Raw genomic sequence first — 72,089 nt, 5'->3', positions numbered from 1 at the left:
TCCTGCAGTTACTGTTCACCACTTATACAACTTTAACAGACAGCTCATGAGTCTTGTATGTTTCTTGATCTCAGTCAAGTAACTTTCTACTGAGTTTAGGAGCTTGACCACTCTCCCAGTCCATCCTTCAGGGAATATTCCAGTGAGAGCAATGTAACACAGATCTGTGTAGTATTTCTCATCATTAATCATATGTGTCACCTGATAATCCTGTAAATATCTGCATGCTCTGTCCTAGTAGTTCTATGCTGGGCCCTGTGGTTCTTTAAATAACCCATGAAAGACACTTGAGTTTGGAGAAATTGTTTTACCTAGTAATGTGTCCAGTTGAACTCCAGTGACTAGAGAGAGGTAGGCTAGAGAGATACTACATTAGTGCAGAACACTTGATGCTCTTTCAGAGGACCAGGGTTCCCACATGATAGCTTGAAATAACCATCATGTTTTGTTGCAATCCGACAAGCTCTTCTGACTTCCACAAGTACCAGGAACACACATGGTGCACATATATGCATCAAAACATAGAAACTTTCTATTGAGTTTAGGAGCTTGACCACTCTCCTAGTCCATCCTTCAGGGAATATTAAATATAGAATAAAGAAAATATTTTCAAAAAATATCTAATAAAATAACTTAAGGGAAAAATATGCAAGACAGCAATCATGTATTTTGTTTATTCTCAATACAATATATAGAAATGTATAACTAATCTGAATTTAAATTTTTACAATGTTTTCAAAAGGGATAACTCCTGTAACTGTCTATGTCTCAGGCCATCATAACGTTAAAACCTATAATTGTGAAGGCTTGATTCACCAGAATAGGGGAATGCAAGTCAGGAAATTGTGGGAGATGAGCAGCGAGGGGTAAGAGGGATGGGATAGGGAATTTTCAGAGGGGTAACATGTAAAGGAGATACCATTTGAAATGTAAATAATGCAAATATCTAATAACAAACAAACAAAATAAAAAACAAAACCCTTATATTTGTGGTTAAAACAGGTGAAGAACATTTGGGATTGTGTAGCTGTATCCTCTTAAATATTTGAATGGACAAGGCAATGGGTGACAGGGCAGTAATCAGAAAAACAAAATCTCCACATAGTGGGTATTAGAAACGAAGGCTGAATGGAAAGTTAGGAAACATGGAACACAAAATCTGATTTCTATCATCAGAAACCCACTGCCTGATAGTAAGTGTTATTTAAGTGTGACAACAGTGTAACAAGCAGAAGATTAAAATCCATTGATAATTGTTCCTGAATGAGATAACTTAGTTTTGAGTTCAGGAACTATTTATTTCATACTTGACGAAATGGGAAAAAGATTGAGTATATGGTTGGGAGAGACTGCATAAGGAATGCTGCATGTAGGAAGCCCTTCAAAATTGGCAGAACCATGCTCTGGAATCATTAATGAAATAATCCAATATTATATTGTTAATATTTAAATGAAATGTTCTGTCTGAAGCCAAAATATGAAAAGAAATTGCCATAGGCTAACCTGTAATATATTCTTTGGAGTGTTCTTTTGCTGAACATAACTTTTCAGGTCTAAATTGATGCTTCTTTCTTTGTTAGTTATTTTAATCGTCACTTCTGCAGTGCTGTGAGATTTCCACACTGTACCTGGGTTTCCCATTTTAAAAGTTTATTCTTGATTATTAACTTGAATACATCTGTAATTAAATAAAATCCAAAAATGGAGGACATATTGTGAGGGATTTTTGATTAATTTTAAGTTGGTAGGACCCCTTCTGTGATGGCTATTTTTGTCTTTCAAAATGACATATCAGAAATGAATTACAAGCCAGAACTGGAAGGCATACCTGTAAGATTTCCTGTTTAGTTTAAGGTGAGTGAATTGAATTGTAATCCAGAAATTTGAAGGTACACCTGTGATCTGGATTTTGAGACAGGCAGACTCACTTTTAATCAGGGCCACACTTTTTGCTAAAAGCCCACATAAGAACATGGAATAAGTAAGCTCTTCTTCTTTGCACACTTCCCCTTTCCTTGCTAAAATTCCATTTCTTCACTGGTGTTAAAGCCTGCTACTTCAGGATTTCATTTCATACCGAAGACTAGGTGAGACATGTAGACTCTTGGACTGAGCAGCTACTGGCTTCTTGGAGTTTATGATCACATGTTCATAGACAACAATTCTTAGATTAGCGTTCAGCCTGTAAGGTAAGCCAACCCAAAAAAATCCATATATATATACACACATTTAGAGAAACAGACAGACAGACAGACAGAGACAGAGAGAGAGAGACAGCAGAGACACAGACATAAAGAGATTAGTACCTGGGAGCTATGGATAGGGGGTCTGGTTGGATGATATTGTTGTTCTTCCTATGGGTTGCAAACCCCTTCAGCTCCTTCAGTACTTTCTCTGACTCCTCTATTGGAAAGTCCGTGCTAAGGGACTAAACCACCAACCAAAGAGTATACATGGAGGAATCTATAGCTCCAGCCATATATGTAGCAAAGGATGGCCTTGTTGGATATCAATGAGAGGAGAGTCCCTTGCTCCTATGAAGGCTCAATGCCACAGTGTAGGGAAATGCCAGGGTGGGTAGGTGGGGGAGCACCCTCATAGAAGCATGGGGAGGGAGCATGTGATAGGTGGCATCCAGAGGGGAAACTGGGAAAGACGATTACAGTTGAAATGTAAATAAATAAAATATCCAATAAAAAAGGAAAAACAAAATGATTTATTCCATTTGTTTGTTACTCAAAAGAACTGACTTAAATCATAAATTTATTTAAAATAAATTTATTTTTTAATTAAAATAAATTTATTTTTTTTAATTAAAACCATTTATATATACATTCTGATCACACTTTCCTACAAATTCTTCCTCGACCAGCCCAATCACTGAAATCCACCCACTTTTTCTCTTTACAAAAACAAACAAAACCTAAACACACCAAGAAAATGACACATGCAGAAAAAATTCTGAGAACAAAATATATCATTCAAAGGCCAATAGCATACACATGCACACACACACACACACACACACACCAACAAAGCAACATGAGTCAATAAAAATCTACAAAATTCCTATTGAGTTTGTTTTGTATAGACAAACTATTTCTACATAAGAAGTCTATTCTAAAATGTGATTAATATACTAAGTGAGACTCCACTGTATAAAATTTGTTTTCCCTTTATAAGTAGGTCACGTATTGCCAAAATCCTCTTGGTTAGAAATGGGAGCCCATGTGCACTTTCTCATCTCGTACTGAGACCCATTCTGGCTTGACCTGGGGCAGGTCCTCTACATAATGCCACTGTCTCTACGAACTCATACATAAATAAGTAGTATGGTTAATATGTGCTAAGTGTTGCCTTCTGCAATAGAGATTAACCATCACTTTGTAGAGAGGAACCAATGATTTTGGCAGTAGTCTGAGATATTTATGGGTCCCTATTAGACCAGATGTAACCCATCTGCTGGCACTGGGGTTTAGCTACATGCCATATGATGCTAGTTGGAGTGTTATGTCCACCATTGCTCGTTTTTTTTCCATTGAGATTCCTTTCATAAATATAGAAGCTTCTGACATTGCAGATTTCAATGTAGTACCTAAAATGGCTCTTGGTGATAGTTACCACCCTCCACATTCCCCCCATTTCCTTTGCTTCCATCCTATTCTTATATAATACTCCTGCTTCAGGTTTCCCTCTGTCTCCACAATTTATTCTATTTTTCATAAAGTGGGAGATCCTCTACTCCTGCCTCATCACTTACTAGGTATCTATCACCTGTGGTTTTATTAACTGCAGCATGTATATTAAATGGTTAGAAGCATATAAAAGAAATCTAAGAATTTAACTTGGGAGTATGGGTTACCACACTCAGGTTGATTTTTTTTTTCTAGTTCTATGTACTTACCCATATATTTCATAATTTTTTTAAACATCTTAATTTTACCCCATTGTATAAATGTATCACATTTTTTTAAATCTATTCATTAGTGGGAATATATCTATGGTCGTTCTAAGTTCTAGATATTTCAAATAACAGAAACAGCTATGGATGAGCAAGTGTCTCTGTAGTACACTGTAGGATATTTGGGAATATGCCCAAGAATAGTATAGCTAAGTCTTGAGGTTTGTCTATTCCTACATTCCCGAGGCAGTACTATATGGGTTTCCATGATGGCTATATATATTTTTCATTTCCACAAGAAACGAGTGTGTTGTCACTTTTTCCTTCATCTTTGCCAGCATGAGCTGTCATTTGCTTTGCAGCTTTTGGTCATTCTGGCTGCTTTAAGATGAAATTTAAAGTAGTTTTAATTTGCATTTTCATGAGAGCTGAGGATGTTTGAGACTTCTTTGATTCTCAGTCTTTTTTTTTTTTAATTTTTTTAATTCGGTATATTTTTTACTTAGATTTCAAACGATTTCCACTTTCCTAGCCCCCCCCCACTCCCAAAAAGTCCCATAAGCCCCCTTCTCTCCCTCTCTCTTCCCACCCACCCCTTCCCACTTCCCTGTTCTGGTTTTGCTGTCTTTTGAGAAATCACTGATTAGGTTTATAACCACTTTTTAATTTTAGATTTTTATATAAAATAGAGCTCTTCCCTTTCTGTTGCATTTTACTTTGAGTAGTTTCCTTTACTATACAGAAGCCTTTTAGTTTCACAAGGTCCCCTTTGTTGCAGTTCTTAGTGTCTTAGTGTTTGGTTCAGAACACCAGTTTTCTGTGCCAATGATTTCGGTTCCACTGCGCATTTTCTATCTTCTATTGTGTCTTTGGTTTTATGTTGAGTTCCTTGATTCATTTGGAGTTGAGTTTTGTGCATGATGATAAATATGGACTTATTGGCTTCTTTCTACATGTAGCCACCAAGTATGACTAGCATCATTTAGAGAAGATAAATGGAATTTTATCAACAGTTTATATTGTATCAAGTCAAAGATTTGTCCTTCATTATAACATGATCACGAGGTTTTGTCATTTAATCTGTTGATGTGGTGAATTATATTTTTATATTTATTTTTGTTGAACCATTCCTAAGATTCCTGAATGAAGCAAACTTGATATAAATGGAAAATCTTTTTGGTGTGTTCTTGAATCCAGTGTGTAAATATTGAACTGAGAATTTTTGCCTCTATGTTCATGTTGATATTTGTCTATAATTTTGTTTTTTGTTTGGTCGTTGTGTAGTTAAAGAATCATGGTAATACATGCTGATGTGGCCTCATAACAAGTTTAGGAAATTTTCTTCATTTTCTATTTTGTGAAAAAAATCTGATGGGTAATGGAATTAATTCTCTTTTGTAGGCAGTACTGGTATAGCTCTGGAGTTTGGGGGCCTGTTTTAATTGGTATATGATCTTTATTTAACTTCTGTATATCATAAATTTTAAGAACTTCATCATTTAAGTTTTCCAGTTTGATGAAGTACAGGTTTCTTAAAGAATGTTATTATGATTTTATGAATTTGCTTGGTGTCTTGTGAAATATCCCCCTTTTTATCATGTATTTTTATTTTTATCAATTTGGGTCTTTTTTTTTTTTTTTTTTTTTTGCTTTTCAGTAAATTTGATTATTGGTTTTTCAATGTATTGGACTTCCTCAAAGAACCAGATCTTTATTTCATTGATTACATTTTTGTTATTGTTGTGTTTCATTGGTTTCAGCCTTGAGATTGAGAAGTCCTTACTGTCTATACTTCTGATGTTTTGTTCAGGTATGACATCTGTCTAACTTTTTGAGGTAGGCACTTAAGGTCGTAAACTTACCTTTTACAATGAACTTTATGGTGTCCTATTGGTTTGAGTATGTTATGATTTCATTTTCATTCATGTTTAAAATTTATAAATTTCTTCTTGACTTATGTATTGAACTATGGTTTCATTCGACTAAGAGTTTTAGTTTCCATGAGTGTGTGTGTATATGTGTGTGTGTGCATTTTTTATATTATTCTATATTCATTTTATTTTATATTCCTTATATTCTAAAAGTATGTAGGGTGTTATTTCAATTTTCTTGTATTAGGTGAGACCTTCTGTATCTAGATATGTATGAAATTTGGGAGACAGTTGACTTATCTGCTGAAAAGAAAGTGTTTACTATGTCTGTACTGTTTGTGATGTTATTTAAATACAGGATTTCTTTATTTAGTTCTGGCTAGATGAACTGTCTATTGATTAGAATTGGATATTGTTGTCATCACTATCTATGTGAGGGTCAATATTTGATTTTAGCTGTCTTAGTGTTTCTCTGATGAACATAGAAACACTTTTGATTGGTGCATCCATAATTAGAATTCAATATCATCTTGGCAAATTTTTCTTTGATGAGTATGTAGTGTCCTCTCTATCCTTTCTGATTAATTTGGTTTGAAGTCTTTTTTTGTTTTTGTTTTTGTTTTAGATATATTGATGATTGTTGAAGTAGTAGAAATGGCATTACTTAGATGTTACAGCTTGTCTTGTATCAGAAGTGACAAAGAAGTGTGTCATTGTGATTTTCAGACCTTTCCCTAAAGCCTTTGACAGGTTTGGTGAAGATAACAACTGAGATAAGAATTATGTTGTATATTTTAGGGGTAGAGACTAAATCTTGTGAGTAACTGAGTTGAAATACTTCAGAGTCATTTTCCTGGGAAGATATTTAAACAGATGCTTTGAACTGGAATTTAAAAGATATTTTAAGACACTGATTTTAATACCACATATAGTTTGGGATGCCAATTTTAAAGGAAAGAACCACATGCTAACTTAAGGTACCCATATATTTATCCAAGTCATATTTTGTCCTTCTTTTTCACTGTTTTGTTGAGTTAGGCTCTCATATACCCCCAGATTGAGCCTCAAATGTGTGTGGCTAAGAATGAGCATGGACTTCTGATCCTCCTGAACCCACATTTGAGTTCAGATAACCAACATTCACTACAACACTCAGTGTATGTGGTGCCCAGGTCAAACCCAAGGATTCACATCTGTAAGGCAAATACTATGCCCAGCTTCCATTTGATATGTTGCAGTTTAAAAAATCACTCCAATTATAAAATAACCTCTTACTATGAATAATTGATTAGAAGGTCATCTAATTAAAAGCACAGAGAACACTATTCAGAAAAAAGATTGTCAGAACAATAGATACTTACAGAAAGCTAGTGGAACATAAAGGCATTATGAGCATGCTCAAGGCTAATCAGGTGTAATGAAACCATTGAAAGTTTCTAAATATGGAGTAAATCTGGGAATAAATGAGGTATTGACAAAGAAGGCTTGCAGTATAAAGTTGTGTTCTAATTTGTGGTATTGTAATTTGTGTAAGAATGTAAGTAAATTAGTCAAATTGAAATTTGTGGTAAAGGCATGTTTTAAATACATTTTGCTATTAATCAAGAGAAAACTACAAGATAGAACATGTTGGTTTAACCAAAGGTAATTTTGACTTACTCATGAATCAAGAGAGTTACATCTGTGTTAATGTGAAGGTACAGGCCAGGTGTGGTCACAGAAAAAGGAGTGAATGCGATCAGAAGTGGTTGGCTTGGCAAGTACAGAAGGCTGTGAGCTTTCCATGCCCATTCCGCATTCTCTTTCCCTTTGAAGTCAGCCAATGCCATCTTTAAATAATAGAGAGTGGATAGTTGAAGAATTCGGTATTTGAAAGTAAGTATTATTTTGAAGAATGGGAGAAATACTTGACTATATGAGTTAGAAAGTTTGCCAAAATGTTTTGGGAACCTAGTTGATCCTGGAACACAAATTTTTAGTGACATCTGGATTAACTGCACAGGTGCAAAGGAAGACAGATAATTAGATTCGACCTCATCTAGGATTTTGCCAAACATGTGCTGAAAGGACACAGCAACAAAAGACTATACAAATTTAACAGATCTTGGTTAAAATGATGAAGCACTGATTATACTTCTGAAATGACTAGGATATAGGTGGCAAGATAATAATGAATGTTTTCTGACTGACTTATGCTTTTAAAATGCACTAGTTCTGTATGCCTGAAATGTGTAACTTATATGAGAAGCAAGTAAGGGAACCATATTTTTAGTACTTAGGGATACTAAGTAGCTAAAAGCTGTGGAAAATTTATATAAATTATTTTTATAATGTAGATCAGAATTGTTGGTTTCCACATGATGTTACTCACTCTTACCTGGGAAGGGGGGCTTACTTGGGGCATATGTGGAAAATAACAGAAATACAGTGCCTACCCACAGTGGGTAGCTGCATCCAGCTTTGGATGTCATTTTCATGACTAGATCATTATCCATTTTAATCCTCTTTTGAATAATTTCTTATGTACCATGCACCATTCTTTCCTTTATCTCAAGGAAGCAACATTCATCAACAAGCAAACCATGTGGTTTTTCCAAACGGAGTCATAATCCAAGCCTCTCAAGGACCTGCTACTACATAAGGTATTTATTGAAAAAACTGTATATCTACCTTGCTGAGTAGAAAATATCACTTAATGGTTATTATCTCAAAGCTCCAGAACTGATTTTCTCCAAAGGTATCAGGAATCCTATTCACTCAATAGCAGTCTCTAATTGCTTGTGTTTCTCTTTCTCACTTAGGAAATATATTTTACTTTTATGATTAGGAGAGAACTCAGACTGCTCTAACAATCCCCACATTTCTAATTTTCTCTCCATCAATTCTTATGGAATAAACTTAGATTACAAATTCTATTACTCCAATAAACATATGATTTCCTTGTTAATTCCTTTATAATGAGTAATATTTGAAAGAAACTATTTCATTAATGATAGTTTATACCACTAATTCTTTGAAAATGGAGACTTTTCCCTGAACTTTGGGTTGAATAAGATTTTAACTATGTGCATTTATATTTACTTTTATATTTTTATGTTTTTAATAAACAACAATTATCTTTTATAGCAGACAGCTACAATCAGTATTTTGATCAATATCCTCTTGAGGCTTTACTTTCTTGCTTTTCTTAGTGCAGTATAAATTAAATTGGCATGTACTTATAGTTATATTTTAAATATTATATGTAAACATTATTAGTTTTTTGTAATCATACAAGATATTTGGCCCAAGATTCCTTCCAATATCTTTTCAGATCAGTAAAAGGGATTTGTCTTTGTTTCTGATGTCTATCACTAGGAAAAGGAAAGATAAAATAGAACACAGAATAACTTTCCCAATATAAATCTATTTATGATTTTCAGTTCAGACCCCATGGTCTTTCCCTTTCCACTTTAGCTTATCTATTGGTGTCATTTTTGGTCAGCTCATTCTTAGGCAGTCATGTTGATGAGACTTTATGGGTGTAGCTTCTGACATTATTAGGAGATACAGGCTCACAGAAAAATCACTGATTTTCTGGCTTTTACAGTCTTTTTACCTTCTCTTCCACAATATTGCCTGAGCCTTTAGGTACAAGAGTACTTTGTAGATGTATTCATTGGAACTAAGCTCCATAACTTTGCATTTTGATTGGCTGTGAGCTTTGTATTAATCTATAACTGTTGCAAAGAGAGTATAATGAGAATGATATAAGGACACATCTGACACAAACACTTAGATTGTTATTAGGGTTGGAGAAAAAAATCTGAACCAGGGAAAAGCTCACCAACTGGTTATTAATATTAAATGATCACCCCTTAAGAGGTACATGTAGGGAACAATATATACATACAAACATATATATATATATATATATATATATATATATATATATATACACACACACACACACACACACATATACATTGAATTTGGAAAAGAGCAGAGAAGCATTCACAGGAGTGTTCGGAAGAAAGAGAGGAAAAAGAGAAATGTTGCCAATGTGTTACAATATTAAAAATAAAAATTAAAAAAAATTCCCCATAGACCACAAGGTTTTTCTAGACCAAGAATTTCTATATTTTTCATAGAGCAAGAATTTCTAATATCAGACTATTTAAAATTAAAATTTATTTTGTCATGGAAGAGGATAGGTATATTATAAAATAAACAAAAGGCTATACTAAAATACATTATCCACAGTAAAATATTTCTAATGGTAATCAAAGTAAATTGCTTCCTTCAATTTGTCAGAAATATTTTGATACTTAATTTTCAAAATCTCATAATGTGAAAGTAACTTGTTTCCTTCAATTTGTCAGAAATATTTTGATACTTAATTTTCAAAATCTCATAATGCACTATCAGCAAGTAACATGCATTGTGATATATATATGTATATATATATAATATATATAATTAATCTTGCAGCTGTAAAATAATAAATAGAGTATATTTATATATACCTCATATAATTTAATTGTCATGGAAAGATAATTCTATTAGAGTATATTTCTAATAGTATATTCAAGTTCAAAGGGCATATTCATTATTAACATTCTGGCCTGCCTTTCCAATTAAATTCTAAAAAGTATTTTCTGAGTTTTATTACCATAGACATTACATGATTTAAGTGGAAAATTAATGAAGAATGTATTTATATAGCTGAATATAGTTATAATAGTCATTAGGTAATGTAACAACAATGGAGAATGAAGTCAATTCCTAATTTAGTAATCTCCCTCCAAAGTGTTTCTGCATGAATAAGTACAATGGGGCAAGGTGTCTTGTGATGATGGCAGTTATGAGGTCATTTAAACCATTAAAAAATGTTTCTAATTTCTGAACCAAGGACAATGTCACAATTGGTAACATTTGTATTTGACACTGACAATGTTTCTATCCACATAGAGGTTCCTGGTGCTAGCTTCCCTTTGAAACAGATTGTGAAAAACAGAGCATCATCTTAGAAGATGTATGTCATATATCACCATCTGGATAATAAAAGCAGCCAATCAAGTTAAAGTAAAAGTTGTTTCCAGGAAGTGTCTCAGACTACATGGGGTGATATGTCCACATTCAGAACAGGCAACTCAGTTCAGATGCTATTGGTAATATTTATCCAGTTCCTTTATAGCATCCATTTGAACAAGACAACTAACATAGTACCTTCTTTCAGAAACTTTCATTGGTGACATTTCATAATTTTTTCTTTGTAATGTATTAAACATTTTCCTTTATAACTAATCTTATTTCATCAAACTTTATAATCTTTTTTCTACACTTTTCTAAGCTTTCTACACTTAAAGGAGTCATTCACTTTATTCTATCAGCAAAATCTATTTGAAACACATAAATATGGATGAATGTCTTTTCCTACAAAAAATTATTTAAAATAATTTTATAATAAATGAACTTAGTTGTAGAGAATCTTAATCCATGACATGGCTGCTCTTGCAAGAGATCACATCTAAAGACCTAGGACTGTATTTTCTGGCTAGAATGATACAACTTTAATTGCTCTTGTTGGACTACAGACACACCTTTACGACGCACCTTTAATCCCAAACAATGATGGTACAGTCATTTTATAGAAGGAAGCAGCCATGACTCAATGTGACATTGAATTGAGAGACAGACCAAATGACAATTCAGAGAAAGATTTGACAGCATGAGACAGATGAAAACAATGCAATTGGATCATTTCTACAACTATGCTGTCAAACTCCCCTTTAGAGAAATCTAAATCATTTTCAGATGCTCTTAATATCTATGCTTAGTATATTATAAACTTTCACACAATTCTTCTGAGAGTAACAAATGTGTGAAAACTTTTAGTCACATAGTTTGTAGCATTATTTTTCCCACAGTCTAAGTCATATTAAGGAAATATTGGGTACCATCGGTGCTTAAAAAGATTTTTTATAGCTGGATCAAGTGATGCTTGTCTTTATTGAGAACAAAGAAGTAAGAAGCAGGTGGATATCTGTGAATTTGAAGTACTAATGTACTAAATATTTCTAGGCCATACAGTGTCACGTAGTAAGACACTGTCTCAAAAAGAAAAGAAAAATTTGATACTATGATCATTGCATCAAAATGGGGGTGGGGGGGCAAGCAAGGAAGGCAAAAGATAAAAAGGAAAAAAAGGAATAAAATAGGAACAAAATGGGAAGGAAGGCAAAAGGGTGGGAGTTAGAAAATAAGGGCGAGGGGGCGGCAGCAGCAGCTGGTCCAGCTGAAGGGCCATCAGCAGTGGATCCAAGGTGACAGGGTCCAGGCAGGCCCTGCCACCACGACCACTGACCTTCGCTGGCCATCCAGGCTGCAAGCAGCGGGGAATTTACGGTGCCTTTCACCGCACAGAAGCCACTTCAGAACTCTACCTCCCACCAGTCACGAGAGACTTGCCTCCATCTTGGTTCTCAGTCTCCAGAGAGATCAGACAGACTGAGGTACCAAACATAACCCGAGGCCAACATGGCGGGAGTCTAAGCCCGATGGGCGTTGGCCTGCACCCAGGCCGTGGGCAGTTCGGGGGGCCATCGGGGTGCCAACCCAGCAAGAGGTTCTTTCCCTGGGCCCAGAGCGCACACTGCCATTTTGCCTACAGGATGCCAGAGAGCTCTAGCAGGCAAAGCTGGCTAACAGGCATAGCCTGAGCTAACATAGCAGGGGTCTAGGCCCCAACATGCCCTGGACTGAACCCAAGAACTGGGCTGCTTGGTGGGCCATCTGTGTGTCAACCAGGCCAGGAGGTTGTTAGCCCAGCAGACTCTCCAGGCACTTTCAGAGAGCATGCGTCCATGCCTGCCATCCTGGCCAACTGACAGACCCAATTAACAGTCACAGCCCAAAAGGAACTTTGCTCAGACCTTGGTCTCCCAGGCTTTTGCCTAGACTCAGGGCCTGAGCAGCTAGGCTAGCCTTGTGTGTACCAACCCGGTTGGGAGATAGGCTGCCCAGCAAACTGATCAGCACGCAGAAAAGTTCCCTGCAGCATACACCCTTCAGAACTTCCTGAAGGAGCAAACGGGCACCATCTGGTTCAGAGACACAATTTGGGGCAAAGCACATAAGGGCTGCAAAGGGCACCCAAGAGGAGGACAGCACATCAGCAATCTGCTACAGGGGAAACCCAGCCATTCAGTGTTGCAGAAATAGCCCCAGAGCCCCTCAGGAGGGTCAAACACAAGCCAGAGAAAAGACCAACTAACTCCAGAGAACAAGATGACAAAGGACAAACTCAGGAACGCTACTAACAGAAATCTAGGCAATATGGCAGCATCTGAACCAAACTCTCCAACAGCAGCAAGTCCTGGTTATGCCAACATACCAGAGAAAAAAGATTTGGATTTAAAATCACTGGTCATGATGCTGCAGGAAGAACATAAAAAGGACATAAATAAATCTCTTAAAGAAATACAGGGGAAGGAACATGAATAAGCTAGAAACCCTTATAATGGAAACACAAAAATCACTTAAAGAAATGCAGGAGAATAAGGCTCAAGAGATAGAAGCCAATAAAGAAGAAACACACACACACACACACACACACACAAACCTTAAAGAACTGCAGGAGAACTTGAGTCAACAGGCAGAAGTCATGAAAGAGGAAACACAAAAATCTCTTAAAGAATTACAGGAAAACACAAACAAACAAATGATGGAACTGAGCAAAACCATCCTGGATCTAAAAACAGAAGTAGAAACAAGTAAGAAATCACAAAGGGAGACAACTTTGGAGATAGAAAACCTTGAGAAGAAGTCAGGGGCCATAGATGCAAATATAAACAACAGAACACAAGAGATGGAAGAAAGAATCACAGATGCCAAAGATACCATAGAAACCATTGACTCAACAGTCAAAGAAAATGCAAAATGCAAAAAGCTTGTGTCCCAGAACATCCAGGAAATGAAGGATACAATGAGAAGACCAAACCTGAGGATTATAAGTATAGATGAGAGTGAAGATTTACAACTGAAAGGGCCAGCAAATATCTTCAACAAAATTATGGAAGAAAACTTTCCCAACTTAAAGAAAGAGATGCCCATGAATATACAAGTAGCCTACAGATCTCCAAACAGACTTGATCTGAGCAGAAATACCTCTCGCCACATAATAATTAAAACCCCAAATGCACTAAGCAAAGAAAGAATATTAAAGGCAGTAAGAGAAAAAGGCCAAGTAACATATAAAGGAAGACCTATCAGAATCACACCAGACTTCTCACCAGAGACCATGAAAGCTAGAAGATCCTAGGCAGATCTCATGCAGACTCTAAGAGAACACAAATATCAACCAAGACTACTATTCTCAGCAAAACTCTCAATCACAATAGATGGAGAAATCAAGACATTCCTTGACAAAACCAAACTTACACAATATCTTTCTACAAACCCAGCTCTGCAAAGAATAATAGGAGGAAAACTCCAATACAAGGAGGGAAATTACACCCTGGAAAAAGCAACATAGTAACCTTCCTTCATCAAACCCAATAGGAGATAACCACCCAAATATAAAAAGTAACATCAAAAATGACAGGAAGTAATAATCACTATTCCTTAATATCTCTTAACATCAATGGACTCAATTCCCTAATAAAAAGACATAGACTAACAGACTGGATAAGGAAACAGGACCCTACATTTTGCTGCATACAGGAAACACACCTAAATGTCAAAGACACAAACTACCTTAGAGTAAAAGGCTGGACGACAATTTTAAAAGCCAATGGTCTCCGGAAACGAGCCGGAGTAGCCATTCTAATATCAGATAAAATTGACTTTCACCCTAAAGTCATCAAAAGAGACACTGAGGGACACTTCTTGCTGGTCAAAGGAAAAATCCACCAAGAAGAACTTTCAATTCTGAACATCTATGTGCCAAATGCAAGGGCACCCTCATTCGTAAAAGAAACTTTACTAAAGCTCAAAGCACACTTTTCACCTAACACAATAATTGTGGGTGACTTCAACACTCCACTCTCCTCAATGGACTGATCAGGAAAACAGAAACTAAACAGGGACACAGTAAAACTAATTGAAGCTTTGGACCAATTGTATTTGACTGATATTTATAGAACATTTCACCCTAAAGCAAAAGAATATACTTTTTTCTAAGCACCTCATGGTACCTTCTTCAAAATCGACCATATAATTGGTCACAAGACAGACCTCAACAAATACAAGAAGATTGAACTAACCCCATGCCTCCTATCAGATCACTATGGTGTAAGAGTGGTTTTCAATAGCAATGAAAACAACAGAAAGCCCACATACACATGGAGGCTGAACAATACTCTACTCAATGACACCGTGGCCTAAGAAGAAATAAAGAAAAAAATAAGAGTGTTTTTAGAATTTAATGAAAATGAAGGCACAATATACCCAAATCTTTGGGACACAATGAAAGCAGTGCTAAGAGGAAAACTCATAGCCCTGAGTGCCTCCAAAAAGAAAATGGAGAGAGCATACACTAGCAGCTTAAGGACACACCTGAAAGCCCTGGAACAAAACGAAGCCAATTCCTCCAGGAGGAGTAGAAGACAGGAAATCATCAAACTCAGGGCTGAAATCAATCAAGTGGAAAAAAAGAGAACCATACAAAGAATCAACAAATTTAGAAGCTGGTTCTTTGAGAAAATCAACAAGATAGATAAACCCTTAGCCAGACTGACCAAAGGGCACAGAGAAAGTATCCAAATTAACAAAATGAGAAATGAAAAGGGGGATATAACAACAGAAACTGAGGAAATCCAAAAAATCATCAGATCCTACTACAAGAGCCTGTACTCAACACAACTGGAGAATCTGGAGGAAATGGACAATTTCCTTGACAGATACCAAATACCAAAATTAAATCAGGACCAAATAGATCATCTAAACAGTCCCATAACCCCTAAAGAAATAGAAGGGGTCATAGAAAGTCTTCCAACCAAAAAAAGCACAGGACCAGATGGTTTCAGTGCAGAATTCTATCAGACCTTCAAAGAAGACTTAACACCAATACTCTTCAAACTATTCTACAAAATAGAAACAGAAGGAACACTACCCAATTCCTTCTACGAAGCCACAATTACGCTGATACCAAAACCACACAAAGATCCAACAAAGAAAGAGAACTTCAGACCAATTTCCCTTATGAACATCGGAGCAAAAATACTCAATAAAATTATTGCCAATCGAATCCAAGAACACATAAAAACAATCATCCACCATGATCAATAGGCTTTAGCCCAGGGATGCAGGGTTGGTTTAATATACAGAAATCCATCAATGCAATCCACTACATAAACAAACTCAGAGAAAAAAACCACCTGGTCATTTCAATGGATGCTGAAATAGCCTTTGACATGCTTAAAGTCTTGGAAAGAACAGGAATTCAAGGCCCATACCTAAACATAATAAAAGCAAAATACAGCAAACCGGTAGCCAGCATCAAACTAAATGGAGAGAAACTTGAAGCAATCCCACTAAAATCAGGGACTAGACAGGGCTGCCCCCTTTCTCCTTATCTTTTCAATATTGTACTTGAAGTACTAGCTCAGGAAATTAGACAACATAAGGAGGTCAAAGGGATACAAGTTGGAAAGGAAGAAGTCAAACTATCATTATTTGCAGATGATATGATAGTCTACCTAAGTGACCCAAAAAACTCCACTAGAGAACTCCTACAGGTGATAAACAACTTCAGCAAAGTGGCAGGTTATAAAATCAACTCAAGCAAATCAGTAGCCTTCATATACTCAAAGGATAAGCAGGCTGAGAAAGAAATTAGGAAAATGACACCCGTCACAATAGCCACAAACAGTATAAATAAAGTACCTTGGGGTGACTCTTACCAAACATGTGAAAGATCTGTATGACAAGAACTTCAAGACTATGAAGAAGGAAGTGGAAGAAGACCTCATAAAATGGAAAAACATCCCATGCTCATGGATCGGCAGGATTAATATAGTTAAAAAGGCTTTTTGCCAAAAGCAATATACAGATTCAACACAATACCCATCAAATTCCCAACTCAATTCTTCACAGAGTTAGAAAGAGCAATCGTCAAATTCATCTGGAATAACAAAAAACCCAGGATAGTTAAAACTATTCTCAACAATAAAAGAAATTCTGGGGGTATCAGTATCCCTGACCTCAAGCAATACTACAGAGCAATAGTTTTAACAACTGCATGGCATTGGTACAGTGACAGGTTGGTGGATCAATGGAACAGGATTGAAGATCCAGAAATGTACCCACACACCTATGGCCACTTGATCCTCGATAAAGGGGCTGAAAACATCCAATGGAAAAAAGCCTTTTCAACAAATGGTGCTGGTTCAACTGGAGGTCAGCATGCAAAAGAATGTGAATTGATCCATCCTTGTCTCCTTGTACTAAGCTCAAATCCAAATGGATCAAGGACCTCCACATACCCCCAGACACTCTGAGGCTAATAGAAAAGAAAGTGGGGAAGACCCTTCAGGACATCAGTACAGGGGGAAAGTTCCTGAACAGATGCTCTAAGATCAAGAATTGACAAATGGGACCTCATAAAATTACAAGTTTCTGTAAGGCAAAGGTCACCATCAAAAGGGCAAATCGGCAACCAACAAATTGGGAAAAGATCTTCACCAACCCTACATCAAATAGAGGGCTAGTATCCAAGATATATAAAGAACTCAAGAAGTTACACTCCAGAAAACCAAATAACCCTATTAAAAAATGGAGTACAGAGTTAAACAAAGAATTTTCACCTGAAGAACTTCGGATGGTGGAGAAGCATCTTTAAAAATGCTCAACTTCTTTAGTCATTAGAGAAATGCAAATCAAAATAACCCTGAGATTTCACCTTACACCAGTCAGACTGGCTAAGATTAAAAAATTCAGGAGACAGCAGATGTCGACGAGGATGTGGAGAAAGAAGAACACTTCTCCACTGCTGGTGGGGTTGCAAATTGGTACAACCACTCTGGAAATCAGTCTGGTGGTTCCTCCGATAACTGGGCACCTCACTTCCAGAAGATCCTGCTATACCACTCCTGGGCATATACCCAGCAGATTCCCCACCATGTAATAAGGATACATGTTCCACTATGTTCATAGCAGCCCTATTTATAATTGCCAGAAGCTGGAAAGAACCCAGGTATCCCTCAACAGAAGGGTGGATGCAAAAGATGTGGTATATATAGACAATGGAGTACTATTCAGCCATTAGAAACAATGAATTCATGACATTCTTAGGCAAATGGATGGAGCTGGAGAACATCATATTGAGGTAAAGCAGACTCAAAAGATGAATCATGGTATGCACTCACTAATAAGTGGATATTAACCCAAAAAACTGGAATACCAAAAACATAGTCCACACATCACATGAGGTACAAGAAGAACGGAGGAGTGGCCCCTGGTTCTGGAAAGACTCATTGAAGCAGTAGAGGGCAAAACCAGAACAGGGAAGTGGGAGGTGTTGAGTGGAAAAACAGGGGGAGTGAAGGGGGCTGATGGGACTTTCGGGTAGTGGGGGGGGTCTAGAAAAGTGGAAATCCTTTGAAATGTAAATAAAAAATATATCGAATAAAAAATATTCTAAAAAAAAAAAGAAAAGAAGGGAGGGATGCAGGGTGGAAAGGAGGATGGAGGAAGGGAGAAAAGGAAGATATTTGAAATCTAATGTTTGTTTTTTTATACAGATGTTCCTATTAAGTTCTTATAATTTTGAAACAGAAAGTAAAACAGTATGTAAAATAAAATTAACATTCATAATTATTAATTTTATGATTTTAAAAGTATAATAACTAAAACTCTATATTTTAGTGAAGTTTCATTGATTTGAAGAGACATCATGACCTAGGCAAGTCTTATATAAGAAACTGATTTACAGTTTCAGATGTTTAGTCCATTATCATCGTGCAGGCAAACATGGTGATGGAGAAGCTGATAAGTTTACATCCTGACATGTAGGCAGCAGAAGACTATGTGCTACAGCAGTGTAGCTTGAGCATAGGAGACCTCAAAACCTACTAGCACAGTGACACACTTCCTCCAGCAAGGCCACCTTCCTCACCTACTTCAACAAAGCCACACCTCCTAATAGTGCCATTTCCTGTGGGCCAAGCATTCAAATATATGTGTCCATGTGGGACATTCCGTTCAAACTTCTACACTCTATAAAAGGAATAAAATGAAATCTTATCTTATTAGCCGTTAATTGAAAGGATCTGTGTATGGCATCTAGCGTCTTACCCATAAATTTTAACATAAAATTTTTATATAATCATCAACTTGCCATATTTGATATACTGATTATATGTATGTCCTCCTATTGCATGTGTTTCATCTAATTCTATAATTCTTTCTGAAAGAAATTTTCTTCTATAAATAGTATTTAGTGTACTTCTTCCAAGGTGAGACCACTATGCACCTAGTTAAGTATATATATATTAGTTCTGTAACTATCAGAAGTTTGATGAGGTAGAAAACATATAATCCATATTGTAAATGCTTATATTTGATAGTATGGAAAAATGAATATTATAATGCCTGAAATATATCTATAATTCCTATTATTGAAATTCTTCATTTACATAACATAACATTTGGCTCAGCATACACACAATTTGGTTCCAATACACAAACCTGCGTCTATGTGTCTCTTATGCCATAATCACAAACAAAACATGTTACAGAGGATCATGTGCTGTGATACTTCCTTATCCTGTGGTTCTCTCTTTACATTAGGGGAGATCATTACCTTGAGATTCCTGATAGAGCCAGGCCTATGAAACTGATTTGCCACTATATGATATTATCCTTTCAATGCTACTTTAGGCAGAAGCCAAGAATAATCCTTAAAAGTGGAAATAGTTTATGAAATTATTCAGGTCAAGGTAAGATATTCAACTATCAAAATGAATGAGCATACCTTGAAGAGATTGGTAGAATGAGATAAATGCTTATATGCCTTTTTCTGAAGTGAGATAAACAACAAATTACCCTACAACTATAATGAGAGATAAGTTCGACCTATTTGTGAATATTTTATAAATTCCTTTACAAATATTTTCAGTAAGTTTGTGATTTATGATAAAACTTTTAGTTAAGCAGTATAAAATTGGTTTATATGCTTAGCTTACTGTGATTTTTTTCTTGATCATTTTGAAAGAAATACGTGGAAAACACAGCTGAGAAAACTTTGCATGTCTGTGTAAGAATGTGCATTGGTCATTTAAATGCAGAGAATGGAATGCTGTTTTCCTATTAGATGATGTTTCCTACTGAGGCGCTACACAGAGCTATAGATAAATATACTGTGGGTGCAAAGCTGAGGAACCATCTGCTCCCATGAAAGTCAAAAGGCTCTGGCCGTATCTCCCATTGTGTTGTGCTTAAGAACAGTTGAAACGTCTTAACACTAGGAACTTTATTAACTAGTAAAACACAGATTTTGGTATTCTAGACAAGGCTGAATTTGAAAGTAACTCATCTCCAGGCCCTAACTTGTACAAATATATTGCAAACAATATGCAGCTCATGAACTTGATTAAATGTAAATTAAAAATTTAGAGTTTTTGGAAGCTCCAAATATTTATTTTTATCCTCGAAAAAGAGGCTAAAATGTGAGAAAGTATGATTTCTAGATCTTGATGTGGTTTCTTTAACCAAGATGTGAGCTTAGATGAGTATTAGATGAAAAGCAAACAGTGGAAAATTTAATTAAGATATAATCAGTATATTAATACTAATGAATATATGTATATAATATAGATATGTGTTATAGACAATTGTTAATATAGATATAATAGTATTCATTATATTTTATGTTTATTGGACACTTAAATTGTACCAGTACTAAAGCTAAATGTTTTACATGAATTAACTCAGCTAACCTTCAACCTTCTATCATGGGAATTATAATAATCCTCATTTTACTGATGAAAAACTTTAATTGAAAAGTAGTCGAATCACCTTCTTAGGGTCACAGCAACTCAAACTTTCTCTAATGACCCAGTGATTTTAAAAGACAGATTTAAAGTACAGATCAAAGAGCTCATAGAAAAACTAAGGTGATTCAAACATCTCTCCATAGACATTCACAAGAACAACAAAGAAGATAAAATGCCCTTGAATATAATCATAAAAGACACACATTACATTCAAGAAACAAAGACATACTAGAAGGTTATCTTTTTTAATCTGTATCACAGAGAGCTATAGGAATGAGTGATTCACCTCTGAAGAGATTTAATACTACTAGTCATTAAAAGTGCAGATGTTTTTACAAACAAAAATTTGTGTTAATGGTTTATTCACCATTATCAATAAGAGGAAGGAACCCAGATCATTTTTATTAATTTAATGTATAGGTAAGTTAAGTTATGTCTATGTAATAGACTGCTAATTATTATTTTTTAAACCAATTTCCATCTTCTGGTGTTTTCTTATCTATTACTTTCTTTAGTATTTTAAAGTCTTCTTTATCTGTGTCTTTATTCTTTGGATTGAATTATTACAAGTGTTGTTTCTTGGTTGGTTGCTTCTGGGTTGGCTTGAATTTGAAACTATCATGAGTGGGATTGTTTCCTTGAAATTCTTATTTTTATATTATATATAAGACATTAATTTTTTTATTTCAATTTTGCTTTTCTCTACTTTGGTGAAAGTGTTTACCTGACCTCAACAGTCCCTAGTCGGATCTTTGTAGTCTCTCAGGTATATAAACATGATACTTTGACTTTTCCCTTTCTTCCTTATATCCCATTTATTTCCTTTTCTCATGCTTTCTTTTTTAGGACATCAAATACTACATAAAATAGAAGCAGTCCTGATATTACTAAGAATTCTTTAAATTTTAATTCATTTAAAATTATTCTTCTTATAAATTAGTCATGTAGCTTTTATTATGTTACAAAATGTTCTCAGAGTCATTAGTCAATGTTTTATTATGAAAGGAATTTTTTCACCTATTGAGATGAACATGTGACATCTGCCCTAGTACTTATTTATGTGATAAACTACATGTATAGATTTATGCATTTTTAACCATTTTAAATCCATGTCTGTGTTGTGAAAGGTGGCATGGAGATTTTGTTTCTATGTAACTGGAACCCAACAGTGTCATCTGTATCTCAAAGACTAATTCATGTTAGGAAAATCAACTAAAAATATACTTGAAATTTTAGAATTCTTAGAAATATATGAATAGGATCAGAAACAAGATTAACTGTAGCATCTGTAGGTTTTTGTGACGATATTTAATTTAGTTTCAGCTTATGTGGTAAAATTAAGCCACTGATGTGCAGTCTACCACTGGTATATGTGAGAATCAAAAAGGAAGACATGAACTTCATTGTTTGTTTAAATTTGTTTCTCTTTTAATTCTATGTACAACCCAGTATATCAACATGTATAACAGACCATTCCAAGATGCTGAAAGTAACTCAAAATTTATCCATTAATTATTTTTTATTAATATGAATGTTAGTTTAATTAAAATGTATATAGTTTTGCCTGTGGCCTATGAAGGGGGAAACATGAAACAAGTATCAAATGTTTTGTTAAGGATGATTTTTAAAATGATATACATTGTTTAATATATAATAAATATATTAAAATAAAAACATAATAACATATTACATATAAAAATATATTACCTATATATTTTTCAGTTTAACAAGGTCATACTGATCTAAGCATATAAAGACAAAAAAATAGCAAAAATTTCAGAAACAATCCTTAAAAGTTTATGGTAACTTTTAAGAACCATAAACTTTCTTCTGATACTTTTCTCAACAATAGAGTAGACAAATAGTGTCCATATATCTGGATATTCACATATCTATGTATCTATAACTATATCTACATTTATATATCATATCAAAAAATAAAAGAAGTATAGAAACAAAATATCTAGATAGAATAGCATCCTACACATATGAAAATGTGGACATGATGAGTTGTGTCTTTTTGAATAATAATCCACTAAGTGCAAAGAAGAAGGTAGCATAATTTTAGATCTTTATACTGGACTTATTAAGAATAAGTATAGCCGGGCGGTGGTGGCGCATGCCTGTAATTTCAGCACTTGGAAGGCAGAGGCAGGCAGATTTCTGAGTTCGAGGCCAGCCTGGTCTTCAGAGTGAGTTCCAGGACAGTGAGGGCTATACAGAGAAACATAGACTTATTTTTTTCCACTGTGAGATATGCTAACATGTGAACAAATAAATCCTCCTTAGGGCTGCCAACTTGAATCTGGTGTTTGGTTCTTATTGAAGATGAGTCTCTGAGCAGTACAATTTTGAATTTACTGGTTTCTATGTCTCAAAGGCTATTAGTAAGTTTCTACCACGTATTCTTTTCCATAAAACATTCTTTTAATTCAGCCTCATCTCAGAGTCCAAGGACTGTGGTCCTCTTCATGATACATTAAAATGGAGCAAAAGGAATCAAGAAAATTATATAGGGGTTGCAGTGGTGGCAACAGGATTGAGCATGTGTCTCCCCCAATGGTGCTCCTTTTTTAATTACATATTTTATTTATTTACATTTCAAATGTTATTCCCATTCATTGTTTCTACTCCACAAACACCTTATCTCATCCTACCTACCCCTGCTTCTATGAGGGTGCTCTCAAACCTAGCACCCACTCCTGCCCCACTGTTCTAGCATTTTCCTATGCTGGAGCACCTAGTCTCCACAGCACCAAGGGCCTGCCCTCCTGAATGCCAGATAAGACAATCCTCTGCTACATGTGAGGTGGAGCTGTATGTGCTCTTTGTTGGTGGTTTAGTCTCTAGGAGCTCTGGGTGGGGAGGTGGGCATCTGGTTAATTGATATTGTTGTTCTTCCTATGGGGTTGCAAACCCCTTCACCTCCTTCAGTTCCCCTATCTCTTCCATTTGGGCCCCCTGCTCAGTGCTGTGGTTGGCTGCAAACATCTGCATCTATATTGGTGAAGCTCTGGCAGAACTGCTCAGGGTACTGCTATATCAGGCTCTGGTCAGCGAGTACTTTTTGGCATCAGCAATAATGTTGGGGTTTTGACAAGAGAAAAGCATCAACCTTTATGTTGATATAAAGAACTTTCTGATTATTACTGGTGTTTTACTTAAAAGTGTATGTTATTGGGCAAACAAACTCCTACGGGATGGAGAAATGAACCTTTTACTTACCTGCAGTGTTTAACAGAGGTGCATAATCCATTCACCAAAGAAAGATTATAAAAACAGTTTTGATCTTTGCTATACTTCTAATAAAAATTACTATCAACTAAGACTTTATCTGCATACCTGTACATGGCCTGCATGGGATAGAGTATTGACAACAAAGCCATGATATTCCCTCAGAGCTTACCCTAGAGAATCATTTGAATAGATACTTATCTTCATCTCATCACACTTTGCTTCTGTCATGGGACTTACCTTTCCCATGTTGTATTTTATTTTTGTGCAGTGTTTAATTTCCCTAGCATGGGTTTTATGGCGATCCTTCACTTTACTTCTATGATTACTTCCATTTCAGTTTGTCTACTATTGAAAGATCATTGGTAGGGAGTTAAGATGCACTTATAATGAAGTAGCAGCTGGCACACATCTGGCTCACAGAAATACAGACGAAGAAATCACCCATACACATAATTGAAAATAATAAAAAAAATAAAAACCTATACTACTGTTGACATTTAAAAATGAAAAAATATTACTATTGAACAACAAGGCATCCCCATTTACTAACAAAATCCTGATAAAAATCAGAGTGTAAGGTCTTATGATTTCTAATTTTAAAAGTACAAGGGTATAGCATTTTAAGAGGGTATTGCTGGTCTAAAGACACAGAGATGAAAATAATGGTACAGATTTTAGATACAAACATTACAAGTTTATGATGAAATAATTTCTGGCAATTTTCTCATAATGACATAGTGTACTATGCGCTAGAGTTTCCCAAATAGTGTTCATAACTTTGAATATATAATATACATAGATATAGAAAGTTGAAATTATTAAAAAAAATTACCCTAAATGGTAAAACTGTAAGGTTCTTGATAAAGAAAAGAAAGTAATTTATGGCATTAGATTTACAGTCACTTTTGATGGGCCAGAAAGCACAATGAACAAAAGAAAAAATAAAATCTATCAAGAAAATGGTAGGAATGAACTTAAGAAATATCAGAATATTTTGGGTATCAGAACCAACCAAAGAGTATGTATGGAGGGAACAAGGGCTCCAGATGCAATTGCACTAGAGGATGACCTTGTTGGATATCAAAGGGAGGAGAGGCCCTTGGTCCTGAGAAGGCTAGATGCCCTAGTATAGGGGACAGGGAAGATAGAGTGGATGGATTAGTGAGCAGGGGGATAGGGGATGGATTAGGCGATTTTTGCATGGGGGGGCAGGAAAGGGACAACATTTGAAATGTAAATAAAGAATATATCTAATAAAAAAAGTACATGGAAGAAGAACTGGGGAACAATTGTTTTGCTACTAAAGCACCTGTAATGCAAGAATGAGGGATCTGAGTTCAGATCTATGACATCTATATAAAGCAGGGCATGGGAACATAAATATGGAACTCCAGCACTGGTGAGACAGACAGGAAGATCCCCAGGATTCACTGGCAGGCCAGAATATCAAAACCAATGCATTTCAGGTTCAATGAGAAACTATGTCTCAAAACATAAAGTGGAGAGCTCTTGAGAAAGTCATGCCAGTCAAGCACTAATTTCACATGCCAAGTGACATGTACACACAACATGCATGTATACATATGTGCCCCAAAACATGAAAATATGCATGTACATACACTGCATGCATAAACATTTAAAAACAACAAGATGGAGAGCAATCAAGAAAGAAAGCCAACACTGAATTCTGACCTCGACCCATAGATTTACACACATTCATTTGTGATACCAGCATACATGCATACAAATTCCCACAAAGCATACAAACAAGATACACAAATTGAAAAGAAAAGCACACAAGACAACAGCAAAAGATCCTATCGTTAGCCAAAAAATGGGTACGAGAAGGGAAAAAAAAAAAGAACATGTAAGCTACAGCGTGAAGTGGAAGCAGGTAAATAGGAAATAGCATATGTAAACTGTGTCTCGCAGCATACATCACATAGTCCTTGATTATCTACAGAGGATTATCTACAACTCATAACAGGATTTGATTACAAAAATCGAGAAAAGACTTAAAAAGATGTCGACTCTTTGCTGGCAGATCCAGGCTGAGAGGAGAGAACCCTGGTCCCGCTGCATCCCTGTCCCTCCAGGGCTGAGCAGGATGATGAGTGCAGTGGCTCAGATCTCATGTCATCTGGAGAATAACCACCCCAAGCTGGAAGTCCAAGCAGAAACTCATTTAATTGTTTCACTCTTTTGTTTAGGTGGGGATTTCTGGTAGGGGGGCAGGGAAGGGTGATGGAGGGTATGGGGTGACTGAAGGCCAATAAAGTTATTCAACATTCAGTGTTAGGTAGGCAAAGGCAGGCTTAAGCAGGTCCTACTGAGTCACTCCAGTATGAAAGTGACCCAGACAGGTCTCTAAACTCAAGCAAAGGCTTAGGCTGCTTCACTAGGCCTCAGTAACTAGCCAAATAAGGCCCAACATAAAAGGTTAAGAGAATTTTCTGTGCTAGCAGTTGAGTCTGAATTCAAATCCATGGCACCCACATAAAATCTAGACATGAATGCAAATCCAGTAACTCCAAAGAGACAGGCAGGTGTTAGGAGCTTGCTGACAAACATAAATGTAAAGGTAAGTTTCCAATTCAGATACATTTTCTAAAACATTAAGTTTGTGATAGGGGAAGACGGTTGATCCTCCTCTCGCATCTGCCTGCATGTGATACCTGCATTGGCTCATATTTACTAGCATGTGTGCATTACACCACATGCATAATCACCATGTTCATAAACACAGAAACCCTGAGGTAAACAATCTCTATAGAATATGTGCAAATGTTGCATAAACTCATAAATAGATGTTCGTAATGGGCATTTTGTGTCATGAATTTAATACCATCACTCAGGAGCAGTGCTTTGTGGAAAGCTTGGATTATGTACAAAGAAACATTACCTAAAGTGTGAGACCTTTCTTGGAATATATATATATATATATATATATATATATATATATATATATATAGTGAGAGAGACAGAGAGACAGAGAGACAGAGAGAGAGACAGAGAGAGAGAGAGAGACAGAGACAGAGATAGACAGAGACCGAGAGTCTAACCACCCAGTTAAAAATTAAAAATGATACATGAAACTGAACAGAGTTTTCACAAAAAGAGACAAAAATACCTAAGAAATACTTTCTAAAAAAATTTCCAGCATTCTTAAATATCAGAGATGTCAACTTAAAACTACTTTGAGATTTCATCTTACAAGTGAATGGCTATTTTCAAGAAGACCTATGTATAAAATGCTTGTGAGAAGTGGGGACTATTAATTCTAACCAATCCTAAAGGGAGTTTGAACTTCTACAACTATTGTGGAAATCTCTGTCAGATTCATCAAACACTAAAACTAGCACTGCCATGTGATTCTTTATGTTACTCCTGGGTGTGTATCAAAAAGGGCTTCATGTTCTACAACTTAGATGCTTACACTTCTATTTTTATTTCAGTTCCATTTACAACAATAAAATAGTAGAATCAGCCTGGAGATCCCTCCAGAATTCAAGGCCCATAACTAAACATAGCAAAAGCAATATACAACAAACCAGTAGCCAATATCAAACTAAATGGAGAGAAACTTGAAGCAATACCAATAAAATCAGGGACTAGACAAGGCCGTTCACTCACTCCTAACCTGTTCAATATAGTACTCTAAGTTATAGCCAGATAAATTAGACAGGAAAAGGTGGGCAAAGTAATACAAATTAGAAAAGAAGAAGTAAAACTATCACTATTTGCAGATGATATGATAGTATACTTAAATGATCCCAAAAATTGCACCAGAGAACTCCTAAACCTGAAAAACAACTTCAGCAAAGTGACTGGATAGAAAATTAACCCAAACAAATTAGTAGCCTTCTTCTACTTGAAGGATAAACAGGCTGAGAAAGAAATTATGGTAACAACACCCTTTACAATAGTCTCAAATAATATAAAATACCTCGGTGGGACTCTAACCAACTAAGTGAAAGATCAGTATGACAAGAACGTCACGTTTCTGAAGAAAGAAATCAAAGAACATCTCAGAATATGCTGGGTCTGGGTTTAGCCAGAGAAGATTCACTGAACCCTAAAGAGACTGGAAGCCCCATGAAGTTTAGAGGTCTAGTTGGGTGGGTAACAGAGGGGTAATAAAATCTGGAGTTTAAAATAAATAAATTAATACATACATACATACATACATACATACATACATACATACATACAAGATTTTTAAAAAGACAACATTAAAATAGCAGAGATAAATGCTGAGATGAAATATTTCAGCAGGAAGCAGGGTGAGATAAGAGAACTGGAGTGGCTGGAAGTGATTAAAATGTATTATGTAAATTCTTAAAACTATCAAAAATTTTTAATTAAAAGAAAAAATATTGATATAACTACCAACATCATTGATCACAAGGGAAATGGAAACCACAACCAAAGTAAAATAGCCATCATATCGTCGTGATTGTTTTCAAGACCATAGTCAAATAAAAAAGTAAAAATCCAGAAAAAACATAGGCCTGTCAAGATGGTTCAACAAATAAAAAGAATAGTCAGAATGTGTGTATATATATATATATATACATACACACACACACACACATACATTCAAAGAAACAGATTCAGACACAGGCACAAGGTCACATATACATACATAGATACATATATATATGTATATACACATATGTATATGTATGTATATATATCTATATATATCTATATATATCTATATATCTAAGTATCTACTTATATCTGTCTCTCTGTCTTTCCACACACAGTCAGACACACACACACACACACATATGCACACGCATGCAAACATAACCTACATGCAAACAGTAGTAAATAAAGTTGAAGTAAATAAAATTGTAATAAGTAACAACAATTGGTCAGGTTGGAAAGTAATGGGACCTTTTGTACTTTGATGGAAATATGTTGATTATGAGAATAGATATCATCATTATGCCAGTCCTCAAATTTTCTAAGGTAGAATTGGCAAATAACTCAGCAATTCCAATTTGGGGCATACATCCTTGTTCTATTTAGATTTTTGGCAACTTGACATGGGATTGGGTCATCTAGGAAGATGAAACCTCAACTAAATACTTGCCTCCATCAAATGCCCTGTAGGAAAGTCTATGGGGACATTTTATAAATTAATGTTTGATATGGAGGGGTCCAGCTCCTCTAGTAATCCCATACATGAGCTGGGGGTCCTGGGTGGTATAAAAAAAGAAGACTGAGAAAATTATGAGAAAACAAACGACAAATTATATGTTGAATACCTTTTCTTCCTCCCCATACAAGAACATCAGGCAAAAATTCTCATCTGTAGTATATCTTTCTCTACTCTGATAGTCAGATTGAGAAATATAAAAAACTCCTCCGAATTTCTCCTTTTCTGTCAGCTCACTTTTAAGTCATCATGATTTATTTTAACATTTCACTGTTGAAGCCTGTGTCTATGTACGAAACACTCATTAAACAGAATACAACAGGAATCAAGGTTAAATCACATTTAATTAATGCCAGATAATGATGGCTACAAACTATTGTTCATGTCCTGGGTTTCATTTTAGGAAGGGATGAGACAACAAAAATACAAAAAAAAAACAAACAAAAAACAAAAAACAAACAAACAAACAAACAAACAAAAAAACAAACAAACAAACAAAAAAAACCCCCCAAAACCCAAAAAACCAAAAAACCAAAAAAATCTCCACTTTATTTGTTTTAGACAGTGTCTAAACATGAAACAAAGATTGAATGCAACCTACAATCCTCCTTTAGATGTGATTACAGCCCAGGGAGTGCTACCATAACTACACTGCCTTTTAGTCCTAATAACTATGTCCCAGACTTCACATGGTACCTAAACAATATTGTCTGAAGACATCTCTGATTAACCTTCTGACAGTCTATGTTCTACTATATAGGAATCAAAATTTACCCCCATTTGTCAGATGTTGTATCATACATGACAGATCTAAAGGAGTTAGTGCCAAGGGACACAGATGGATAACTGAGCAACTAAAAGGTATAGGAAAAAGTGGCTCTGATTTCAAGTGTGCCCTTAATTACATCTGGCTTGTCTTGTGGAAAATTTTTAGAATCTCAAAAATATTGTTTAGATTGTCTGGTCAGATTCTCTACTTCTGCCTGCAGAAGGTCAACAGACAATGGCTAGTCATATGCCTATATAAAAGCACATCTCTCAAAAGACAACACTTTCTGAGAATATCAACAAAAATGAGTTACATAGTTTGACAAAATTTCAATCACAGTGCAACAAAAGGTATATGATAAGGTATCTGGTAAGGCAATTTACTGGCCATAGATAGAGAGCCAAGATGGAAGTTTCCAGTAGCTGCTGTCATTTTATTCCTGTAATTTCCCTATCTTTTCACTTCAGATTTTATGAGCAGCCATTTATCTGTCCTTGGTAAAACATAAAAATGAGTTTGGACTTTGGATTCTTGAGAAAATATGATAGTTGTTACTCTCTCTCCAATTGTTGGGCTCTAGACATTGCATTCCAATCAGCCTTTATACTTTTGAGCCATTTGAAGTCCATTTTGGGCAGTTGAAATTTGATGACTGGTTTTGTCTTTTGGGGTTCTTCTATTGAACAACTTAGGCTACTGTGCTTTAAGAAACAGGCCATAATATAGTAATACTGTGATTTGCCTGAAAAGACACGTCACTGTGAAAGTTCTTTTGAGAAAATTTCTATTGAACTATGATGTACGTGTGACAGGAAATATTTGAAAGTTTTATTGAGTCCTTGGGATTTTGTTAAACTACATTAAATTTGAAGACAATAGAGTTGAGGAGCTATCTCCTGAGGTTTATGTAACCATGGAAAACCTGCTTCTACTCAACTGGCATACCTGGAGAAAAAAAAATTGGTTTTTTTTAAACATTTTTATTAGATATTTTCTTTATTTATATTTCACATGTTACTTCCTTTCCTGGTTTCCCCTCCAAAACCATCCTATCCCATTCCCCCCTCCCCTGATAACCAACCCACACATTCCTGCTTCTGATCCTGGTATTCCCCTATACTGGGGTATAGAACCTTCTCAGGACCAATGGCCTCTTTTCCCTTTGATGTCCAACAAGGTCATCCTCTGCTACATTTGCAGCTGGAGCCATGAGTGCCTCTATATGTACCCTTTGGTTGGTAGTTTAGTCCCTGGAAGCTCTGGGGGTCCACATTGTTGTTTCTCTTATGGGACTGCAAGCTCCTACAGGTCCTTGGGTCTTTTCTCTAGCTTCTCCATTTGGAGCCTTGTTCTCAGTCCAATGGTAGGCTGAGAGCACCCACCTCTGTATTTGTCAGGTACTGCCAGACCCTCTCAGAAGACAGCTTTTTCAGGTTTCTCTCATCAAGTGCTTGTGGTGTCCACAGTGGTATTTGAGTTTGGTGACTATACATATATATGAAATTGGAATGGATCCCAATGTGGGGCAGTCTCTGGATGGTCTTTGCTTCAGTTTCTGCTCCATAATTTGTATCTCTTCCCAGAGGTATTTAGTTATCCCTTATAAGAAGGACCAAAGTATCCATACTTTGGTCTTCCTACTTCTTGAGCGTCATTGGTTTGTGAATTGTATCTTGGGTATTCCAAGTTTCTCTGCAAATATCCACTTATCAATGAGTGCTTACCGTGTGTGTTCTTTGGTGATTGGGTTATCTCACTCAGGATAATATTTTCTAGCTCCATCCATTCACCTAAGAATTTCATGAATTTATTGATTTTAATAGCTAGGTAGTATTCCATTGAGTAAATGTATGACATTTTCTGTATCTATTCCTTTGCTGAGAGACATCTGGATTCTTTCCAGCTTCTGGCTATTATAGATAAGGCAGCTATGAACATAGTGGAGCATGTGTACTTATTTCATATTTGAGTATCTTCTGAGTATATGCCTAGGAGTTTCTGTGTTCTCTGGTAGGTATAGCTGTGTTCTCTGGTAGGACTATGTCCAAATCTCTGAGGAACTGCCAAACTGATTTCCAGAGTGCTTTTACCAGCTTGCAATTCCACCAGCAGTGGAGCCGTGTTCCTCTTTCTCCACATCCTTGCCAGTACTTGCTGTCACCTGAGTTTTTCATCTTAGCCATTCTGACTGGTGTGAGGTACAATCTCAGGGTTGCTTTCATTTCCATTTCCCTGATGACTAAGGATTATGAACATTTCTTTAGGTGCTTCTTTGCCATTTGATATTCCTCAGGTGAAAATTCTTTGTAACACATTTTTAATAGGGTTATTTGGGTCTCTGGAGTCTAACTTTTGAGTTCATAGTATACATTGGATATTAGCCCTCCATCAGATGAAAGGTTGGTAATGATCTTTTCCCAATTTGTTGGTTGCTGCTTTGCCATATTGACAATGTCCTTTGCCTTACAAAAACTTTGTAATTTTATGATGTCCCATTTGTCACTTCTTGATCTTAGACCACAAGCTATTGCTGTTTTGTTGAGGAAAATTTCCCCTGTGGCCATGTGCTTGAGGTTCTTTCCTACTTTCTTTTATATTAGTTTCAGTGTATATCATTTTATGTGGAGGTCCTTGATCCACTTGGACTTGAGCTTTGTACAAGGAGATAAGAATGGAATGATTTGCATTCTTCTGCATGCTAGCCTCCAGTTGAACCAGCACCATTTGTTGAAAAGGCTATTTTCCCCCCACTGGATGGTTTTAGCTCCTTTGTCAAAAATCAAGTGACCACATGTGTGTGGGTTCATTTCTGGGTCTTCAATACTATTCCATTGATCCATGTGCCTGGAACTGTACCAATACCATGCAGTTTTTATCACTATTGCTCTGTATTATAGCTTAAGGACAGGGAAATTCACCAGAAGTTGTGTTATTGTTGAGAAAATTTTTTGCTACCCTCAGTTTTTTATTGCAGATGTATTTGCAAATTGCTCTTTCAGACTCTATGGAGAATTGAGTTGGAGTTTTGATGAGGATTGCCATGATTCTGTAGATTGCTTTTTGGCAAGATGGATATTTTTACTTTTTTAATCCTGCAATCTATGAGCGTGAGAGATCTTTCCATCTTCTGAGGTCTTATTCAATTTCTTTCTTCAGGTTTCTTAAGGTCTTGACATATAGACTTTCACTTTCACTTTGGTTAGAGCCATACCTAGATACTTTATATTGTTTGTGACTATTGTGAAAGGTGTCGTTCCCATAATTTCTTTCATAGCCTGTTTATCCTTTGATTATAGGAAGGCTATGATTTGTTTGAGTTAATGTCATATCCAGCCACTTTACTGAAGTTGTTTATCAGGTTTAGCAGTTCTCTGGTGGAGTTTTTAAGGTCACTTAAATATACTATCATATCATCTGCAAATAGTGGTAGCTTAACTCCTTCCTTTCCAATTTTTATCCCTTTGACCTTTTGTTGCTCTAGCTAGAACTTCAAGTACTATATTGAATAGATAAGGGGAGAGAGGCCATCCTTTTCGAGTCCCTGCTTTTAATGGGATTGCTTCAAGTTTCTCTACATTTAGTTTGAGGTTGACTACTGCTTTCTTATATATTGCTTTTACTATGTTTAGGCATGGGCCTGAATCCTGATCTTTCCAAGGGATGCCAGATTTTGTCAAATGCTTTTTCAGCATCTAATCAAACAGTGAAGTGATTTTTTTCTTTAAGTCTGTTTTTGTAGCAGGTTACATTGATGGTTTTCCATTTAATAAACCATCCCTGCATCCCTGAAATAAAGCCTACTTGACGGTGTTGAATTATCCTTTTTATGTGTTGTTTGATTTGTTTGGCAAGAATTTTATTGAGTATTTTTGCATAGATATTCATAAAGAAAATTGGTCTGAAGTTCTCTTTCTTTGTTGGATCTTTGTGTGGTTTTGGTATCAGAGTAATTGTGGCTTCATAGAATGAGTTAGGTAGTGTTCCTTCTGTTTTTATTTTGTGGAACAGTTTGAAGAGTATTGGTATTAGACTTTCTTTGAAGATCTGATAGAATTCTGCACTAAAATCATCTGGTCCTGTGCTGTCTTTGGTTGGGAGACTTTCAGTGACTGCTTCAACGAATGCTTTAGGGGTTATAGGAATGTTTAGATGGTCAATGATTTTGATTTATGTTGGTATCTGTTTAGAAAATTGTACATTTCATCTAGATATTCCAGTTGTGTTTAGTATAGGCTTTTGTAGTAGGGTCTGTTGACTTCAGAATTTCTTCAGTTTCTTTTGTTATATCTCCCTTTCCATTACTGATTTTGATAATTTGGATACTGTCTCTGTGCTCTCTGGTTATTCTGGCTAAGGGTTTATCTATCTTGTTGATTTTCTCAAAGAACCAGCATCTGGTTTTGCTGTTTCTTTGTATAGTTCTTTTTGTTTCTACATGGTTGATTTCAGCCCTGAGTTTGATTACTTCCTCCCATCTAATCGTCTTTGGGGTATTAGCTTCTTTCTGTTCTAGAGCTTTCAGATGTGTTGTCAAGATGCTAGTGTATGCTCTTTCCAGTTTCTTTTTGGAGGCACTCAGAGGTATGAGTTTTCCTTTTAGCACTACTTTCATTGTGTCCCATAAGTTTGTGTATGTTGTGCCTTCATTTTAATTAAATTCTAAAAGGTCTTTGATTTCTTTCCTTATGTCTTCCTTCACCAAGTTATTATTGAGTAAAGCATTGTTCAACTCTCATGTGTTTGTGGGCTTTTGTTGTTTTTGTTGCTATTGAAAATCATCTTTAATCTGTAGTTATCTGATAGGAAGCATGGGATCCTTTCTATCTTCTTATGTCTGTTGAGGTCTGTGTTTTAACTGATTATATGGTCAATTTTGGAGAAGGCACCATGAGGGGCTAAGAAGAAGATATATTCTTTTGATTTAGGATGGAATGTTCTATAGATATCTGTTAAATCCATTTGGTTAATAACTTCTGTTAGTTTCACTGTGTCTCTTTATTTTGTGTTTCCCTGATCTTTCCATCGATGAGAGTTGGCTGTTGACATCCCCCACAATTATTGTGTGAGGTGCAATGTATACTTTGAGCTTTAGTAAAGTTTCTTTTATGAATGTGGGTGCCCTTTTATTTGGAGCATATATGTTTAGAATTCAGAGTTCTTCTTGGTAGATTTTTCTTTGATTAATACAAAGTGTCCTTTCATGTCTTTTTTTGATGACCTTTCATTGAAAGTTGATTTTATCCAATATTAGAATGGTTACTCCAGCTTGTTTACTGGTACCATTTGCTTGGGAAATTATTTTCCATCCTTTTACTCTGAGGTAGTGTTTGTCTTTCACACTGAGGTATGTGTCCTGTATGCAGCAAAATGCTGGGTCCTGTTTATGCATCCAGTCTCTTAATCTATGTCTTTCTGTTGGGGAATTGAGTCTATTGAAGTTAAGAGATATTGTTTATATAAATATATATATTTGTGTGGTTATCTTCTTTTGGGTTTGTTGAAAGAAGATTACTTTCTCGCTTTTTGTAGGGTGTATTTTCCCTCCTGGTATTGCCATTTTCCATCTACTATCCTTTGTAGGGCTGGATTTATGGAAAAATACTGTGTAAATTTTGTTTTATCATGGAAAATCTTTGTTTCTCTATCAATGGTAATTGAGGTTTTGCTGGGTATAGTAATCTAGGCTGGCATTTGTGTTCTCTTATGGTTTGTATAAAATCTGCTCAGAATCTTCTAGCTTTCATGAACTCTGGTCAGAAGTCTGAAATAATTCTGATAGGTCCGCCTTTATATTTTACTTCACATTTTTCCCTTACTACTTTTAATATTCTTTTTTTGTTTATTGAATTTGCTGTCTTGATTATTATGTGATTGGAGTATTTCTTTTCTGGTCCATTCTATTTGGAGTTTTGTAGTCTTCTTGTATATTCACAGGTATCTCTTTCTTTAGGTTAGGGAAGTTTTCTTCTATAATTTTGTTGAAGATATTTACTGGCCCTTTATATTGTAAATCTTTGCTCTCTTCTATACCTATAGCCCTTAGATTTGGTCTTCGCATTTTGTCCTGGATTTCCTGGATGTTTTGTGTTAAAAGTTTTTTGCATTTTTCATTTTCTTTGGCTGTTGTGTCAACGTTTTCTATGTTACCTTCTGCACCTGAGATTCACTCTTCTATCTCTTGTATTCTGTTGTCATTGCTTACATCTGTGTCTCCTGATTTCTTTCCTAGGTTTTCAATCTCCAGCGTTTTCTCCCTTTGTGATTTCTTTATTGTTTCTACTTTCATTTTTAGATGATGGATGGTTTTGTTCAGTTCCTTCACTTGTTTGTGTTTTCCTCTAATTCTTTAAGGGATTTTTGTGTTTCCCCTTTAAGGGCTTCTACATCTTTACCCATGTTCTCCTGTATTTCATTAAGGGAGCTATTTATGACCTTGTTAAAGTCCTCTATCAGCATAATGAGATGTAATTTTAAATTCAAATCTTGCTCTTCTGGTGTGTTGGGGTAACCAGGCCTTGCTGTTGTGGAGAACTGGCTTCAAATGATGCCAAGTTAACTTGGTTTCTGTTGGTAATGTTCTTGTGTTGGCCTTTTGCCATCTGGTTATCTCTGTTGTTAGCTGGACTTGCTGTCTCTGACTGTGGCTTGTCATTCCTGCCAGCCTGTGTATCACTACTCCTAGGAGACCAGTTCTCTCTGGGAGGAGTTTAGGTATAGAGAGCTGTGATACATGGTCAGCTCAGGGGTGCAGACAGAAATCAGAAGTATCCTGTCTCCAGCTGATGCTTCCTATGTTGTGATGACTCTGGTCAGGTCCCTCCCGGGCCAGAAATTTGAAGAGAAATGGTAATCTTACCTGTGTAAGCAGGTATGTAGGCACTCTTGGGAGACTAGCTCTCTTGTGGCAGTATTTGTGTATGTAGCTCTGTGGCCCAGGATTAGCTCTGGGTGCAGACAGAATTCAGAAAACTCCTGTTCCAGGCAGCCCCTGTGTTCTTGTGTCCTCAGGATTTCTGGCCTGTTTCTCTTAGTAGCAGTGTTGGTCCTTCCTGTACTCTCAGGCCTGTCTGCACTCCTGGTAAGTTATCTCCCTGTTCCACCTGGGTATGGAGCCCTGTGGCAGAGGATGGTATCCAGCTGCAGACAGAGAAATTGGTATTTAGTAGTCCTGAAATGCATCTTAAGCCACTATAGTTTTTGATATATGTTAGTTTACTTTAATACATAACTTACTGACCTTATTCATAGGCATGATTTTATTGTACTTTTAAATATACAAAGAATTTTGTGCATATATTTGTGTGGGGGCTATTTTTAACCACATGCTACAATTATTTCTGTATTTTTAAGCTAAAGGGAAATAATTCAAACTTTAAATTCAAAGAAAAGAAAATGATTTCTTCAGGCTATGAAATTGCTAAACTGTGAGTAGGAGCTTGTTGGGTAATGTTGGAGTTCCATAGTGTCTTAGTGCCTAGTTCACTTACTCAGAAAAAAAAAAGGAGAATCATTGATTTGCTCTTTATTTTTTACCTAATGGTTTATTTCCAGTTTTTCTCATTATTTTAACTCAGTCCTTACTGATTTAACTATGTGTTCTGATTGCTGCATTGGTTTTACTGTTTAGAACGTTTTGTTGTTGTTGTTGTTGTTGTTGTTGTTGTTGTGGTTATTGTCATCTTTACATGCTGTTGCTGTAAGAAGTTCATGCTATATCTCTGTGTTTTGTCATCATCATCATCATCATCCCTCTCTCTGACTCTCTCCGTCCCTCTCTGTCTGTCTCTATCTCTCTGTCTCTCTGTCTCTGCCTCTCTCTCTCTCTCTCTCTCTCTCTCTCTCTCTCTCTCTCTCTCTCTCTCTCTCTCTCAATATTTTACTCTCTTGGGAGATCGTTGCTGATGTTTTTACTGACTGTGTTTTCATAGTGATTCAGATATGAATATTTTCTATTTACTCTATTATGGTTATATTCAATTAATGTTCTTCAATCTGTTTTTATTTCTTTCTGAATACTTCTCAAGTAGTTTTATACCATCTTGCGTATATTAGTGTTATGCCACCTTTGTAGAGCTCCTAATAATGCAACATATACAGAATTTATAAATGTTTCATTGTATATTACTTTCCCTATGAAATAGAAATCCCCCTCTCTGATCTGTTCTGTCTGTCTGTCTGTCTGTCTCATTTCTTCTTCTCTTTCTTATATGTTTGTGTGTATATAGAAAATATTACAATCCTCTGTCTCCTACTTCAATGATCAACATGTGGAGAATTGTTTTGTGTTTCATCTACTCATCCAACAGCTATAAATGCCCATGATGGTATACTGCATTTTAAAGAGATTTTAGTTCATGTTTACTCATTAAGCTCATCTTTCTTTAATGCTCAGTGTACTCTACGCAGTCCAGGGAAGTCTCCAAACAAAATTAATACACACTGTGCCTGTATTGACCCTCAGGATATACCACTTCTTTGGACAATTGTATCCTCCCATATGTAGCTGAAATCAGCAGCAATTATACTTGTTTTGCTCATTCCCACATTCATTTGATTTCTCATATATTTGGCAGCCTATAAATATTTTGGTTTGGGAGTACAGATATAATTTCTTCGAAGATGAGTTTTTATTTCTGCTTCATGTTTTTTGCTTTGGGGATTATTTCTGAAAGAAAATATGCCAACAATCACTGATTTTGCTATTTTAGAAGCAGCCTTCTTGGGGTGGGAGGTGGGAGGTGGGAGGACCCTCTAGAGAGTAGCAGAGTCCTGAGAAGTGAGTGACTCTGGCTCAGTGATGGTGACCTTAGCCAAAAGGCCCAATATTAGGTATAGGGAACTCAAAGATCCCACCTCCAGTAGTTAGACAGGTCCTCAAGTATAGGGACAGGGTTACTAAACCACAGTCAGAATTTCTGACCCAGAACTGTCCCTGTCTAAATGAACTGCAGGCATAAAAATGGAGAAGGTGCCCTCATGGGGCTTGGCACTAGTATTGATGTTGTGATGTGCATATTGATGGGAGTCTGGCATTCTCTGTCCTCTGAGAGGTCCTGTAGCTGACTGATACAGCAGCAGATACTTAAATCTAACTATTTTACTGAAGTTAGAGATTCTATGGTTTAATTATGGAAATTATTAATGAAGTAGAAGGGGAGAGTACTCCCATAAGAAGACCAGCAATCTCAACTTACCTAGACCCCAGGGAGCTCCCAGTGAGTGAGGCAAACACCAGGAGCATACACCGGCTGGTTTGAGGCCCCTGGCACAAACATAGCAGAGGTCTGCCTAGTCAGGCCTTAGTAGGAGAAAAAGCACTTAATTCTTGAGAAACCTGAGGCCTCAGGGAAGGGGAAGTCTTGGTTGGAGGGAGCACCCTCTCAGAAACAAAGGGGAAGAGAAATGGTATGGGGACTGTGGGTGGGGTAAGCCTAGAAGGGAGACAATGACAGGAATATAAATAAATAAAAGAATAAAAGTTGAAAAAAAGAGGGAAAATCTAGGGTTGAAATATACTGAAAGCTTCATGAAATTTCAAACAAAACCTAAAATTCCCCTTGATAGTCAGACTTTGTTGCTAAAGACAACACATACTCGTGTCAGCGAATGTGGAGAAATGAACTTGATACTGACTACAAAGCTGCCCCCCTGTTGGCTAGCTTTCATAGTACCAGAATGTGCTATGCAGGTTGCTGGGGTAAAGGAAGAGTAATCAACTGTCTTCCATAATTCTGAACCTTGTGAGTCATACTAACATCTGGCATGGCAATATATGCCCATGAAAACAAGACTAGGAAATTTTCATTGTGAAATTGCTATAGCAGTACCTTTCCCTTTATCAAAAAATCTTAGAGGTATTCAACAACCTTCTAACAATCCCCTTTCCAATTTTCTTACCATCAATTGAATATTCCATTGACATGTTGGTTTTACTGAAATATTGTTTATATAAGTTTTATAAAAATTTTTTATAAAATTAAAAAAAATTATAAAAAATATATTTATATTTCCTGAAATATAAATTTACCTATCCATCTTCATCAGTTAAAATCTTTCAAAGGATTTCCTTATTTTTATTATAAAATCTCATTGTTTAAATGGTACTTCTTTTAAGCTAGCAGAGTCTAATTTCAGGAAAAGGATAGATAATTAGCAACCTAAAAAGGCTGAAGAAGTCTTCTCCGAGACAATTGCACTGATTAGGTGTTAGTAGTTGAGATTCTTGGTTTGTTTGTTTTGTAGATGTTATTGTTGTCCAGCTAATTAACAAATCTAGAATTATTTGTGAAGAATGAGCCTTGAACTCTGTATCATAATATTACTGCCCCCAACAATAGACCATTCACAGTGCTTGTGATGCAAAGCCTTCTCCACTATGCTTGCCATCAGCCACCATTAAAATAAGTAGGTGTAGAGTATTTTTAAGAAAGCAACATGGCTGCCTGTCAAAAGATTAAATCCAAAGATCATCTAAATCCATGTGAAACACCTTATATGACAGTATTATCTAAGTTGAATATGAACACACTCTTTCTATACACTTTTAATCTCAAACCATGTAGATAAGGTTAGTTTGTAGAAGAAAGAAGCCATGTTTGAAAGTGATGTCTAATTAAAGAGGAGGCATTTTCCAGGACATTTTTGCAGAGACAGGTTGTGGGTTAAGACAGAAAGAGCCAGAGAATATAAAGTAGTCAGAAGATTAGAATATATGGCAAGAATTAGTTTGAGCAATTCAATCAGAAGCTTAGAGAAGCCAATTTGAATCAGTCAGCATGAAGAGGAATTTGAGCTCAAATAGCTGAATTGATCCAGCCAGCCAGAGTTTAGAAAAGAGCTGGAGAGTGTGAGTTTATTCAGCAATAAGCCTCCAAGATGACAATTACATCAGGTCAATAAAAGTTGCTATCATAAGTAGAAATATGGGCTTCGTTGTTTATATACTTTCCTTGTCTTCTGGTAGAGCACAATTTGTCCATCTTATCAAAGATCTGAAAGAATCATAAGGGGTGATGCTTTGGTATGGAACTTGCAAAGGTTCCAGTAGAAGGTCAAATAGAAGGTAGAATATATACAAACACACACACACACACACACACACACAAAGAGACACACAGACACACAGACACACACACACACACACACACACACACACACACACACACACACACACACACACACACACACACACATATACTCCTTACATAGACCTGATGTCATTGAATTTTTTCCAGTTTTTTCCATCATTACTTTCCTACTATTTAATCCTATTATGACTTGTATTTCTCCAAGTGAGTTAAAGATTAGAGTTCCTTTACTTCTGCTTACATTTATCCTTGGTAAACCTAAACATTTCTGGTATCTGGAACTTGTAATCTTTCTGATGACCCACTTTAAGCACCACCTTCTCTGGATCTAGAGTCAGAAGTAATCACTTTCATCTTTCCATCTTCTTTAATCAGTTATTGTATGCCACTTATAGTAAACAAACTCATCTTCTGTTTTTGTTTTGACAACTCTTATCCTGAAAATATGTTCATATACCAACAATGAAAACATTTTCTAGTTCCTTTCATATCCCTTGCTATCTGACTCAGACTCTGACATATACCAATATGTGCTGACAAAACGAATTTGTTAAACAGAATCAAAATCCCTTTTATGGGAGTTGCTCATAAAGGGAGATAGATACAAATGCATTAATTTCCAAACAGGTTATGAATGTTCAACACATTACAGAGAATGAAGTAATTACAGAGCAGATGACACTGTTGGCATCTTATAAGGAAATAATGTAAAGCCTAAAATCTCCCTCTTGTTGTCTTTTCTCAAAGAAAACTGGAATAAAGAAATTCATCAAGGTTTACTGCCTTGGCTACAATTTCTCTCTCTCTCTCTCTCTCTCTCTCTCTCTCTCTCTCTCTCTCTCTCTCTCTCTCTCTCTCTCTCTCAATAATTAGAGACACTTCATTATCCTTTAGAAAGTCCAAGAGACCTGAGGTGCAAAAGGCTCCCAGGACTCAATGGGGGTGACCTAAGCCACAATGCCCAATAGTAGGGAAATGGAACCTAAAGAGAACAGCTCCAGAAGATAGACAGTGTCCCCAGTGTAGGAATGGGATCATCCATATACCTTCAAAATTTTATACCCAGAATTATACCTGTCTAAGAGAAAAGCAGGAACAAACATGGAGCAGAGATTGAAAGAAAGGTTCTACACCACTGGCCCAACTTGGGATCCAACCCATTGGTAGGAACCAAACCCAGACACTATTGCAGATGCTATGCTTTGCTCATAGACAGGAGCATAGCACAGCTGTCCTCTGAGAGGCTCTACCCAGTAAATGACTGAGACAGATGCAGATACTCACAGTCAAGTATCGGAAGAGGGTCAGGGACATGTATGAAAGAGTTAGGGAAGGACTGAAAGAGCAGAAGGTTATGACAGCCCCATATAGGAAGGCTGAATGTGTCAACTAATGTGACCTCTGGGAACTCCCAGAGCCTAAGCCATGATCCAAGTGAATAATACAGGGACTGGTCAGAGATGGTACTTTTATAACAGAGTACTGCCTTGCTTGGCTTCAGTGAGAGAGGATTGGTATAATCCTGTAGAGACTTGATGCCCAGGAAAGTTGGATGCCAGGGGCTGGGGGAGGGGTGCTGAAAGGGTGCTTCATAGCTATCTTGCATTATATATACATAATGAAGTACCTCAATAAAAGTTTTTTGTTTAGTCACAGTTTTTGGAAATTTACACTTTTTCTTTAAAGAATAGCTTCTGCAAATAGTGATAATTTGACTTCTTCCTTTCCAATTTGTATCCCCTTGACCTCCTTATGTTGTCTAATTGCTCTAGCTAGAACTTCAAGTACTATATTGAAAAGATATGGAGAGAGAGGACAGCCTTGTCTAGTCCCCGATTTTAGTGGGATTGCTTCAAGTTTCTCTCCATTTAGTTTGATGTTGGCTACCGGATTGCTGTATATTGCTTTAACAATGTTTAGGTATGGGCCTTGAATTCCTGTTCTTTACAATACTTTTAGCATGAAAGGATGCTGGATTTTGTCAAATGATTTTTCATCTAATGAGATGATCATATGGTTTTTTTCTTTGAGTTTGTTTATGTAGTGGATAGCATTGATGGATTTCCTTATATTGAACCATCCCTGCATCCCTGGGATGAAGCCTACTTGATCATGGTGGATGATACTTAAGTGACCCGAAAACCTCTAGCAGAGAACTCCTACAGCTGATAAACAACTTCAGCAAAGTGGCTGGTTATAAAATCAACTCAAGCAAATCAGTTGACTTCCTATACTCAAAGGATAAGCAGGCTGAGAAAGCAGTTAGGGAAACGACACCCTTCAAAATAGCCACAAACAATATAAAGTATATTGGTGTGACTCTAACCAAACAAGTGAAAGATCTATATATGACAAGAACTTCAGGTCTCTGAAGAAGGAAATCGAAGAAGACCTCAGAAAATGGAAAAATCTTCCATGCTTGTGGATTGGCAGAATTAATATAGTTAAAAATGACCATCTTACCAAAAGCGATCTACAGATTCAATGCAATCCCCATCAAAATCCCAACTCAGTTCGTCACAGAATTAGAAAAAGCAATTCTCAAATTCATTTGGAATAACAAGAAACCCAGGATAGCTAAAACTATTCTCAACAACAATAGAAATTCTGGGGGAATCAGTATCCCTGACTTCAAGCAATACTACAGAGCAATAGTGTTAAAAAACTGCATGGTATTGGCACAGTGACAGACAAGTGGAACAATGGAATAGAATTGAAGATTCAGAAATGAATCCACACACCTACGGTCACTTGATCTTTGACAAAGGAGCCAAAACCATCCAGTGGAAAAAAGATAGCCTTTTCAACAAATGGTGCTGGATCAATTGGAGGTCAGCATGCAGAAGAATGTGAATTGATCCATTCTTATCTCCATGTACTAAACTTGACTCCAAGTGGATCAAGGACCTCCATGCAAAACCAGACACACTGAAACTAATAGAAAAGAAACTGGGGAAGACCCTAGAGGACATGGGCACAGGGGAAAAGTTTCTGAACAGATCACCAATAGCTTATGCTTTTAGATCAAGAATTGACAAATGGGACCCCATAAAATTACAAAGTTTCTGTAAGGCAAAGGACACTGTTAAAAGGCCAAAACGGCAACCATCGAATTGGGAAAGGATATTCACCAACCCCACATCTGATAGAGGGCTAATATCCAATATATACAAAGAACACAAGAAGTTAGACCCCAGGGAACGAAGTAACCCTATTAAAAAATGGGGTACAGAACTAAACAAAGAATTTTCACCTGAAGAAATTTGGATGGCCAAGAGGCACCTTAAGAAGTGCTCAACATCATTAGTCATTAGGGAAATGCAGATCAAAACAACCCTGAGATTTCACCTTACACCAGTCAGAATGGCTAAGGTCAAAAACTCAGGAGACAGCAGGTGTTGGTGAGGATGTGGAGAAAGACGAACACTCCTCCACTGCTGGTGGGGCTGTATGATGGTACAACCACTGTGGAAATCAGTCTGGAGGCTCCTCAGAAAACTGGACATGAGACTTCCAGAGGACCCTGCTATACCTCTCCTGGGCATATACCCAAAGGATTCCCCGGCATACAATAAAGACACATGCTCCATTATGTTCATAGCAGCTTTATTTATAATAGCCAGAAGCTGGAAAGAACCCAGATGCCCCTCAAAGGAGGAATGGATACAGAAAATGTGGTATATTTCCACAATCAATACTACTCAGCAATTAGAAACAATGAATTCACAAAATTTTTAGGCAAATGGTTTGATCTGGAAAATATCATCCTAAGTGAGGTAACCCAATCACAAAAGAATACACATGGAATGCAATCTCTGATAAGTGGATATTAATTAGCCCAGAAGCCCTGAATACCCAAGGCACAAATTGCATAACAAATAACTCCCATGAAGAAGTATGGAGAGGGTCCTGATCCTGGAAAGCATTGCTCTAGCATGGGAAGGGAATATAAGTACAGAGAAAAAGGGGGAGGTGATTAGAGAAGGGATGGAGAGAAGAAGGTTTATGGGACATATGGGGAGGGGGGATCTGAGAAAGGGGAAATCATTTGGAATGTAAACAAAGAATATAGAAAATAAAAATATTAAAAAAAACCTAACACATATAAGAGAAAAAAATGAATAGCTTCACTCTGTATTCCAATGGCCAGAAAGTCACCACATAACCCACACTGCCCTCAAACTTGTAGCAACATTCTTGCCTCAACTTTATAAGTGCTGCAATGAGATCAAATTAGCTAATGATTTCCAAATTTTAATAATAAAAAATTTAAGAATTATCCATCAGGCATATTGAGTCATACATATATACTATATGTTTTAATTCTGTAAACTACTCCATTGTCTTCTTTATCATTAATATATATGTATACACATACATACACACAAACACACTTATACATACACACAAACAGGGCAGTCAAGTAGTTTTGGTCTTGATCTTATTCCCTGGAATTAAATTTTCCATGTGCCATTAAGAACATCAAATCTATATTATGGCCTAACAGAGGGAGAAATTATATCTAACACATATCTCATTGATTTGATCAGAGAGCATCACATATTCATTTAATGTGTCACACAAATGATAATATTCAACACTTATGAAACTATGAACTGGCAACAGATGCCACTGATTTCTGCCTGAATAGTTACATCTGACCCTCCTAAGCATGGATGGGTCATATTTTTCTTGGTTCATTAAATGTACAGCCGTTTTACTTACTCATTTCAGAATCATTTATATGTTTACTAATAACCCATTGAAATTATGCCAGCTCTGCTAATTGCTGTGAGGACCATGGAAATCACATATTCCAGCTTGCTTTCCATTGCAGAACTCTTAGTACAGTGTTCTGGTCCCATTTTTTGTTTGAACCCAAGAAAATAATTCATGGTATTTTTTGGCAGATGTGCTGAGTTATTTTTATATTAATCATAGAATCATCTCATAGCTATCTTTGTTCCCATATTTTATGAAAAATCCATCTCTTACAGTCATTATGAGCTAAAACTTCAAATTTGATGATTTTCATAACATAGTTTGTTTGTATTCTAACTTGTTTTTTCCTTGAAACATATTTATGCTCCCTTTAGTTATCCTCTAATTAATCAAGAATATAGATCACATTCTCCTGGCTAACTATTTTTGATGAAACTTTTCAGTTCTTTAAATATGAGTCCCTAAATATACCATAATACCCCAGTGTGCTATTTGGGCACTGAAACTCTCATGTCCACTTTGTGTAATCTTTACCAAAGATATTAAAATAACAATGTTTGTCCTGCTATATTTTTCATAACTGTGTTATATAGAAATAAAATATTTTCATATAAGTTTTCAAAGATGCCTTCCTTATATCTTATTTGTATAGACTTGCAGAGGAAGCAATTCATGCTTCCCTTGGTGCCTCAGTTATTTCCTGTTATGATCATTTGAATATGTAAAATATCACTATAGCATTCTGTTACTTCAGAGAACTGTACTTTATCATAATTATGGTGAATTTGGAATAGTATACACAAATGATTTGGCCTAAGTATAAAGTTTTGCCTCCTTAATTATCATAATGACCACAGGCAAGTAATTTACCTGGATAGCTCCAGTTTTAATGTTTATAAAATAAGTATAGTCATTTCCAAACACGGACCTCAACAGTAATTGAGATAACACAAGTATTCTTCTATTAAATACATTTTTCCATAAATGCTATTGTAGAAGCTTATTGTAGGATTCAGATACTGTGCTATTGTCATCTCATAATGCAGGATAGTCACCTCTATCTTTTCCAACTATTCCTTTAGTGAATAATGCTAGTGGACTGTGGGTTGAATGTTGAAAAAGTGTATTTATAGTCATAATGACCAAGTGCTTTCCAAGTAAAGCTCTTTGTTGCTTGTCCTTCCTCATATCTAATCTTTCTGTCAGTGCACAGTACTAAACACTTCACTATAACAGTTTAAATGTGTTCTAAACAGTTATCACAGCTTCTCATAATGAACATTGCTTCATTTGTTGGCTTAAAAAATACTTATAGGCAAATTCAGTCTACTAGAAATCATATTAGTCAAACTATTCTCCAAATTATTTTTATACTTGCCCTTGAGGACTCCATCTTTGATTTCCAGATAAGATGGAAGACTACAAGCCACAATGGAACAAATGGTTTACAATAGATTAGGAACAAGTGACTTATTACAGTTTGGAGGGGGCATGAAACTTTTTTTCACTCCATCATTTACTTCTAGAGTCCCTGACTTGACATGAACAATTTTCCAACAAATCTATTTTACTATCAAATACATGAACTTTATTTAATATAAAACTGGATTTGTCCTGTGCTTGATGCTTCCATAGCTCAAATTTTATTCTACATAGAGTTGACTAAAAGACTCAAGCAGAAACACTACGGAAGCTGCCCTAGTAGTAATGTCATAGAAGGGGTTCCCAGTGACTACTGTCAGGGCCATTATTTGCACTGAAATAGGGAAAGGTACAGCTTGTGGGTCTAAACATAACTTCAGACCATTTTTGGAGGGCATTGCACAGTCACAAGCAACTCCAGATCCTATGAGAAAACAATGAAAATGATTGAGAAGAGTTTGCCTCTACTATCCACTATTCACAGAATTAATCCAAGAAAATTCTCCACACAAATGGAACATGGAGCCATCAAGTGAAGAACCAGACTAGTAAACAATAATACAAAGCAAGGTCTTGAACACCACAACAGAGCCAAAGCAGAAAGATCAACCAAGGGCACAAAAACAATTTTCAAGCTAGTGAGCTCATTTTCAACTCTCCATCTGGATCTTTTTTCACAAAGAAGCTATCCCTTAGCTGCCAAAGATTTTATAATATTTTATTATCTTATATTTTCACTAAGCCATATTTTAATAGAGTAAGGTAAGCCATTGTAGCAGGGCAACATTATACCCTATAGTCTGTGACCCACTTTTATTTCTCATTCTTACTTTTTTCTCCTTTCTCATTATTATTTTTGTTACATCTTCTGAAACACAAATGGGGCCCTGGTTTAAAACTCTGAGCACATATACTTACCTAGACATTTTATTCTAATATTAACCATCACCTTCACATCCTCTTTCCATTTGTTATTGCCTCTCACTCCTATTAGTCCTCTCTTCTCCAGTTCCCATCTCACAACCCAGTACTTATCACTAATCTCACTATTATTACTTAGCCCCTTCCTTTTCAACTCATATGATTATATATAGTAAGTATTATTGGTGTCCACATATTCTAAAATAAATTGATACTTAAAATGATTTTGTTTCATAGTAACCTGATATTCTATTACCTGAGGGAATTAATTACTGAACAATTACTATTGCAAATAGTACTCAACATAAAGAGATGGAAAGAAACAGAAGTCAGACAGAGAAATACATAAGCACAGCTATATATAATGTAGCTTCTCCTGAACACTACAAACATATGCACTGAATGAAGACAAGCAACCTGAATTAAAAAAAATAGCAAGAACAAAAATCTTGTTCACCAATGTAACCATGGACAGATAGAGCCCAGATTTAAAACCAAGTAGTTCATTAAAATCAAAACAATTTGTCTCCTCCAAAAATTATGAACACCATAGTAATGATCCCCAATAAAATGACTTTCCAGATGTAAAATTGTAAACTAGCATAAGGTAGACTCAGGTGTTTTCTTTGAGAATTATGACTGATAAAATATCAAAGTCAATTTACAATATTAAAATAGAAATTAATTATGATATAGAAATATGGAAAAAGACCAAATTGAATTGATAATGGAAATGAAAATAAAGGTCAAATAAAAAGCTCATTGAAAAGTCTCATTAGTAGAATGGATCACATGAAAGGCCAAGTATCAGGCTATTAAGTAAAAAAATAGAAGAACTAGATAATCTTGGTAAATTTCAATGGAAGTCTAAGTGAATAATTAGAATACACAAGAACTTAGAGTCTTCATTAAATGAAATTCAATAAAAATATATACAAATGGCATAGAAAATATTTTTAATAAAATCATACGAAATTCCCACAATGGAGAAAGAGAAGTCCAGAGATGTGCAAGAGGGAGGAAGAATACCAAACATAAAGGAAGAATAAAGAACTCCCAAGGAAGTATTATAGTTAAAACATGAAATACATACAGAACAAAGAACATATATGGAATCTGAAGAACATGAGATCTGAGTTAAATGAAAAGTAAATATACCAAAATAACTATTAACTTTTGAGTTCAAACTATGAGAGACAAGAAGACTTCAGCTATCTGAAAAACTATGAAAGATCACAATTGCCAACTCAGTCTAAAATAGGTCCCATCCAATCTTTGTATCATATTTGAAGGTTAATGAAAAGCCTGCCATAATAAAATCACGTTAAAATAATTCCTCCCTCCAGCAAAGTCATCCTTATAGGAAAGCCATCCCTAGAGCATATACTAGAAGGCACACTATTTTCTTAAGAGAAAGATATCATCTGTTGGAGTTCTCTGGTAAAATTTTTGGAGTCGCTTATGTATACTATCATATCATCTAAACAACTTCAGCAAAGTGACTGGATATAAAATTAACTCCAACAAATCAGCAGACTTCCTCTATTCAAAAAATAAATGGGCAGAAAAAGATGTTAGGGAAACAAGACCCTTCACAATAGTCACAAATAATATAAAATATAATGAACCATCAATATAATGAGCCATATGTTAGTCAAATATTGTCATCATTTCATCAGTCTCCATGGTTCAATAGGTTCCTCTTTTGGATAGAGATAAACACTTGAGGTAACTGAGCTATTTTGTCTGTGTGGGAAGGCAAAGATGCCTTTGATAATGCTACATCCTAGTCAGAAAGGAATTCAAGTATGTACAGTTCCACTGTAACACCCTTCCTTCCATTGATAAGCTTGTGAAGACTTTGCCCTTCAGTGGATTGAATCCATCATTATAAGGAATGTACTTATGAACATAGGGTGGTTGGCAATGACTGAGTATGAGGTTCTCCATGATTTGTAACAGGTTTGTGTCTCAAAGAGCTAACATTTATCCTCTGTGATGCAAAGCACTTCCAGTAGAAGCCAGCAGCCAAATGTTAGTGGATTCCTTGTTGCTTTATGAAGAGTTCCCAGTTGCTGATTCATCAATAAATATGATGTACATAATAAGGATATCATCTGGTTCAACTTTGTTCAGGGTTGCATGCATGGAGATAAGTGTACCAGCAGACACAAAGGTGAACTTTGTTCCTGTCTCCATTGTAAATTAGCAGCCTTTCTAGTAACATAAATAAATAAAAAGTTGATGAGTGCATGCAACTTATCAGGAAAACACAAAGCTTCCCTACAGACATATAGCCGCATGCACAGTCTATGTTCTCATACCAATCTTCTGGAATTCAGCTAGTACGTGATCTTATCAATTTTAATATTTTATAACATTGCATAGTAGCTACAATTATATATAATCCCAAAAATTGATATGTGGTAGTTTGAATAAAAAGACCCCAATAGGCTCATATTGTTACTTTCTTGGGACCACCGAATCCCAAATAATTACAGAGACATATTTATTATGAATGCTTAAAGACTTTGTCTATTTGTGTCCCTGACTAGTTTTTATAACTGTTTATTCTGTTCTAATTTTTGCCATGTAGCTTCTTCCTCATCTTAGTTCTGGTGTCTGCTTCAGCCATACCAGGTCTAGCTGGCAAGTCTCTCTGCAAGATCTGCTTGTTTTCTCCTACTTCACTGTAGGCTATCAGATTTTTACTAAAGCAAATCAGAAGGTGACAGAATGAATGTTTCCAAAATATTACACAGGTACTGCTTAGTAATTGGAATCAAAATATCAAAGTTTAGCCTGTAATCAGATCTCAGCCATAATAGCAATCAGCATTTGTTTAATACAGAGACAATCTTTACATAGTACTCAATAATAATTATCCCTACATTTCCCACTTTTAGTCCAACAAAAGGCTCTTTATATAGAATCAATAAACTCTGTACAATAAAAATAATTATGAAAACTTTTAGGTAAGAATTATATTTACAATGTCCAGTCCATATGTATTTGGCAACCTTGGTGAAAGTACTCTGATATCTATCTATCTTGCCTTCCTGAGTACAAAGATTACTACTTAAATCACTTTCTGTTGTAACTTACATTTATTAAACTGAAAACATAGGCTTAGACATTAAATCATTTGCTTCTCTCCAAAAAAATTAAGCTTTTATGCCTCTCAACCTTTATAATCTTTGTATCTCTTTTGTGAGTTTCTTTTCTGAATTTGGTAATAAGGAATACTGCAAAATTATAACTATATACTATTCAACCCCATCAGAGACTTGAGAACAGTAAATATCTGAGTAAAAAGAAAATGCAGAGCAGCCAGCTTTCAAATTGTAGAATTGACAGAGATTGTTGTCTATCTAGACAGTCAACCAAGATTACTCTGCAATGTTGGAGCATTCAACTTCTGACAACTCTCTGACAGAGTTATTTATGAAGCAGAAATATTGAAGAACTGTCCAATCTTCTTTTGGCAATGTTCTGCAGTTTATTTGCTCCATGTCCATTTGTCTATGGTTTAGACACACAGCATCCTGTCAGAGCTCAGCATACTGGCAATTTTTTTTTGCTCAACAGATAATTTTGCAACATTTGAAGCAAACTCCATATGGAGGTTGTTTGATGCTCATCATCTTTGAAGTAGTATGGTAGTGCTGATAGGAGCTGATAGCTTCGTGTCATGAAAAGTTTTTCCCTTATTAAAGCATCTTAAAGCCATATTCTGTATATCTTTGAAGGGTTTGAAGACCATCTATCATCTAGATTGTATCTGAATAGGCAGACATTGCTTGTTTGTAGCTATCAACTATCTGTTCAATTTTGAAAATATCTATAGAAGACGAAATAAAACTTATTTCTGTAAATAACTAAATTAGTAACTAACATGAAAATATGACTGATTTATTGACTATTAACTTGCATTTTTGTTTTTCAATGTTCATTTTTCCTTTATATATTTTTATTGGACAGAATATTTTTCTCATATTATATGATCTGAATAGTTTGCCCTCTCTTTATTCCTCCCAGTTCTTCCGTCCTTCTTCGCCAATCAAGTTCCACTTCCTTTCTGTATCTCATTAGTAAATAACAGGCTCATTAGCATATAACAACAAATATAACACAGTAAAATATAAACCCATCATACAGAAGTTGGACAAAAACTCCAATGGAAAAAAGAAAAGAGCACAAAGAGAAAGCACAAGAATTCAAAGAACAAATTATTCACATATTCAAGAGACCCATAAATGTTAAAAACTGAAAAGTCTAGGATATTTCCCTGATTCAGACCCATGTAGGCTCCATGTGTATTTCACCAGTCTATGTGAATTCATAAGAGCCTGGGTTAGGTGTTTTAGAAGAACTTGTTCCTCTGGTGTCCCCTTCCACTCTGTCTCCTCTAGTGTTTTGGCTTTTCCATTGTTCCCTGGACCCTGAAGGTAGGCATTTGATGAAATCATCAAATCCTGTTCCAAGGCATTCTGTGAAATGTCTTGCTGTGGATTTCTGTATTTCTTTCTTTTTCGGTCCTTCCTCTTCCTTCCTTCCTTCCTTCCTTCCTTCCTTCCTTCCTTCCTTCCTTCCTTCCTTCCTTCCTTCCTTCCTTCCTTCCTTCCTTCCTTCCTTCTTTCCTTCCTCCCTCCTTGCCTCTTTCTTTTTCTTTCTTTCTTTCTTTCTTTCTTTCTTTCTTTCTTTCTTTCTTTCTTTCTTTCTTTCTTTCTTTCTTTCTTTCTTTCTTTCTTTCTTTCTTTCTTTCTTCCTTCCTTCCTTCCTTCCTTCCTTTCTCTTTCTTTCTTTCTTTGTTTCTTTCTTTGTTTCTTTCTTTGTTTCTTTGTTTCTTTGTTTCTTTCTTTCTTTCTTTCTTTCTTTCTTTCTTTCTTCCTTCCTTTCTTTCTTTCATTTTTTCACACTCCAGATTTTATTACTACACACCACCAGCTGTTCCACCTTGCATACTTCCTCCCCACCCCATCTCCATCAGGATATTCCTAACACACATGACCCTCCCCACCTGACCTACAAACTCCCTGGGGCCTCCAGTAACTTGAGGGTTACGTACATCACCTCTGATTGAACATATATCTGGCAGTCCTCTGCTTCCTATGTGTTGGGGGCCTCATATCAGCTGGTGTATGCTATGTGGTTGGTGGTCCAGTGTTTGATAAATCTCAGGAGTCCAGTTAATTGAGACTGCTGGTCCTCCTAGATGGTCACCCTCCTCCTCTGCTTCTTTTCACCTTTCCCTAATATAAACACAGGGGTCAGCAGCTTCTGTCCATTGGTTGGATGCAAATATATGCATCTGACTCTTTCAGCTGCTTGTTGGGTCTTCCAGAGTTCTGTCTTGTTAGGTCCATTTTTGTGAGCACTCCATAGCCTCAGTAATAGTGTCAGGCAGTGGGACCTCCCCTGGACATGGATCCCACTTTGGGCCTGTCACTGGACCTTCTTTTCCTCAGGCTCCTCTCCATTTCAATCCCTATAGTTCTTTCAGACAGGAACAATTATGGGTCAGAGTTTTGACTGTGAAATTGCAACCCCCTCCCTCATTTGATGCCCTGTCTTCTTGTTGGAGGTGGGCTCTATAAGTTCACTCTCACTACTATCAGGCATTTGATCTAAGGTCCCTCCCTTTGAGTTCAGTCATATCTGATTGAACATATATCTGGTAGTCCTCTGCTGTCTATGTGTTAGGGGCCTCATATCAGCAGGTGTATGCTGTGTGGTTGGTGGTCCAGTGTTTGATAAATCACAAGAGTCCAGATTAATTGAGACTGAGAATGGAGATAATCTCACTTCCCAGGTTTTTGGTGAATTTTGGAGGGTCCCCACAATCTTCTACAGCCCATGGTTGCCTGTTTGAATTCTTTCTGATGACTCACAAGTTTTCAGTCCTTTTCCCCATCCAATACGAGAGCAGGTTCACCTCTCCCTCCCCAACTCTGTCCACTTTTCCTCCCACCCTAACAGTGATTGCTTTCTTCTTCATCCCAAGTGAGGCATCCTCAATTGGGCAATTCATATTGTTGACATTTTTGAGTTTAGTGAACTGTATCTTGGGTACCCTGTACTTTCGGGGGCCTAATATCCACTTATTAGTGAGTACATATCATGTATGTCCTTTTGCGTCTGAGTTACCTCACTCAGGATGATATTTTCTAGTTCCATCCATTTGCCTGCAAAACTCAGAATGTCCTCATTCTTAATAGCTGAGTAGTATTCCATTGTGTAAATGTACCACATTTTCTGTATCCACTATTTCATCTTAGGACATCTGGGAAGTTTCCAGATTTTGGCTATCATGAATAAGGCTACTATGAATATAGTAGAACTCGTGCTCCTGTGGCACAGTTGGGCATCTTTTGGGTATATTCCCAAGAATTATATTGCTGCCTCTGCAGGTAGACCTATTTTCAATATTGTGAGTAACCTCCAGATTGATTTCCAGAGTTGTTGTACCAGTTTGCAATCCTACCAGCAATCGAGGAGTAGCCTCTTTCTCCACATCTTCGCCAACATGTGTTGTCTCCTGTGGTTTTGATCTTAGCCATTTTTATTGGTGTAAGGTGGAATCTCAGGTTTGTTTTGATTTACATTTTTCTGATCACTAAGGATGCTGAACATTTCTTTAGGTGCTTCTCAACCATTTGAGATTCCTTTGTTGTGAATTCTAGCTTTAGTCCTATACACCATTTTTTTGATTGGGTCATTTGAGTTTTTAGCTTCTTGGGCACTTTATATACTTTGGATATTAGCCCTCTATCGAATATGGGGTTTTTGAAGATTTTTTCCCAATCTGTAGGTTGCTGATTTATCGTATTTACTATGTCCTTTTCCATTTGAAGAAACTTTCCAGTTTCATGAGGTCCCATTTATCAATTCTTGATCTTAGAACATGAGCCATATGACAGGTCTTTTTTGTTTTGTTTTGTTTTGTTTTATGTTTGTTTTTGCTTCTGCTTTTGTTTTTGATTTTTTTTTTTTTTTTGAGACAGGGTTTCTCTGGAGTCCTGGCTATCCTGGAACTCACTCTGTAGACAAGGCTGGCCTCAAACTTATCCCTGGAATGAAGCCTACTTGATCATGGTGAATGATGTTTTTGATGTTTTCTTGGATTCAGTTTGCAAGAATTTTATTGAGTACTTTTCATAGATATTCATAAGCAAGATTGGTCTGAAGATCTCTATTTGGTTGGATCCTTGTGTGGTTTAGGTCTCAGAGTAATTGTGGCTTCATAGAATGAGTTAGGTAGTGTCTCTCTTGTTTACATTTTCTGGAATACTTTGAGGAATATTGGTATCAGGCTTCTTTGAAGTTGTGGTATAATTCTGGTAGAAATCCATCGGGCCCTGGGCTTTTTTTGGTTGGGAGGTTTTTAATGACTATTTCTATTTCCTTGTGTGATATGGGCCTCTTTAGATAGTTTACTTTTTCTTGATTTATTTTTGGTATGTGTTACCTCTCTAGAAAACCATCCATTTCATCTAGATTTTCCAGTTTTAGTAAGTATAGGCTTTTATAATAGGATCTGATGAACTTTTGAATTTCCTCCATTTCTATTGTTATGTCTTCATTTTCATTTCTGAGTTTGTTAATCTGTATATTTGCTTTTGGCCTTTTAGTTTAGTTAGTTTAGCTAGGTGTTTATCTATCTCGTTGATTCTCTCAAAGAACCAGCTTTTGGTTTTGTTGATTTTTTTGTACTGTACTCTTTGTTTCTATTTGGTTGATTTAAGCCCTGAGTTTGACTACTTTCTGCCATCTACTCCTTTTCGGTGCGTTTTCTTTTTTTGTTTTAGAGCTCTCCAGTGTGCTGATAAGTTGTTAATGTAAACACTCTCCGTTTTTTTGTTTTTTTTGTTTTCTTTTTAACCAGGGCACTTAGTCCTGTGAATTTTCTCTTAGCACTGTTTTCATTGTTTCTCAAAAGTTTGGGTATGATGTGTCAACATTTTTATTTAATTTCAGGAAATCTTTTAATTCTTTATTATTTCTCTGACCAAGTTATCACTGAATAGAGAGTTGTTTAGTTTTCATTTGTATGTGGGTTTTCAGCTGTGTTTGCTGTTATTAAAGACCAGCCTTAGACCATAGTGACCTGATAAAATGCATGGGTTTATTTCAGTCTTCTATCAATGAAGTCTTGTTTTCTCAGCCATTATATGGTTGATTTATGGAGAAGTTATCATGAGGTGCTAAGAAGGTGTAATCTTTTGTTTCAGGGTGAAATATTCTTTAGATATTTGTTAAATCCACTTGATTCACAACATCTATTAGTTGTACTGTATCTCTGTTTAGTTTCTCTTTCAATGACCTAGCCACTGGTGAGAGTGGTTTGAAGAGAGCTTGGTTGAAGTCTCCAAGCAATATTGGGTCAGTTGAATGTGTGTTTTGAGTTTTAGTTAAGTTTCTTTTATGAATGTGGGAGCTCTTGCATTTGGGACATAGATGTTCAGAATTTAGAATTTCTCTTGCTGGATTTTCCCCTTGATGAATATGAAGTGTCCTTCTTCATCACTTTTGATAACTTTTGGTTGAAAGTCTCTCTTGTTTGATATTAGGATGGCAACTCCACCTTGTTTCTGGGAACATTTGCTTGGAAGACCTTTTTCCATCCTTTTACTCTGAGATAGCATAGTTTTTGTTATTGAGGTGTTTTTCCTGTATTGAGCAAAATGCTGGGTTTTGTTTGTGTATCCAGTCTGTACCTGGTCTGGTATCTTTGTCTTTCTATAGGTGAGATGGGTCCACTAATATTAAGAGATATTAAAGATATATGACTTTGGTTCCTGATATATTTGTTTTTGTAGGTGGCTTTATGTGCTTGTGGTTCTGCCCTTTTGGCTTTGTTTTGAGATGCCTAATATCTTGTCCTTTCTTTGGTATAGCTACCTTCCTTGTCTTTGAGTTTTTCTTTTAGAATTCTCTGTAGGGCTCAAATGGTAGATAGATACTGTTTGAATTTGCTTTTGCCATGGAATATTTTGTTTTCTCCATCTATGTTGATTGAGATTTTTACTGAGTATAAAATCCTGGTCTGCTATCTGGGTTCTCTTAGAGTCTGCATGACCTTTGACCTGGCTCTCCTGGCTTTCATTGTCTCTGTGGAGAAGTCTGGTGTAATTCTAATAGGACTACCTTTGCATGTTACTTGGCCCTTTTCCCTTGCAGCTTTTAATATTCTTTTTTTGTTCTGTGCATTTAGTGTTTTGATTATTATGTGTAGAGAATATTTTCTTTTCTGGTCCCATTTATTTAGTGTTCTTTGGCTTCTTTTACCTTTATGACCATCTCTTTCTTTAGGTTGTGGAGTCTTCTATTATTTTCAGTTCCTTTGAGCTGGGAATCTCCGTTCTCCTCTATTCCCATTATTCTTAGATTTGGCCTTTTCATTGTGTCCTGAATTTCCTGGATGATTTGGGTTAGGAGATTGTAAGATTTGAATTTTCCTTGACCATTGTGTCAATCTCTTTTACAGTATATTCTACATCTCAGAATCTCTCTTCTATCTCTTTTATTCTGTTGGGGATAATTATATCTGTAATTCCTGACCTCTTTCTTAGGTTTTCCATTTCCATGTTTGCCTCCATTTGTGTTTTCTTTATTGTTTCTACTATATTATGTTTTGGGTTGTTTTATTCAATTCCTTTACCTGTTTACCTATGTTTTCCTGCATTTCTTACAGTGAGTTATTGATGTCCTTCTTAAAGAACTCTATTAGCTTCATGAGATAGGGTTTTAGGAGAGATCCCTGATTTTCAGGTGTGTTGGTGTATTCCAGACTTGCTGTGGTGTGAGAACTTGGTTCTGATGAAGACCACATATATTGAGTTCCTTTGTTTATGTTCTTGCCCCTGGCTCTTGTCATCTGGACATCCCTGGTGTTTGTTGGTCTGGATGACCCTGGAGTCTGCTCTTTTGTCCCTGGGTTTTCTCAGGTCTTCTGATAGGCCTGTAGCCCTGGCTATAGCAGACCAGCTGTGGGGCCTTCCAACTGGGGGCTCTTCAGAGGGGCAGAGAAGCTGCTAATCTTATGCCCTGGCTGCAGTTGCTCTCCTGGGAGAGCATCAGACCTTTGGGTCTTCTGTGGAGTAGTTAAGCTGCTGTCCTGTGTAAAGTTGTTCTCCAGGGGTCCAATAGACTCTGGTTTCTGTTTCCCTGGGTGTAGCAGAACTCTAGGGAGAATTTCAGTCTGTCAGGTCAGTGGCCTTGCAGGCCATTAAGCTGCTCTGAGTGCAGCAGTTCCTCAACTGCTCTGAGTGCAGTGGATCCTCTAGGATGGGTCAGGATATGGTGTCTTCATGGGAGCAGATCATCTAGGAGTCACATTTCTTAATTATCCTAAGCAGTTTGCAATAGCAGTTTTTAAGGACTAACTACAACTTTACATTATATTTTTAAATGGGTTGCAGACGTAGAATATCTTAAACAAGAGTTGAAACACATGTACAGTATTTTATAACAAAATATGACCTTAAATATACAATAGTCTATACCAATGTAAAAAATGTCAGGTCCATCGTTACTCTCTAATTTAAAAGTAGATACAATAATCTACCCTTTATCCTTTTATTCTATCATTTTTTTATCCCTCTTTTTTATTTTCAACCCTTTTTCCTCTTCTTTCATTAACACTATATTTGAGAAAATTAAGGATAGAGGAAATAAAAGTAAGAAATATCTTTATTTTGTTTCCTCCATGACCAAGACAAGTTGTTAATACAATTTGTGACCAACCATCGTTATATGATGATATCCCTCCAATGACCAAAACCACCTCAGGAATGGGGTATAATTCAATTTAAATTGATTGCTGTTGTCTAGAGGTGACAACATCTTTCAGGTGCCCTACAAAAATTGGGATAGTGACCGAGTCCAATCAAAACTAGCTGTATCCTTTGCTATCCAGTCTTGGTGGAATGAAAAAGTGCAGGATTTTGGAGAAGTCCTGATTGGAACTGTCTCTGAAGTTGGGTCATCTGGATATGTGTCTTGTCTTCATTGGTAAAAGGTTCTTTTGTTCTGAAAATATACGAACCTTTAAAGGTAACATGCATTTCTGCATTAACACACATGTTGAATGTGTAATATGCATAAATCACCTAAAGCTGATTCTCTGCTCTTTGAGCACAGGAATGGCATTAAACTTTATAGATCTCATTGGATAGTATAGCTGAATTGACATACAGATCTCATTGGATAGTATAGCTGTAATATAAATTTCTAACCACGCCATATAAAGAGATGATATATAATAGTAATTCCTGAGGACTCTATAGCTAATAAGATTTATTGGCTATGCAGAGACAATTCTCAGCCAGTCTCAGAACTATTATCATGTAGAGAAATTAGCATTCATGTTACCTGTTTTATTGTTCTTCTTGGTTTCTTCCTTCATGCCTGTAGTCAATAGTTGCAGGAGGTCTCCCTTGGACAAATTTTATCTTTATTTAATCCATAACTTGCATTTCCTGATGAAACAAGGACAAAACCTCTTCTCAATTCACATTTCCTGCTTTCCATTCTAAAGTTAAGACATCCCTAAATATATAGGCTAGTTCAATTTAGCCTATTTTTCATAATCTAATGTCTCTCAGTAACTTCAGTTTTCTTCATTAGCATTTAAAAAATTAAAGTTAATATAGCACTATCCAATCTATTTTGGGGGAATCTTTATTACCAATTTCTCTTTACTAAACATATTTTTAAAATATAATGAAATCTTTTTGTAGATACTTGTCCTGTAGGATTGTGTGGTATAGTTCTCATAAGTTTTATGTTTTAAAATGAAAAAAAAAACCATTTAATTTTACTTGATATATATGGTGCAGCATTGTTAATCTTGTACAGCTATCTCATTAATATCCATAATTTCTAACAAATCTTTACAGAATAAGCAATTTCAAATTTAAAGCAGTTGCCATTGAAATCCTGACTATGCATCTATAGTACTATTCATATGCTTTAATTTTTCCAAACTATGCAAAATAAAACACATCATTTGCCAACCATTATCATTAACTTGTTCTAGAGGTTCTGGTAGACTCATATGGGATTTAATAATATGTCATATACCATGGGTAATTTGAATTTCTGATCACATGTTGTAGTTGAATTAACAGCTAAGTTAATTTTGATTCATCTAAAATACATTCAGTTGTTTCACTACATAAAACAAATTTTATTGCATATTGAGAGTCAGTAACGATTTTATGAGATTGTGGAAAACCTAATAATGCCATACAAATGCCTTTCCACTCTAATTTTTGAATTGAATCGTAAGAGCTTTTAGCCACGTTATTCATTTTTTCATGACTTATAACCTGCCTATCCTAATTTATTTGCATCATCACAGAATACAGCAGCTCCAGAAATTAGTGTAATTTTTTCTGTACAATGGAGAACCCAGTTAGAGCTCATTCAAGTTGCTTGGTTTTTGGATATTTATTGTGAATCTCTTCCAAAAAATTACTGCCAGTTCTTTGCCAATGTTCATGATTTGCCCATAATGAGACAATGCCGGCATTATTAAAAGACACCACAATTTCTGCTCTGTATATTCCTGCTAATAGTCAATAAGATAAACCAGCAACCTACAGATTGGAAAAAAAAATATCTCCACTAACCCCACATCAGATAGAGGATTCATATCCAAAATACATAAAGAACTCAAGAAGCTAATCACCAAGAAAACCAAACAACCAAGTCAAAAAATGGTGTGTAAAACTAATCCTATAATTCATAACAGAGGAACCTCAAATGGCTGAAAATCACCTAAAGAAATGTTCAAAGTCTTTAGTTATCAGACAAATACAAATCAAAACAAACATTCCACCTTACACCAATCAGAATGGCTAAAATCAAAACCTCAGGTGATAACAAATGTTGGCCAGGATGTGGAGAAAGGGGAACTCTCCTTTACCACTGGTGGGATTGCAAACTGGTACAACCACTTTGGAAATCAATCAGGAAGTTTCTCAGAAAATTAGAAATAGATCTACCTGAAGACCCAGCTATATCTCTCTTCGGAATATACCCAAAAGATGCCCCACCATGCCACAGAGGCACATGTTCCCCTATGTACATAGTGACCTTATTTGTGATAGCCAGAAGCTGGAAACTGCCGAGATGTCCTACACAGACCGAATAATGCATACAGACATGTGGTTCATTTACACAATGGAATACTACTCAGCTATTAAGAATGAGAACATGCTGAGTTTTGCAGGCAAATGGATGGAACTAGAAAATTTAATCCTGAGTGAGGTAACTCAGACCCCAAAGGACGTGCACAAATTACAGGGATGGAAATGGAAAGGATCCTGAAGAAAAGAAGGTTTAGTGAGAGGCTCAAATTGGAATGGAGCTCAAGGGGAGGTTCCAAGGCCTGACATTACTGAGGCTATGGAGCACTCACAAAAAGGGGCCTAGCATGACTTCACTTAAACAGGTGAAAGTCAGTTGCAGATATTTGCACCCAACCAATGGAGCAAAGTGGCTGGCCCCTGTTGTTGAATTAGAGAGGACTGAAAGAAGTTGAAGAGTAGGGCAATTCTGTAGGAGGACTAGCAGTCTAAATTACACTGGAACCTCCATATCTCTCAAACACTGGATGATGAAACGGGCAGCATACACCAGCTGGTATGAGGCCCCCAACACACGTACAGTAGAGGACTGCAGGGTCTGGGTTCAATCAGAAAAGATGCACCTAATCCTCAGGAGACTGAACACCCCAGAGAATTTTGAGGTAAGCTATGCCAGGACATTCACATGGAGACAGGGGTTGGGGAGGAGGTATGGGAAGTGGAACAGTCAGAGGGTGACTGGCATGCGGGGAATAAAATATGGAGTGCAAAAAAATTAATTAATTTTTAAGAAGTCACCTTTTCCTTTCAAAATCAATTTATAAACCTTTTCTACATAGATCTTAAATTTTTACTCTGTGTACTACAACTATCCATTCCATTCTTTTCTTTCTGCATAACAATTCCTGTTGGAGAATGAGAAGAGGAAAAGGTAACTAAAATACAATGAAGTTTTTAATCCAAGTGATCCACATGTGCATCCTGTAGTTTGTTTTCTATTACAGCAAGTTTTCTTTCAGCCTCAGTTGATACTTTTCTTGGACTATTAAAATTCTTATCACCATGTAAGGTTTGGAATACATTATTTAGCTCTTGAGTAATTAATCAAATTATCGAAGTTAGTCAGTTCATATTTTGCAGATTTTTTTTTTAAAATACAGTAACAGATTGTAAGTAATGTCACCTGATTTGTACAGTCTATGGCTAAATTTGTTACACACCTATATCATATCCTAAATAATTATAGATTCTCCTCTTCCTATTTTCTCAGGAGCAAATTGTAATCCCCACCAGAGCAAAATTCTCTTTATCAATCATTTCTCCAAACATATCTTTATCTGAATCATTCAGCAAGTTATCATCCACATAATAATAACTTTTAGATTGAGGATATTGTTTATAAATAATATCTAATGGCTGTTGTACAAAACATTGACACAGTATTGAACTATTTAACATTCCTTTTGATAAAACATTCCAATGGTATCACTTTATAGGGCAATTATTATTATAAAAGAATCACTGAGAAAGGATTTCTTTTAATGCACATGCAAAGGAATGGTGATAAACCAGCCTTTTAAGTCAATTACTATCAAAGACCATGACTTATGTAACAAAGTCCTATTGACTGAATCATCATATTTACAGCTATTAAATCTGTTTATAAGCTTCCTTTTTCTGATTTCTTTTTTTATAGCAAACATAGGTAATTACATGGGCTGTAAAAAAGTTTTAGTTTGTTGATCATCTTCTTTAACACTTGTAATTTCTATTTTGTCAGAGGCCAGTGTTCTATCCACACAAATCTGACAGTTATTCATTTTATAAGTAGGGTGGGTGGTTGGTACTTTTGAAAGATGAATACCTATTGTATACTGCTTATGGAAAAATTGGGCAGTCTGTGACTATTCTTGATAATACATTTTTATAATTTTCTCAGAAAAATTCTTCATTTTATTTTATGGTTTGATTATGATATTGGAGGAATGTTAATCTGTGTTTTTCATTGCAGCAAAAAAATCACATCCCCATAAATTCATGGCTATATAAGCCACATATGGCTTTAATTTTTCTATTTTCTCTTCAGTCTGTAAACACTCAATGAATCTTACACTTTCTTTCACCTGAGATGAAATCCTAATGTCTAGAATCTGAATATTTACCTTCTGTGCAGGTCAATCCCAATGCTAAAATTTTGGTGAAATTATTGTTATATCTGCTCCTGTGTCTAAAACATAGTCATTTTCAATGCCATTTATTTGTTATTTTTAGCCTTGCTCTCTGATTATTTATAGCAGTTTCCCAAAATGCTTGTTCCTTAGTTTGTGTTTCTATGATCTGTCCATTGATGAGCATGGGTTGTTGAAGTCTACCGCTATTAATGTGTGAGGTGCAATGCGTACTTTGAGCGTTAGCAAAATTTCTTTTATGAATATGGGTACCCCTACATTTGGAGCATAGATATTCAGAATTAAGGGTTCTTCTTGGTAGATTTTTCTTTTGATGAGTATGAACTGTCCTTACTTATCCTTTTTGATAACTTTTGTTTAAAAGGTGATTTTATTCTATATTAGAATGGCTACTCCAGCTTGTTTCTTGGAACCATTTTCTTGGAAAATTATTTTCTACTCCTTTACTCTGAGGTAGTTTCTGTCTTTGTCACTGAGGTACATTTGAATGCATATTATTTTTAGCTTCTGAAGAAAACATGCATATTAAAGAGGAAATTAACTATTATAAATTATTTTGATGACTTAAAATACTGAGTTGTATATTTTAAAATAGTAAACCAAAACAATAATATGCTTGTTGCTTGTTTTATTTTTTGTTTTTTTCCTGATTTTTTTTCTTTCATCAAATGAAGCTGTTCTGTCCTTGATTATATTCAGAGCAATGTTGTTTTTTTTATTGATATATTTTTTATTTACATTTCAAATGATTTCCTCTTTTCTGGGTCCCCACTCCCCGCAAGTCCCATAAGCCCTAGAGCAGGCATTATATCATTTAATTATTCAGTGTATATAAATATCTACGATGCCAACACGGAATGATTGAATCAAATTTTATATTGGGGCTGCATAGGGGCCCATTAGGGCATTTTCCAATAGTAAAAGGCTACCTTGCCTGTCGTGTTGACCTGTATTTATTAGTCTAATGCCAGCTTTTGCCACATCTTCTGCATATTCCACAAGGCTGTGGCCTTCTTCTTAGATTATCTCAAAAAACACATTGTTTCTATGACTTCCTTGTCTACAGTCACTTTTGAAATGACTGCCTACCACAATTAAGACATCTGACATTTTAATCTTTTCTGAAAACTTTTACAAATTATTTTTCTAATCAGAGTAGAAACATAAATATGAGATCCAATATTAGCCATATTTTTAATTCATTTGACATGGGCTTACATAACCATAACCATTTTGTATATGGCTGCAGTGTTGCTCATAATGTGAAATTACGTTCATCCAAGTTTTATGAGTTATCACTCTAAATGACATCTAGGAATGATACTACTAGGCCAAAAAGTTATGATTGTATTAGTTATGCTTCATTATTTTAATGCTTTAAACTCCCCTGTTTACCACTGACTACCAACCGTCTTATTTTATCAAGGACCAATCAACTTGAAGATTAACTAATAAAACTTTGTCTAGTTAGCCAAAATATTGTACCACTCTCCTTTCCTTTTAACCTTTTGAATCTGTTTTATTAAAAAAAAAAAATCCTGCTTTTAGGACAGATGGGTACCATTATTATGAACTAAATCCCTTTCCTGTGGTTCTGAACAAAACAAACAAGTTACTATTCACCCAGCACAGGAAGCTCAAGAAGGAGGACTTAAGTGAGGGTGCTTTGGTTCCTCTGAGAAAGGGAACAAAATACTCACAGGAGTAATAAGGGAGACAATGTTTGGAGCAGAGACTGAAGTAAAGGCCACCCAGAGACTGCCCTACCTGGGGAATCACCCTATAAACAGTCACCAAACCCTGACACTACTATGGTAGAAAAGAAGTGTTTACCAAAAGGAACATGCCATGGTTGTCTCCGGAGGGGCACTGCCAGAGCCTTACAAATACAGAGGCAGATGCTAGCAGCAGCCAACCACTGGACTGGGCGTGGGGTCCCCAATGGAGGAACTGGAGGGTGGTCCGGAAGAGCTGAAGTGGTTTATAGCCCCATGGGAACAACAATGATTTCGGCCACCCAGAAGCCCCAGGACTTCCAGGGACTAAACCATCAACCAAGGGGTACATATGGTACCAGCCAAAAATGTGGCAGAGGAATGCCTTGACAGGCATCTGTGGGAGGAGTGGTTCTTGGTCAGGTAAAGGCTCAATAAATGTCCCAACAAAGGGAAATCGAGCGGGGGGGGGGAGTTGTGGGAGTATATTGGGTAAAGGGGCATATATATGGAGGCAGGGAGTGGGAGAAGGGGTTGGGGTTCTTTGGGGAGGGGAGAAATTGGGAAAAGATTTACCATTGGCAATGTTAATAAAGACAATATTCAATAAAAATAAAAAATAAAAAACATCTAATCACCCTTTTGCATTCTGAATTACCATTTTCCAAAGCTAAACGATCTATTAGTATTTTTTTTTGACTTCTGAATCTGAAATTAATGTATTTAAAGCTGAAGAAAATCATTGCAAAAAAAATCTTTCTTTTGAGCCTTGTATAATTAGAGTAAATGATTCAAATGTCTTTCCTGATTCTTCGCCTCCTCCAAATCATTAAAAGCTGCTAAATGACATAGCATCAAGGAGTGATTAGCAAACTCAAGCCACCTTTGTAACTCAGCATATTGATCTTCACCTAACACCTGAACTGAGAAATATTAATACCTCTAGTCTTATTTTGTTGTTCGATGATCTAGCTTCCTCTTTCCTCTATGTTCATCATTGTAATTGATGACCAGATTCCAATATTGCTGTGGCCAAATATTTTCAGTATTGTAGGACAACTCTGTTCTGTGTTGATCATAATTTTAATGTCTTCTTCACATAGGCTGAATGGACACCATATGAAACTATTGCTCCCTTAAATCTCCTTAAGTTTAATATGTCTATAAGATTCTGTGTAAGTTTTTTTATAACCTTGGGGTTGCCTAACTGGGAAAATTAAAGTTGCTTTTCTAATGTGGATGATCCCTCTTGATTTTCATCACCAGTGGTACAATAGTTTCTTAAATTCCAATGTATCTGAATATTGTGTTTATATTAATTTATAAATCTATCTAAGGCTTCTATTTTATCAGTGCACTTTTCTTATTTGGCACACAAAAAAGAAAGGAAAAGAAAAGAAAAGAAAAGAAAAGAAAAGAAAAGAAAAGCACTATAGCTATTAAGGATAATTATAAATTACCAGATTGATATTAATTATAATTAGTATTAGTTAATATCCATTAAGTCATTTTTTCTGGGTCTATTTTTGAGACATCTAAAATAGCTCTCTAAAGCTATTTGTATGAAGTTATTTCCCATCCTTAACTCTCTCCATTAGGATTTGCCAAATGATTTATTAAATATGAGAGTTTCTTAGTTTTTTCCATAGCTGGTATGTTTTCTCTGTCTGTGTGGTTGTGCCTGGCATTCTGGTGCCAAATGTAAGGCTTTTTTCTTGTTTTGTTTTAGCAAAAACCTAAATTATTTGATTTTATCAATGAAGACTCAGAGCAAGATGCTGTGCTGAAATCCTGCTAGTTCAAAGAGATAGAGAGAGCACACAGCTGATCTTCCACAGCTGAAGTTCCAAAAGGAAGCTACCAAAACCCTTCAAATTGAATGTCCCTGCATTCTACTTCTTGTGAGTCCTTCTGTCTTCCTAACTCCCTCTTAATCATCCTATATTCAGTTCCTGTTAACTGATTGTTTGCTCCACCTCTTGACATATAGTTGATTTTATCTAATCCTGTTTGCCATGTTCAAGCAGAAAGCTCTTGGATTAAGGTGTGTTCTAATACTGAGCCATGCCACAAGGAAAAACAGGTTTCCTAAGTAAATAATATAATATTCAAGTATTATTAAATATCAAGTAACACATATGGGTGCTGGAAATTGAACTCAGGTCCTCTGGAATAGCATCCAGAGCCCTTCACTGCTGAGCCATGTCTCTCTAGCCTACAGAAGCTAGCTTTGAAATGAAATCCTGTATGGCACTTGGAGAGAAGTTTGTAACATAAAACCTAACATAACAGCTTCTTAAAAGACTAACCTAAAGAGAGAGATGCCCATGAATATACAAGAAGCCTACAGAACTCCAAACAGACTGGACCAGAACAGAAATACTTCCCGTCACATAATAATCAAAACACCAAATGTTCTAAACAAAGAAAGAATATTAAAGGCAGTAAGAGAAAAAGGCCAAGTAACATATAAAGGAAGACCTATCAGAATCACAGCAGATTTTTCACCTGAGACTATGAAGGCTAGAAGGTCCTGGGCAGATCTCATGCAGACTCTAAGAGAACACAAATGCCAACCAAAACTACTATATCCAGCAAAACTCTCAATCACCATAGATGGAGAAACTAAGATATTTCACGACAAAACCAAGTTTACCCAATATCTATCCACAAACCCGGCCCTAAAAAGGATAATAGGAGGACAACACCAATACAAGGAGGGAAACTTCACCCTGAAAAAAGCAAGATAGTAACCTTTCATCAAACCCAAAAGAAGTTAAGCAATCAAATTTAAAAAATAACGTCAAAAATGATAGGAAGTAACAATCACTATTCCTTAATATCTCTTAACATCAATGGACTCAATGCCCCAATAAAAAGACACAGACTAACTGACTGGATACGTAAACAGGACCCTACATTTTGCTGCTTACAGGAAACACACCTCAGGGTCAAAGACAAACACTACCTTAGAGTAAAAGGCTGGAAGACAATTTTACAAGCAAATGGTCTCAGGAAACAAGCTGGAGTAGCCATTTTAATATCTGATAAAATTGACTTTCAACCCAAAGTCATCAAAAGAGACTCTGAGGGACACTTCTTGCTGGTCAAAGGAAAAATACAACAAGAAGAACTCTCAATCCTGAACATCTATGCTCCAAATGCAAGGGCACCCTCTTTCATAAAAGAAACTTTATTAAAACTCAAAGCACACATTGCACCTAACACAATAATTGTGGGTGACTTCAACACTGCACTTTCCTCAATGGACCGATCAGGAAAACAGAAACTAAACAAGGACGCAATGAAACTAATTGAAGCTTTGGACCAATTAGATTTAACTGATATATATAGAACATTCTATCCTAAAACAAAAGAATATACCTTTTTTTCAGCACCTCATGGTACCTTCTTCAAAATCGACCATATAATTGGTCACAAGACAGACCTCAACAAATATAAGAAGATCGAACTAATCCCATGCCTCCTATCTGATCACTATGGAGTAAAAGTGGTCTTCAATAGCATCAGAAACAATAGAAAACCCACATACACGTGGAAATTGAGCAATACTCTACTCAATGATACCTTGGTCAAGGAAGAAATAAAGAAATTAAAGACTTTTTAGAACACAATGAAAATGAAAACACAACATACCCAAATCTATGGGACACAATGAAAGCAGTGCTAAGAGGAAAACTCATAGCCCTGAGTGCCTCCAAAAAGAAAATGGAGAGAGCATACATTACCAACTTAATGACACACCTGAAAGCCCTAGAACAAAAAGAAGCTATTTCACCCAGGAGGAGTAGAAGGCAGGAAATCATCAAACTCAGGGCTGAAATCAATCAAGTAGAAACAAAGAGAACCATACAAAAAATCAACAAAACCAGGAGCTGGTTCTTTGAGAAAATCAACAAGATAGATAAACCCTTAGCCAGACTGACCAAAGGGCACAGAGAAAGTATCCAAATTAACAAACTTAGAAATGAAAAGGGAGACATAACAACGGAAACTGAGGAAATCCAAAAAATCATCAGATCCTACTACAAGAGCCTGTACTCAACACAACTGGAGAATCTGGAGGAAATGGACAATTTCCTTGACAGATACCAAATACCAAAATTAAATCAGGACCAACTAGACCATCTGAACAGTCCCATAAAGCCTAAAGAAATAGAAGGAGTCATAGAAAGTCTTCCAACCAAAAAAAGCATAGGACCAGATGGTTTCAGTGCAGAATTCTACCAGACCTTCAAAGAAGAGTTAACACCATTACTCTTCAAACTATTCCACAAAATAGAAACAGAAGGAACACTACCCAATTCCTTCTACGAAGCCACAATTAAGCTGATACCAAAGCCACACAAAGATCCAACAAAGAAAGAGAACTTCAGACCAATTTCCCTTATGAACATCGATGCAAAAATACTCAATAAAATTCTTGCCAACCGAATCCAAGAACACATCAAAACGATCATCCACCATGATCAAGTAGGCTTTATCCCGGGAATGCAGGGTTGGTTCAATATACGGAAATTCATCAATACAATCCACTACATAAACAAACTCAAAGAACAAAACCACATGGTCATTTCATTGGATGCTGAAAAAGCATTTGACAAAATTCAGCATCCTTTCATGCTTAAAGTCTTGGAGAGAACAGGAATTCAAGGCCCATACCTAAACATAGTAAAAGCAATATACAGCAAACCGGTAGCCAGCATCAAACTAAATGGAGAGAAACTTGAAGCAATCCCACTGAAATCAGGGACCAGACAAGGCTGCCCCCTTTCTCCTTATCTTTTCAATATTGTACTTGAGGTACTAGCTCGGGCAATTCGACAACATAAGGAGGTCAAAGGGATACAAATTGGAAAGGAGGAAGTCAAACTATCATTATTTGCAGACGACATGATAGTCTACCTAAGTGACCCAAAAAACTCCACTAGAGAGCTCCTACAGCTGATAAACAACTTCAGCAAAGTGGCAGGTTATAAAATCAACTCCAGCAAATCAGTGGCCTTCCTATACTCAAAGGATAAGCAGGCTGAGAAAGAAATTAGGGAAATGACCCCCTTCACAATAGCCACAAACAGTATAAAGTATCTTGGGGTGACTCTTACCAAACATGTGAAAGATCTGTATGACAAGAACTTCAAGACTCTGAAGAAGGAAATGGAAGAAGACCTCAAAAAATGGGAAAACCTCCCATGCTCATGGATCGGTGGAATCAATATAGTTAAAATGGCTATTTTGCCTAAAGCACTATACAGATTCAATGCAATACCCATCAAAATCCCAACTCAATTCTTCACAGAGTTAGAAAGAGCAATTATCAAATTCATCTGGAACAACAAAAAACCCAGGATAGCTAAAACTATTCTCAGCAACAAAAGAAAATCTGGGGGAATCAGTATCCCTGACCTCAAGCAATACTACAGAGCAATAGTGTTAAAAACTGCATGGTATTGGTACAGTGACAGGCAGGAGGATCAATGGAAAAGGATTGAAGATCCAGAAATGAACCCACACACCTATGGCCACTTGATCCTCGACAAAGAGGCTGAAAACATCCAATAGAAAAAAGATAGCCTTTTCAACAAATGGTGCTGGTTCAACTGGAGGTCAGCATGCAGAAGAATGCGAATTGATCCATCCTTGTCTCCTTGTACTAAGCTCAAATCCAAATGGATCAAGGACCTCCACATAAAGCCAGACACTCTGAAGCTAATAGAAAAGAAACTGGGGCAGACCCTTGAGGACATCGATACACGGAGAAAGTTTCTGAACAGAACACCAATAGCGTATGCTCTAAGAGCAAGAATTGACAAATGGGACCTCATAAGGTTACAGAGTTTCTGTAAGGCAAAGGACACCATCAAGAGGACAGATCGGCAACCAACAAATTGGGAAAAGATCTTCCCCAATCCTACATCAGATAGAGGGCTAATATCCAATATATATAAAGAACTCAAGAAGTTAGACTCCAGAAAACCGAACAGGTGGGGTTGCAAATTTGTACAACCACTCTGGAAATCAGTCTGGCGGTTCCTCCGAAAACTGGGCACCTTACTTCCAGAAGATCCTGCTATACCACTCCTGGGCATATACCCAGAAGACTCCCCACCATGTAATAAGGATACATGTTCTACTATGTTCATAGCAGCCCTATTTGTAATTGCCAGATGCTGGAAAGAACCCAGGTATCCCTCAACAGAAGAGTGGATGCAAAAAATGTGGTATATCTACACAATGGAGTACTATTCAGCCATTAGAAACAATGAATTCATGAAATGGATGGAGCTAGAGAATATCATACTAAGTGAGGTAACCCAGACTCAAAAGGTGAATCATGGTATGGACTCACTAATAAGTGGATATTAACCTAGAAAACTGGAATACCCAAAACATAATCCACACATCAAAGGAGGTACAAGAAGAAAGGAGGAGTGGCCCCTGGTTCTGGAAAGACTCAGTGAAACAGTATTCAGCAAAACCAGAACGGGGAAGTGGGAAGGGGTGGGTGGGAGGACAGGGGAAGAGAAGGGGGTTTGCGGGACTTTCGGGGAGTGGGGGGGCTAGAAAAGGGGAAATCATTTGAAATGTAAATAAATTATATCGAATAATAAAAAAAGTAAAAAAAAAAATGGGGTACAGAGTTAAACAAAGAATTCTCACCTGAAGAACTTCGGATGGCGGAGAAGCATCTTAAAAAATGCTCAACTTCATTAGTCATTAGGGAAATGCAAATCAAAACAACCCTAAGATTTCATCTTACACCAGTCAGAATGGCTAAGATTAAAAATTCAGGAGACAGCAGGTGTTGGAGAGGGTGCAGAGAAAGAGGAACACTCCTCCACTGCTGGTGGGGTTGCAAATTGGTACAACCACTCTGGAAAGCAGTCTGGCGGTTCCTCTGAAAACTGGGCACCTCACTTCCAGAAGATCCTGCTATACCACTCCTGGGCATATACCCAGAGGATTCCCCACCATGTAATAAGGATACATGCTCTACT

The sequence above is a fragment of the Apodemus sylvaticus genome, chromosome 6, assembly GCF_947179515.1.
Source record: "Apodemus sylvaticus chromosome 6, mApoSyl1.1, whole genome shotgun sequence".
NCBI classification, from domain to species: Eukaryota; Metazoa; Chordata; class Mammalia; order Rodentia; family Muridae; genus Apodemus; species Apodemus sylvaticus.
Note: the sequence above shows the minus strand (reverse complement) of the source record.